Source organism: Xyrauchen texanus, chromosome 5 (assembly GCF_025860055.1).
Source record: "Xyrauchen texanus isolate HMW12.3.18 chromosome 5, RBS_HiC_50CHRs, whole genome shotgun sequence".
NCBI lineage: Eukaryota > Metazoa > Chordata > Actinopteri > Cypriniformes > Catostomidae > Xyrauchen > Xyrauchen texanus.
The window spans coordinates 20493122-20565210 of NC_068280.1; the positions used below are offsets into that span (position 1 = coordinate 20493122).

At 41.2% G+C, this 72089-nt stretch overlaps 1 protein-coding gene across 1 annotated transcript; it reads right to left on the reverse strand.

The window, feature by feature from the left end:
- Positions 1 to 4196: 4196 nt before the first annotated feature.
- dhrsx (dehydrogenase/reductase (SDR family) X-linked) lies at positions 4197 to 50417 on the reverse strand. The gene is given in 8 exon segments (XM_052126306.1): positions 4197 to 5560; positions 5563 to 5574; positions 5577 to 5634; positions 22451 to 22658; positions 25675 to 25882; positions 48348 to 48371; positions 48374 to 48441; positions 50341 to 50417. Coding segments are annotated over 8 exon segments (741 nt in total). The 3' UTR covers positions 4197 to 5474.
- Positions 50418 to 72089: the final 21672 nt, after the last annotated feature.

Consider the following 72089-nt stretch of genomic DNA (forward strand, 5'->3'; position numbering starts at 1 on the left):
TGTTTGGTAACAATAGGCACTTTTCCAAATGGTTACTGTTGCTGAACAATGCTGTTCTGTATTGATCCGGGTTCACTGGCACAAACTGTGGTGCTGTTAAATCAGGATTAGAATGGACTGGCTAGGAAAGTGACCAACCATGAGTCACTAATTCACTACAGGCATTTCACATTTCTCTGACCTGAGTATGGTTAGCTAACTGTGCTGAGAAATTTGAGCTGGGAACAGTTTGTTATCATACTGTACCGAACAGTGCTCAAGTGGAAATGTAACTTGAACAGTTACTCACATGCTCAGAATTGTTTGGCCCTGCTGAAAAAGCACCTAATGTTGTTTAAGCCCCTAACCCTGGCCCGGAGCCCATGCTCAATTTTAAACTTAACCCCAACATATCCCTAAAATGAGAAAGAAATGGTTAACAAGAATGTCATTTAAATTGATATTTTATTCTAACTAGACACCTAGAAAGCAGATCTTACCCTGCTAAAAAGACCATCTTAACCAGCAGGTAATTCCACTGCTGGTCTAGGCTGGTTTATGGTTTATGTTGTTTTGGTAATGGTCTTACCTGTGGACCAGTCTAGCCATGCTTTTCACCAGCAAAACCTACCTGATGAAGCTGGTTAATCAGTACAGTCTTATGAAGCTGGTGAAGCGAGTTAAAAAAAAGCATTTTGGGTCACCAGCACACCAGCTGGGGGACCAGTGCACAAAACACAACATAAGTTGGTATTTTCAGCAGGGTAGTTAGGAGGAAAAGGCCATTTCTGGTAATACAGTTGGTCTGTGTGCCATTAGGCTGTATATGTTGTAGTTCTATGGCTGGTACAAGGAAAGCTTTCTGGGGGACTCAATCACAAAGACCTATTTAAGATCATTGGGGTCTCTCTTCCCTCCATCAAAGACATTTACAAAAAACACTGTATCCACAAAGCAACCAGCATTGTGGACGACCCCACACACCCCTCACACAAACTCTTTACCCTCCTCCCGTCTGGCAAGAGGTACCGAAGCATTCGGGCCCTCACGGCCAGACTGTGTAACAGCTTCTTCCCCCAAGCCATCAGACTTCTCAATACTCAGAGACTGGTTTGACACACACGTGTCCTGAGTTGCACTTTAATAACTGTCACTTTATAACTGTCTGCTACCTCAATAACTGCTATGTGCATAGAACATTATTTCATAGTATGTTATGTTTACATTTTTAGAAACTGTCATCTTTTTGCACTACTGAGTACTGGTCGGCGCTGCACTGTCTATTGTCCTGTTCATTGTCAGTAATTTGTTGTACTGTCCTGTACTTTTTGCACATGTTTGCACGTGCACTTTATATAGGTATATATAGGTAGTTTATATAGGTATTATTTCGTTGTGTAGTCTCATGTTGGTCTATGTTGGTCCCTTGTTTTTATGTAGCACCATGGTCCTGGAGGAACGTTGTCTCGTTTTGCTGTGTACTGTACTAACTGTATATGGTTGAAACGACAATAAAAACCACTTGACTTGACTTGACTAAAGATCCCATTATAGCCAAATCTGTCTTGACAGGTCAAATTCTAATTTTTACTTACATTTATTGTGCTCTGAATGGCAAGACTATTGTTTGAAAGGATTTTCACTCAATTCGTGGACAGAGGGCTATACACCAATCTTGTTGGTTACATGGTGACAAGGTGACTGTAGACCAATTGATTACATTCAGCTATGGCTACTTACCTGTGTACGTCTTTTATCGAACATACAATAATTACAAAGCAAGGTCAGATAATGATAAAAAAATGTGAAACTAAGAGCTGGATTCCTGATGCATTGGAGCACCACAGAAGCCAAGGATTGACTGGAAAAGTGTAACAAGCCTTGGCAGTGATAAATTAAGAGATAACCATCCTTTTGTGGAACACAAACTACAATGGAACATGGATCAAGTCAAGTGCACACACGGAGACACTCCCTCAAACACTTATGTGGCCCTTGGACACTAATCAGAGATTTATGGATAAGAAACTACTCTTACTCACACAGAGCACATAATTGAGTAGAAGGTTTAATCCAGAGCAATGCCTGAAAGTTTAAGGCATACTGATGAGCCTGCTGGTCACCTCTAAGGTGAGTCTGTGAAATTATTCTACTTACATGAATGTCATTATACTGATGATTCCATCAGAGATAACATTTATAGCTTAGCAGTGACCGTGACTTTGCCCAGTACCAGGGCCCTAGAACAACATCCCTATAAACCAATCAGATTTTAGGGTTAGGTGTAGGGTTAATGTTAGGGGTTAGTCATAGAATAGGACTAGGTTTGTTAATTAATAGAGGAATTTTGTTTCATGGACAACAAAATATCTTACTTGGCAATATCAAGGTGACCTCAGCTTGACAGCATGATTTACCCAAGTATGACATGTTCTTGAATCAACACCATTTGTTATTTCAGGAACCATGTTCCTGTCAAATAATCATCACCCTAACCCTACACTAAAATTATTGTTTATTGTGTTCCTAACCCCAACCTCAAGGCTGACCCTAACCCTAAATTCTTCACAAATCAAATGTGAATATTAGCTTAAAACTCCACAAATAAGGTATATGTGAAAACTCTTAAATATCGCAAAAATCCATGATTACTTTTATAAACCCTTTCCTTATTAGAGGGACTAGAATATTTTTTCCATTCTTTATTTTCAGGTTTACAAGCTCCTTTCATGCCTACATCTGGCCTGCCATCAAACCCACACCTGTGCCCCATATGTGAGAGCTGAATCTTGGTTCCTCCCAAGGTTTCTTGGGAAGGCCGCTATACAAATATATTTAACTGAAATGAACATTGTGTAACGTTCCTGTGTTGTCTGCCCTATGTTCTCTGTTTCACCCATCACGTTTATGTCATGTTTCCGTGTTTTCCGTTTCACCCGTCACCGATCCCGTTCCATGTCACGTTTTCCCTGTTGTCCACCCTGAGTCTCACTGTCCTTGTGTATTTAAACCCTGTTTGTTCCTCCATTCCCTTGTCGGTCGTTGTATTTGATGTTCCATGTTTCCAATGTTTTATGCCTGCTTTTGTTCCCTTGTTTGATCGTTCGTGGATGTTTCGTGTGTTTATTTCATTTTCCCATCGTGGACCTTTAATTTGTTCCAGTGTTTTGTGTTCCTCTATTATTTAATAAAACTGCTTTTGGATCCGCACCTCTCATCTGTCTTGTCCAGCTTCCACACCATTCGTGACACATTGGTAGACATACATTTGAGCTTAAAGTCCTTTTTTGTTGGAAAAACCAGCACTGTGTTTGGTGAAAACAGCTTTAAAAGGCCATATCTTAATGCATCTGATCAGCGAGGGATTGTGTTCAGGAGAGTATGACTTAAAAAGCAATCAAAAGTGTCAGTATTTAAATATGTGAGGGAGGTAAGTCTTGCATATCCTTGTGATGGTTTGAGTGTGTGTGCCAGGATGTACTGCCTACGGCATTAATGACATAAAAATCTCACATGAATCATCCACTCTAGTAGTGGATTTTAGGTCACAACACACACATAGCCATCAACGGCCATCTTTTTACCATCTGCTAAAAGAAAAACTTACATCTATAACTTTAAAACATAAACATCATCAGATTGTATGACTGCTCCTCTGTATCCTTGAAAAGCCAACTGACCAGCCTTGCACAATTTTTAAAACTCTTACAATATAAATTGGATTTTACATCCCATGTTTTCATTTTTGCTTCACCATTTGTAGAATATATATATATATATATATATATATATATATATATATATATATATATATATATATATATATACACAGTAATCACAGTGTGTGTGTGTGTGTTTAAAAAATATTATTATTTAGACAAGTGCCTTAAAAAGAAACTCATTCACTTTCTTTTCTTGCACTTGGACTGATTAATGCATATTTACAGTACATGATCAAAACTAGACAGAGATAAAAGCACATTTTTAAAAGCAATAAAAATGGGTGACTATTTTGTCTCTTTCCCCCAAAAGCTTCATATACTGTTCATTTTACAACAAAGAAAAAGAACAGAACTAGCTGGACGATATATACATGTATAGCTTTCTGGGAATGCATTTGGTCAAAAATAATTGATGTCACATAAAACACATAAACAGGCACATTTTGACACAAGTACATTTATCCAGCAATTTATCCAAAGCAGCCAAACTTGTGACAACACCTGTTAAGTTGTTACAGACACCAGACACCATTGGGTAAAAAGTCATTCAAGAAATTATTGTACAGTACTTTTAAACATTTATATTGAGGAAGCAACATCTCTTGTAAGAAAATCTTAAAATTTCCCATTGATTTCATTAGAATCAATCAGCAGTTGGCTATTGCACGCAGTCTTTGAATAAATACATTTGTAAAATTCTTAAACATTAACGATCAGCAACTAAAAAGAAAAGTCTTCTTTTAGAGTTATAAAATATGTGCACATATTTTTTATGTTTTATTTAACCAAGGTCTGCTCAGAAGCAAGATTAAAATGAAAAACACCAAAACTACATTATTACACACTGGTAAGACATTGGGATTACAAATTCTGAACACATTACAGTCACAAACAGAACAGTAGGATGAAATATCCCCAGGGAAGAAACAAGGTGGACAATGGTGAGGCACCTGGCAACAAGGAAGCAATCTCTTTTCTGGAAGATTCTAAACACAGCATTTCAAATTGCAGTGGAGGAATGAAAAATGAAGGGCTTAGATAGACAAACACTTTTCCCCCTTAGCCCTTCTTCAGTTTGTGTTTAGACCATTAGATGTGGTAGGCATAGCAAGGATTGACACTGACGGATGGAATACCCCCAACGGAGGAGCCATTGAAGATATACAACTATACTAACAAAGAGAGACGCAAAATCCCAGAGCGAAAAAGAGAATCAACAGAGACAGGCTGATATTTGCCCAGTTTAGACATCTTAAGATTTCACATATAATCTTTTATCCTTTGATTTTCTTAGTCTTTATTGAAGAAACCTAAATGGAAATCAGAGGAACTGCCAAAAATCACGTTTTATTTACTTATTTCAGGAAGGGTTTGTTGAGAAAATTTCCAAGTGTGGAGGAGTTCAAGAACAGGGATTAGCATTATTAGGACAGAAATGGTGCACGTGTTTATATGCGTGATGGATAAATTGAAGTTATTTTCTTGATTTTGCAGTGCCTCTGAGAACTTGAGGAATCACCAAAGTTTTCTCTTCACACAAATGAACACTGTAACTGTAACGAGATGACTTAAAGAAAAACTAATGGCTTTTGAAAGTGACAATTTGGCAAATAGGTGTACTTTCTTGATAACTTGATATAATTGTTCTTCAGATGGATGCTAAATGAACTAGAAGATTAGGTAAAGTACCAAGGTCTTACTGAGCGATCAGCATGGCCAGAATCATTGGTATGCCATTGCCAACCAAGAGCTCAATGCTGGCGCAATGTTTTCTCAGGCCTGTTGGAGGCCCACTAGAGCAGAGCTCTCATTCCATAGCCTGGTTTGCAGTTGCTCATTATAAGAAATCGCTGAAGACTATTGTAAAGATAGTGTCCTCCAGCTCTGAGGCAGCTGCAGCATAGATGGCCATAGATGCTCCTTTTGCAGGCATCTGTGAATAGAAAGCAATCATATATCAAGTCAGCACAGCTGTAAGGAAGGTTGGGAGTTTTCATCAGAAATGACACATTAGATGGTCTGATATTAAAAAACGAGGGGAAAAATCTTCTAAAATCCTAGAATCAAATCACTTTTTGGTGATTTTTTTTTTTACTTTGTAAAAATGCATAGCGGTGGGTGATATACAGTATGGAAAACATTTCATAGATGATAGGTCTAGTTGCACAGCAGCAGCATGACTTACACGCTCAACAACATGTCTGTGTATGTTCTAGCAGTACACTGAAATCTTGTCAAATGTATTTGCTAATTTGAGTAAATATGAATGAAATAAGAAAATATGAACTCAACTTTTCGAAGCTGGTGTGCCTTGAATAATAAATAAGCTTGCACGGTTTCACTCTTTGCAAGTTGATTTACACCTTTTTATTGTTGAGTTCATTGGAGAGGAATTATCTGTTGATTGTTACCATCATCATGTTTTTTGTGTGAGCAGCCCTGTTGGTGCAATGGTTTGTTACATTTCCTAGCAATTTTGTTTGTGTGTGTGGAGATTGTTTCCAAGAGTTTTAAGTAAACACCACTCCAATTTGTTTTTCAGTATAGCAAGTCTTTGTACTTGCTCAGCAGTAGCGGCAACGTAAGCAGATCTATTCCGCCAAGACCAAACCTAATATCTTTGTATCTTCAATACACATTTATTCTGAGAGTTGTTATGACTGATAATTCACAACATTCAAATTTTTTTGGAAAAGTGATTTGAAATTTGATTCAAAATAAAGCCCAAAGTAATGCACTTGTACATTTCCAAGAAACAACTTCATCAATAAATACTTTACTTATTGCTTTTCAATCCACTGGATACTGGAAATCCTTTTGGCTACTATTTACGAAATATACATGCATGGTTGATAAACGTGCAATTTAATAATTTAAGTAATTTTCTCAGTGCCAATGCTTCTCTCTCTATAGGTAGGAAACAGGGTTTAGCGGAGGATCAGTTCCACACCATGGAGGATGCAGCTTTTTATAAACAAGCTCTTTCTTAATTGTTTTCTAAATGTTAAATTAATGTGGAACATGCATTCCCTACCACTTCTTTCCACTGATGTGATAGAGGTACTTTCCACTTTGCAACTGTACTCATATCCTGTCACTGGACAGCAATTCTGTGTAAACTTTGTGACGCATTTGAAGGAATGCAAAGTGAAGGTTTTAAAACATAAGATTTACCTTTAAAAACAATATCAAAGTGGATTGCAGGCACAACAACGCTACTACAACATGGGCCGTCATCTTGATTGTTTTAGGTTGAATGGACCACATGACTGCGTCATATGACAAAAAAATACCTCATCGCTTTCAGATATCTCTGTTTTTACATGTCCGCACTAGAATGTGAAGATAGCATTTGAAGAGTCTCTACCTAGGAGGGCATTATCAAAAAGCTCGATTTTCGCTGGACAAAAACACTGTCTCATTGTGGACGGAAGGCCAAAAACCAGAGAAAAAGATGAAGTTTTCAAACTAAAACATATTAGTGTGGATATGGTCTGACACATCCAATTTAGGTCTTGAGTACTACACTATGGGTTATTTTTGTTTCATATTAACATACAAATGGAAAGATATTTACAAATAAAAAGTTGGTTCACAAATAAATCGAGTGAGATCCACAAATAGATGTTTCACAAAAATAAAGTGAATTCATAAATAAATCAAATATTTTTTTATCTCACGAACACAACACTGCCTAGCATTCATTTGTGAATCGAGTGCATTTATTTGTGGATCATTTCCTGTGCATTTGTGGATTGCAGGGAAAGATATGTGAAACGTCTCGGGTTACATGTGTAACCCTTGTTCCCTGAAAAAGGCGGAACGAGATGTTGCGCTGCTAAGCGCTACGGGGGGAACAGCTTTCGCTGTGAGCCGAGCTGAAATAATGTGTGGAACACGTCAATGAACATTGACCGGAATTTATAGCCTCGGTTGATGTAATCATTAGATGCACCTGAGGCCAGGCTATAAATGTATACGTCACCAGGTGTCGTCAGATACTTCTTTTTGAAGAGCAGTCCTGGGGCGTCCCAGTGCGGCAAAGCAGCGCAACATCTCGTTCCGCCTTTTCAGGGAACAAGGGTTACACATGTAACCAGAGGCGTTCCCTTTACAAAAGGCTTCACTTTGATGTTGCACTGCTAAGCGCTACTGAGGAACGCAATACCCGCCGCCGCGCTTGGGGCTGTCCGGACCCCTACGGTTGTGCAGTGTACTCACAAAAACACGAGAGGTCTCAGACATGAGCTTGAGATGTCGACTCAAGGGCATGAGAGCCGGAGTAGCATAAACATCTAAACCATTCAATTTTGATGAATGTGTGTGGAGAGGACCAGCCTGCCGCATCACAAACTTGTTCAGGCATGAGCTGAGATGTCGACTCAAGGGCATGAGAGCCGGAGTGCAGAACATCCAAACTAAAAAGTCCAATGAATGTGTGCGGCGAGGACAACCTGCCGCATCACAAACTTGTTTAGGCATGGGCTGAGATGTCGACTCAAGGACATAAGAGTCGGAGTAGCAAAGCATCTAGCCCATAAAGTTCGATGAATGTGTGCGAAGAGAACCCTATCGCAACACAAACTTGCCATAAAACTGATGAATGTGAGCGGAGAGGACCAGCCTGCCGCATCACAAACTTGCTCAGGCATGAGCTGAGATGTCGACTCAAGGGCATAAGAGCCGGAGTAGCAAAGCATCTAACCCATAAAGTTCGATGAATGTGTGCGAAGAGAACCCTATCATAACACAAACTTGTCATGAAAACTGATGAATGTGGCGGAGAGGATCAGCCTGCCGCATCACAATCTTGTTCAGGTATGAGCTGAGATGTCAACTCAAGGGCATAAGAGCCGGAGTGGCAAAACATCCAAACTAAAAAGTCCAGCGAATGTGTGCGGAGGGGACAACCTGCCGCATCACAAACTTGTTTAGGCATGGGCTGAGATGTCGACTCAAGGGCATAAGAGCCCAGAGTAGCAAAGCATCTAGCCCACAAAGTTCGATGAATGTGTGTGAAGAGAACCCTATCATAACACAAACTTGTCATAAAGACTGATGAATGTGAGCGGAGAGGACCAGCCTGCCGCATCACAAACTTGTCCAGACATGAGCTTGAGATGTCGACTCAAGGGCATAAGAGCCCGGAGTGGCAAAACATCCAAACTATAAAAATCTAATGAATGTGTGCGGAGAGGACAACCTGCGCATCACAAACTTGCTGCAGAGGGAGACCTCTAGCCAAGGTTTTAGAGGAGGAGTGCCCTCTGGTAGAGTGCGCCCTGAAACCTACTGGCGAAGCTTGACCGCGCGCCTCGTAGGCCCGGGCAATAATGAGGATGCCTCTTTGAGGGCACCCCGCCCACCAAGCCGTGGCAGACTGCAGTGGCCAAATACAGCCTGGCAGTGGCGAGGCAAGTGCCCGCTGACAGTTCTTTCTACAGAAAATCCAGAACTGAAGCAAACTGGCAGTTAGCTGGTTCTGTAATAAGAACTTTAGCAGAAGGAAACGCATGCAGGCACATTTGCGTTTCTACGTTCAGCCCCTCCCGAGGGGGAGGGGGGGGGGACTGGGCGACTCGGGGAGAAGTAGAGGAGACATTGCGCTATCAACAGAGGCGAAGAGGTCCTCTTCTGCCCTGTAAAATCTACCCAGATCAGTTCCAAGTGGAGGGAGCCCTAGCACTTGAAATGCTCTCGATGACCTCAAGGATGAGAAGGTCCTCCCTGTTCGAGATACGCCCAAGGCGAGCCGTCGAGGAGAGGAATTAACTCCGAGAAACATATCCTGTTCGGCCAGCGCAGTGCCATTATTAGGAGGCAAGACCCTTGCTGGTGAACATTGCCAAGACTCCGGGAGCAGAGAAACCGGGAGAGAAACACATACAGGCGCATTCTGGGTCATGTTTGTGTCTTAACGTCCAGACCCAAGGGGGCTGGGTGATTTCAGGGAGAAGTAGAGGAGACATTGAGCTATTCATAGAAGCGAAGAGGTCCTCTTCTGCCCTAAGATCTCACCCAAACTTGTTCCAAGTGGAAAAAGCCCGGCATTTAAAAAGGTCTCGATAACCTCAGGAGAGAGCCCTGTGTCCCTCAGTTGGTACCCTTAGGGGCCAAACATGAAAGATTCCACAATTTGGGGCAGGGATGAAATATTGCCCTGTGCCTGAGATAGAAGATCCTTCCTGTTCGAATTGCCCAAGGCTGAGCCGTCGAGGGAAGAGATTAGCTCCGAGAACCAAGCCCTGTTAGGCCAGCCGGTGCTATCAGTAAGAGGCAAAAACCCTTGCTGGCGAACTCTGGGCAACTACTACCTTAGGGTGGAGTTCTTAACTCCCCGTTGGTATTTCCTGTATGGACCGTAAATCTGCTCCCGTATCACGGGCATCCAGGGATATAACTGACCTGAGTGACAGGAGCTTACCCTGGGCCCTAAGGAGAATCCGGCGTGTCAGAAATACAGCTGACAAGAGCGTGGGTCTCCTTGAAGATTTATGTAAGAGGCTACCGCTGTATTGTCCACCCGCACCAAGACATGGCAGCCTCAGGAGGAGGTATTTCAGGGCCAGAAATACAGCCATCAACCCGAGACAGAGACTGTGACAACCGAGCTGATGACCCTCCTATCCCCTTAAGCTGGGCGACCACTTAAGGCCGCTACCCGCCCATCAGGGAGGCGTCTGTCGATTAGCAGTCTGCGACAACAAGGCGCACCTAGAGTGGGACCCAAGGCAGAAAACCGGGGTCTGAACCACATAGGAAGGGAGCGAAGCCTGAGTAGCGTAACCCTATTTAGCCCAGGGGTTTTGGCCCTTAGAAGAAATCCCTGGCTTTTGGCCACAACAAAAGCGGTCTCATGAGCAGAAGGTCCAGAGGGATCACCGTGGGCGCGTTAAGCCCTGAGACCTGGAAATTGTTGGTACTGATAACAGTGCAACCTTGACCTAGCCTGACTTTGCTCAGGGTGATCTGAATGGACTCAATCCTAGCGGGAGACAGTTGTGCCCGCATTGAGATTGAACTCCATCACGATGCCCCAATAGACAGTGTTCTGAGTGGGAGAGAGGGCGGCTTTTCTTGGCGTTGAGCCTCAACCCCAGAGAAACAGATGAGCTAAGGCGATGTCCCTGTGCTGAACTGCCAGTTCCTGGAACTGCGCTAGGATCAGCCAGTCGATCTCACGTAATTCAGAATGCAGATGCCTCGAGTCGCAAGGAGCCAGCTACATCATGCATTGTGAATGTCGCGGGTAAAAGGGCTAGGCTGAGTGAAAGAACCTGACCCTGGAAGACTTAGCCCCGGAAGTGAACCTCAGGAACTTTCCATGTTGTGGCAGAACTTCTAAATGAAGTATAGAAGTGCGTCATAAGATCGATGGTGACCAGCCAAGCGAGTTGTAGGGCTTGAGACACGACCGTCTTGACAGGCATCATCTTGGACTTGAACACCCACGGGTAGTTCAAGCTTTAAGATCTAAGCCAGGCGCCACCCCTCACCCTCCATGGGAAGCGGGAAGTATTTAGTGTAATAACCTAACTCTCTCTCTGGAAGGGAACACATACCATTGGCCCTTTAACCAGGAGATTGAGTTTTTTTTTTTACAAAAAGAAATCCGGTTCTGGTAGTGAGAACACGCCGTTGAAACACGGAAGCGGCGAGAGAATTAAATCCTGGCGCCCTTATAAGACCCACAGAAAAGAATATATCCGGCAGAAGTTTCCACGCTGCCAGGATCTCTGAGATGGGTATTATATTTTAACACTTCCTGTTGAGGGGTTGTCGGGTGTTTCGTCCTAAATAAAATGCAGGAACAGCGAAAACACCCGATTTTGACGAAGCCTCTGCAACCTGAAACACCAAGAGGTGGCGGGAATGGAGGGGCTTCGAGGGGGTACGGTAGGGGTGAAGTGAAGCAGCGCCCGTCCGAGGGAGCTACCCCTAATCTAGGCGCAAGACCGTCAGGGTTTTCTCTTACTAGAATTTATAGTCCTGAGGTCTTGCTCGAGGGCTGGCGAGGCGGCGAGACTGTCCCCAATCCCTGGGAGGAGGAGCACGACTCGCCACGCTTTGCTTTTGAGCCTCCCTTCAGTCAGGACCGAGGTGGGTCTGAGGCTTGCTTGTCAAGCGCCAGAACCCACACTCAGGTCGTCCAGGAGGTCAGCCTGGTGCGCCTGAAAAACAGCATAGTGTGCAGAGCAGCACCAGCCTGACCTGCTGCTTGATAAGCCCTTCCCACTAAAGTGGAGGTTGTCCTACAAGGCTTTGAGGGAGAGAGGGCTTCTTAAGTGGCGATGCCGAGCCCGAGAGATAGCCCTCAAGCGTCTCTTCGACCGGCGGCATCACTGAATACCCCCGTGCCTCAGCACCCACGATAGTCGAATATAATGACGTCGAGGGTATGTGAACACGGGAAGAAAATATATATATATTTTATTTATTTATTTATTTATTTTTTTTTTTTAGGGGTTCTCCATGAGAGAAAAAGCTCTTCATGGAGGTTATCAAAGAAAGGGAAGGGACCCATGAGGCGTTCCCTTTCTTAGACTGGAAGATAAAATCTATCCCCTAATTTGGAGCGTTTGGGGTCTCTTTTTGCGTGGCCAGTCCAATCTGGCAACCGCACGAGTAACAACATTGAGCAATTCCTCCGTATATTTTTTTATCGCGGACGGAAAGCTCGAGGCGGGAAGAGAATTGCGATCCACCTCATGATCCGAAGAAGCGTCAGAACGCGCCGAGATCATGTGAAGGACCAGCTGGGTTTGGGGAGAGAGTGAGAGAAAGGGATCAACCCGTCTCTTGCTCCTCAGCCAAATCCATGCACGAGCCCCACGAACGATCTTTTACGTGAGTGCTGACTCCGGAAGCAAGCGAGGCGAGCACGACGCACTCTGCCTGTTAAAGCAAATCGCAGTGCTCGCACCCGCCCTGCTGCAACGCGAGAGCAGCGTGCTCTTACCCCCAAACAAACAGCAAAAACTGATGTGTGCCATCTTCAGCTATAGAGCGAGAAGAGAGGAACACGCACCGTTTGCTTTCAGTCATTCTCTCTTTTTTTTAAATATATATATAATATTTTCTAAACAGAAGAGAAAAATAGAACAACATTCACTGCACACTGCCTAACTGATTCTATCTCCTAACAGAGGAAATAAAGTTTTGACAGGGTGTGTGAAACACACAGAAACAGAATCGCTCTGAAAAAAGAGTTTCTGACGACACCTGGTGACGTGTACATTTATAGCCTGGCCTCAGGTGCATCTAATGATTACATCAACCGAGGCTATAAATTCCGGTCAATGTTCATTGACGTGTTCCACACATTATTTCAGCTCGGCTCACAGCGAAAGCTGTTCCCCCGTAGCGCTTAGCAGCGCAACATCAAAGTGAAGCCTTTTGTAAAGGGAACTGTCATGCACCTATCCTCCATGAGTGGGGGCGTGAGCGAGGCATGAGCAGTGCGTTTTCGTTTTGACGCCCATGTTAACAGATTAGACCCTTCACATTATTATGTGATTATTAAATTATAATAAGAGATTATAGAAAAGACACAAAAGCTAATAAACAATATTTAAACCGAAAGTTAAAACCGACACAAAGCATGTTCGTATGGTTGTCAAATACAACAGTAGCGGCGCCCTCAACTGACAAATTGTAAATCAGAATATGGTATAAAGCCTCAATAATTTGCTGTTTGAGAACACGTATACTTTTCAGAGTCTAGAGCTGTCACAGTGACTGGTGAGATATCTCATGACACTTATTTCAGTGATATCTATCAGGGAGTAGGACATTTTTTTTTTGCATACATTTTCATGAAAATATCACTTACAGCACCTTTACTATTTTGAAGGACCAAAGAGGACCATTGTAATTGTGACCTTAACACCCGTGATCCCCCAACTCCAAAATGGTTTTGGTATGTGTTAGCACACTGAAACAGCAATGTGATAGATTGTGAGCAGACTTTTAAAGCAATGGCATACACGTGATTTGCCAGGAATAACCCAGCTAATGGTGTGATGATGTACAGCTGCTAGTCTTCCCTCTAGAACTATGCTGCGCTTACATTACATGTTCAGACAATGACATTTGACTCATTGATACAATCTTTTTCAGAAGTTTCTTCTGTGTAATTCCCATCAAATTTGAGAACTTCACTCACCTGCTCACAAGCTCAGGGGTTCCAGATCCAATACAAAATGTGTAATTAAATGTCCAGTTATGTCAGACATCTTCTTTTTAGTAATGTTGTATTGTCTTCAAATGAAAGTCCAATAAAAATGACTAAATAATCTTTAGTAAATAATCTAAATAAAAGTCTTCTTTTGGCTACTTAGCTCACTCCTCAGTAAAAATTATGTAATTGAATCACCCTTATGTTGTTCAAAACCCACATGATTTAGTAATTTAATGGAGCACGACGATACATTGAAATGTTGAAGCTGATTTTTCCCATCCAATGAAAGTGAGGTCAGACCCTAACGTTACTCCTGACATCACATTTTCTGTTCCATGGAAGAAAGTCATGCAGGTTTGGAACAACATGAAGAAGAGTAAATTACAGTTTGAAATTTAGATGACATTTTAAGTATATAGTTTGATTCACTTTTACCAAGGCAATTTAGGTAAATAATTTTTAAAGAGCAAAATTATTTTGAAAATATACTCAAAAGCAAGTCTGTTGGCCTAAGAGATTTATTTATTTTGGTTACAGAGATTATAAACTGCCATGCATTTTACTACATAAAAGACAATACATTTGGGTATATTTTATTTGCACACACAAACACTGGACATTACATATCAGAGAAATTACTTTGGCTTCTGAGCAAGTTTTGCACTACAAAATAGAAATATCTAGATGATGAAATATTTTAGAAAAAGCATAACTGGAGAAATTAACAATTACCTCTTTAATAGGAATTTATATAACTCTTCAAGGCCTAGTAAACACAATTTAAAAATTCCCTGATATTTCTATGTTTTTTATGACTGTGGGAACTCCTTTTTTATTCCTTGGTTTGGCTCAGGACTGGACTGGTAATCTGGCATACCGGGTATTTTGCCAGTGGGCCAGCACACTTTGGGGCCGATAATGGGCAGATTGGCCATCGGGAGAATCAAGTGGGCCGGTGGGTCAGCCACGAAATGGGCCGAATGGGCCACGATATGCTAACATGAGCCATCGTGTTATGCAGAACGGACCACAAAACGGCACCATTATATGCAGAAAAGGACAGCGAACATCCTCCGCTCAACTTTTGGGCCAGTTGCTATGTAAAATCCTGGGCCGATATCTCTTCCCAGTCCAGCCCTGGTTTGGCTCCTGATAACTCAACCACAACTTTACAACTTTTTAGAAAAGATATTTGTGAAAACTGTTGGTAGAAAACAATCAATCTGGATGTAGAGCGTAGTATACATTTATTGAAAGTCAGTGTACTTAGTAGTGTACACTTAATTTTTGTATTTTCAGATGTTGGAAAAAGTACCCTTATTGTGTTTTTTCCCCCAGCGTTGAAACATTTCATTCTCTACAATTAGTGCACTTTTCTATTTTTAAATTCTTTGCTGGTCTAGTCAAAATAATATTGCCCTCAAGGCTCATTATTTGTTTTTTAACACATTTAGCACACTGTCCATACTGAGCTGGATCATTTCTGTGTTTACTGCAGGAATTTCTGTACAGCATTCATAATGGCACACTGTGAAACATGACTCAACCGAACTTCTTAACCAGCGGCAAAAGGATATTGCCATGCTGATAACTATTACAAAAGATCAACACACACTACCTAAACAGGGCTACAAGTTTTACTGAAATTACATTTGTACTCAATGAACAAACTGAATTATATTTTGTGTTCTTCCTCTTGATAATAGGCGAATGTCACAGCCCATTGTTGGGTTTTTCATATGCTGCCCAGTTTTGCATAAATAAAAAGCACACATGAAAATGAATAATATATTACTGTGGCAAAACCTGCAACACAATCAAACACTGCTGTCTGCTATTTTGATCACCTTATAATGTATTTCAGCACATGCTCATATGAGATGGAGAGTCAAAGAGAAAGCCTATGACTGGCTTGTGGTATCAATTACTGATCATGCCATGGGGTCAGGGACAAGGCAGAAACTAAATACACCACTTTGTCACTTGGTGTCTGTGGAGCGGAGGGGGGCAGGGCCGGGTCGGAATATCACGCGCCCGGTCCCCAATCGGCCTGATGAGGCGCGCGAGGGATAAAGGTGGCCGGTGACGATGGTTCGAGAGAGAGACAATTACGGGCATGTCCGTCATGTTGAGTTTAATTAAATATGTTTTATATTGACAAGCCGGTTCTCGCCTCCTCCTTGCCCATCCTTAACCCCTTACAGTGTCCCTAGATTCTGCGATCTGTCACTAGTGGGCGTTCCTACTGTTTGTCGTTGTAACGTTATTTGAGGGCTGCACGTCTGGCCATAGCTTTTGAACATTTTATCAATAATGAGACTTAATACCGGTAAAATTAATATATCATTACAATTTGACAAGGAATCAGTTCTCATCTCTGAAAATTTACATTCTGCAGTGCAGTAAATTATTAACAAGGCATTCAATCTATCAATATATATCATTTACAAGATGATCAATCTATTATGAATGAATGAATCAAAGAATGCAGACCGTTTCTGACACACTTTTCCACAACTTTGTTGTGTCGAAGGAAGTCGCTACGCTCTCATTGACAATGAATGGGATCGTGTCGCTTTCTCGTGCGATGTCGCTGGCAGTGTGAATGGGGCTTTATACACCAAAAACTATATATTAATAAAAAACTTTTTGTTGGGTCTCTCATTTCTATAAGCTAAATAAAGGAAAAACATAAGCAATGTTATCAAATGTTGGGTCAACATCGGTTAATAACAAATATTAACTAATACTAAAACACTAGACAGATAACGAATAACAAACCGCGCATAGCATTTCTCCAGTTTGACCAGCTCCAGCCCTGCAATTATATACATATAAATTAATTAATTCACATTTGTTTTATTTTTTCTTTTGCAATCTTGTTACTGATCTGAAATTTAAGAGGTGTAACAAATATTCTTCAAGTGAAACCCCACTAGGTCAGTACTACTCATTCACACCACAGACTTAAAAAAATGTGAAAGACATGTGAAAATTATATCAGTTTTCATCATTGTCTTCTGTTTTTGAACAAGCCATCCTTAATCCTTCTCATTATCAGACGAACGCAAGAATTAGAGAAGACGTGATGGAATACATGTGTTTTTATGCTGCTTCATGTTTCGAGCACAAGTAGCAAAACTTCGGCCAACAAATGTGCTCATTCTGGTTATCGACTGCAGTCCATTCTGACGAGTGATTCTGATCTCACCATGGTGTTTTTTGTAAAGGTTCGCTCTCCTATCTGGGCCAGGAACCGCTGAAACATCAGCATGTGATTTGAATTCTCCCCATTGTTATGCAATCTCTCCATGGAGTCCCTCTCAGATCTGTTTCCCCAAATGCTGTTGAGCTTGCAGCAGCCAGGAAACACTATCACGTCCGTGTGTAATTTTGAATTATCTGTTGTAATGCAAGCTCAGGTAGTGCAGTGATTGGATGGAATTGTTCCTTCTCATGCATGTGGAGAAGCACTCAGAATCAAATGATGTATAAGTGTACTCTACTACAAACCACAACTTAGAGTTTACACATATATATCATACGTTATGATGTTGCTTCAAGTTTAGTTTTTAAACCGGTAGAATGAAATGGCTCATAAAAATAACTACTTTACCCTTAACAATAAACATAATGAGTGCTATAATTGTTTTCAAATATGTGAAACCTGTACATATATGTTAAAATAATTCATTACCCTTTAAAAATGATGAGAGAACACACACACACACACACACACACACACACCCACACCTTTGAAACAAAGAGACAAGATAAATCCAATTATTGTTCACCCTGACACAGCGGCTCCAAATCTTTAGATTTCAAGATGAATTCCAAGATTCACTGCAGCTAATGTCAGTCACTCTAAAGCATGTTTCACCAAAATCTTGTCAGCTGCTTATGGAAGCAGCATTTTAAAAGCATTAAATATGCACTTCTGACAAAAGCAAATACTGTTCCAAAATGTAGGAATGTATCCTTCACGAAGATGGCAATTCCATAATACATTGTGACAAGCTCAGCGAACATTCAAAATGGAGAATGAGGCAATAGAAAAGTAAATATATTTCAGTCATGACAACCCTCTGAATTATTTAGTATGTTAATGTGGGTATGCCATGTTGATAGGATTTGGTCTTGGCAGTCTGCTATGCTGCAGCTGATGCAGAGCAAGTACAACGACTTGCTACTGTTAGTACATACACAGACATACTGTATTAGCATGTGGAGCTGCTGCTGCAAGAATAGACATACATACTATCCCACAACAAAGCAGGAAAGCTGCACAAACACATAACAAAAACACAAATCCCCCAACAATGCAGATCTACTGCCGTGACTTGTGTACTGCTGCTCCTCAGAAGAGTGTAAACTATCTAAGGATGTCTGGGCTAGCTTGACCAAATGGCTTAATACTAATGATCTGACTCATAATGTGTATCTGGACCAGGAAAGCCCAGAGTTTATTTAACTAGGGACTTAGCCTAGCTTTGTGTGAATATTATTAAATTAATGTTCTAAGATAGCTATGTGTGCCACTGCAAGATTTGGCTAAGTCTTAACTTGTTAAAAACAATATTCTATGCATAATGGCCGAAAGCGGATCTTTCCAAGCAACCTGATAGGAGAAAACCCCAGCAATCACTTGAGCAAATAGCATTTTCAGAGAAAACCTTTGCAGTGCACTGCAGTGAAACTCACTTATCTGCAAAGCTGAGCAAATAAATGTTAGACAAAGGACATGCCAAAAAATTTTGTATATGCTAAAGGACCTATTAGCTTACACCATGCGAGCTGATTGGCTAAAGTCGATTGGCAAACAGATAAGTTCAAAGAATAGCATGAGTTTCATGACTGAACTTCAAGTCATATAAACCTACCATATTATATAAATATGCTAATCTTTCTTTCAATACTAAAATTAATATAGATAATATTATGATGTGTGCTATGTATTTTTATGCTTATTAGCAGAAACAGACAGAATCTGCAGACTTTTATTTGCCTTTTCTGAGCTGATTTTACTGCTGATAATACATTGGAACTGAGAGTACTTCTGGGAGTTTTCTGCTCATGCAGATTCTGTCTGGAGTACTGTGTAGGTTATTTATTTCTTTGTTTGGCATCTTAGCAAAAAAACAAAAGAAACAAAGCAAGAATGCAAAAATAGAAAAGAGATATGCAGGAGAGGTTAGAAACCCTTATGGGCTTTCTTTTCCCCCTCGTACTGCCAAAAGAGGGCCAACTCAGAATAGAATTCTGAGATGATAATCTTCTCATCACAATTGTACAGAGCTGTTATCCGAGTTACCACACGAGTTACCGAGATACATCAACCATCAGAATGGGGGGGAAAAATCAGTGATTTGGAGCGTGGCATGATTGTTGGTGCCAGACAGGCTGGTTTGAGTATCTCTGTAACCGCTGATCTCCTGGGATTTTCACACACATCAGTGTCTAGAATTTACTCAGAATGGTGCCAAAACAAAAATACATCCAGTGAGCAGCAGTTCTGTGGACGGAAATGCCTTATTGGTTAGGGTGATCAACAGAGAATCGCCAAACTGGTTCGAACTGACAAAGTCTACAGTAACTCATATAACCGCTCTGCACAACTGTGGTGAGAAGAATATCATCTCAAAAGAATGCTAATATGAGATGCAGGTTGGTGCTGTTTTGGCAGCACTATTATTGACCTTAAGACATGCCAGTCTATTGTATACTGTGGCTACTCAAAAACAAACACAAAGACAATGTTATGCTTCAATTAACAAACCAAATAGCTTTCAACTGTGTTTGATAAAATGGCAAGTTAATTTTTTGTACAAATTTAGCAATTTACATTTATGCATTTAGCAGACGCTTTTATCCAAAGCAACTTACAGTGCACTTATTACAGGGACAATCCCCCCAGAGCAACCTGGAGTTAAGTGCCTTGCTCAAGGACACAATGGTGGTGGCTGTGGGGCTCGAACCAGCGACCTTATGATTAACAGTTATGTGCTTTAGCCCACTACGCCACCGGCACTCCAATTTAGCATGAGTGATGGCTGCTGGAAATGGGGCCTGTCTATATTTGATCAAAAATGACTTTTTTCAGATAGTGATGGTGCTGTTTTTTACATTAGTAATGTTCTGACTATACTTTGTGATCAGTTGAATGCCACTTTGTTGAATTTAAGTACCAATTTCCTTCCGAAACTCTGTACATTATTCCAAACTTTTGGCTGCCAGTGTGCCATATATATATATATAAATCCACAAAAAGATGGCTTAGTAACATGCTAACATTACAATCTATTTACTATAAATCAACAGTAAGTCAGGTCTCCCACATGGAACGCTGCGAGTAGGTGTACCGATCCTTCCTTTTCTGTTCTCACTGACACAGATACCTGTTTTTTAGTGTTTAATTTTTGTAATGTTGCAACTTTCAAATACAATACTGTGAGAATGATGATTTGAGGACAGCCTGTTTATAACTGTTCAGTTACAGAAAAGAAATAAAAAAAGTCAAAAATCAAAATATTTCAGAAAAAACATCATAAGAACCAATATGTAAAGTCTATCAATAAGGATTATTTTACAAATGTAAGTGGCAGGATCTTTTCATGAACAGAAATTTTGGGCCCTTTTTTTTCTTCTTCTAAATTCTATTAAATTTTTTCCCAAATTCCATGTTTTCGTTTTTATTTTTCTGAATTCATATTGAACAGTTTATTTTAATTTTATATTTAAAATGGTGTCTAAATGAAATGCTTTTATAAAGAACCTCAGAGCACAATCCACATTTTTTTCCAAATAAAGTGCTTCACAACATAGCATCACAGGAAGATTACTTAAATATATTACAATTACTATTATATACTATAATATTATTATTGCTATTATTATAGTGAATATTACATAAAACTACAGCAATGATATACTTTTGTCTATTTAAATTAAGCTTTTATTTTGGTGAAAGCTTTTATTTTGGTGAGCCCTTTCCGTTTCTGTGTCTTTTTAACAGTAGTTTCTCACCTCCGGAAAAACAGGTTGCTAAGTGAGCCAGTGAGATTATTAAAATGTGAAAGGCTATGATTTACAGACAAATTGAATAAAAATGTATTCTGTTTATGCTGTGTTCTACAAATTTTCATTTGCTATAAACAGAGTGTGTGTAATGTTTATGATAAGGTGTGTTCAGTGTTCCAGCAGCCCTCTTCACATGTTCACTTTGAAGCGTATAACACATAGAAACTATATATTCATCTCAATAAATCGCAGCATTTGCTGTTTAATAATCACACTAAGACATATTGTGATTTTAATTTGTGCGCTGATTGTTTATGCAATGAAATTCAAATGTAAGATGGTAGTTAGGAATAAATAGTTGCTCAGATAGATACCACACTTCCACAATACACACTCCATCCACCGGGGGGAGTACCTCTGTATAACTTGCGATTCCCTATACCAGAAGTGCCAATTTGAGACATCACTCTGGCCAGGTGAGAATCTGATTGGGTGGGAACGCCAATCCAGTGGTGATGCTGAAAGACACTCTGAACCAGGTGAAAAAGGCCATTCATTTTCCTCTCTTCCCCCTTTCTTCATTGTTGTTGATGGGTAGGAATATTAGATGTTTTGGAACTTTACATTTCCTTGCCTTTTGAACTGCACATGCTGCTGGGACTAGCCAACAAAAGTCAGCACTTGGGTTCGCCGGGTGAGATGAGATGAGCATACTCCCCAAATCGTTCTCAAACATACAAAACCACAATAGCTCCACACATTTCACTTCTACGTTGAGTTCTGGCAAAAAATAGTCTTCTATTTTGGGATTCCCAACTAGTCATCCTTCCTTTTTCTCCTAGACAATATAATATTTGTGTGGTGTTTTACAAGTACGATCACGAGCACAAGTACATGAGCACAGAATCGATATCGGGACATCCCTAATTTGTTTGGTAGCTTCCTATGTAGGTTGTAGGCAGTGAGGCAGCTCACTAGGTTTTGGAACAGAGCTTGTATCTGAAGTAAAATATTCAATGTATTAAAGTTTTGCACATTTGTTGCTAGAAGAGAAAATTAAAGACTGAACTGATATGCAACAACATGGATGAATAAGAGTTCAAAGTGAAACTGACACCTGATGCCTCCATTACTATGTTCAGTTTGAACATTCCTGAGTCTTCATTAATGACCCCAAACACATAATAGAAATGATGGCCTTGCACAATGCACACATGTTCAAATGATCACTTTGCAGTCTCATTCACCACCCTCCTCCCCATGATTTCCTGTGTTCTCCCTCTGTCCTATCAAAAATAGGAAACACGTTAAATAAATAAAATGACCCCTTACAGGTCTGAAACTGAAGCTCCAATCATACTACACCTCAAGAATTAGATGCCTGCATAAACCATAGCTCCCAGTGATTTAGACCTAGTTTGGCTGACTTTGCAAAGTTTGGAAATGTATTTAAATGAAATATAGTATTCCCAATATGTCCAGGCAATTATTATCCTCCAGTACACTTGACTAATGAGGACTTTACAGAGGACATCCTGATTTGCCTTACCCTGAAGAGCAGTTTAGAGAAAGGCTTCTTGGCCAGCTGGGCAGGGATACCCAGGTTGTCATACAGAGCTGTGTCCACCATGCCAGGGTCCACTGCATTAACCTGTACTGGGTCTCCTTTGGCCCAAAACTGGTCCTGAAGGCAATAGGAGAACAGCAGCAGGGCCAGTTTACTCTGGGCATATGCTCCATGGGCACTATAACACATTCTGAGAGAGAGAGAGAGAGAGAGAGAGAGAGAGAGAGAGAGAGAGAGAGAGAGAGAGAGGAGAGAGAGAGAGAGAGATTTAAAACACTAAATCAATACATGCTTTTAAAACAGCACCAATGCTCCTCTGGGTACAGTTGCACAAAGTTTTTCAAGGTTGTTGGCTGATAGGTTATTCCAAGCATATTGGAAAATTTGGCCACGGTTCTATGTATTTAGGCTGTCACAACTGTTTGTGTCTCTTCATGTAACACCAGACTGACTCAATAATATTGAGATCCAGGCTCTTTGGGGGCCATACCATCTGTTGAAGGACTTCTTGTTGTTCTTCTATTCTATTCTGTTTCCAAAAGCAATGTTTGGGAATCTAAAATTATATTTCATATTGAAAAAATAAAGCAGAAGATGTAAAATAACTAAGACAAATGTTTATGTGAAACATCTAATGTGACTAATATTTTTGCACAGCACTGTATATTGGTTTTAGGCTCGTTAAACTGGATCCAAAACAACCCTGGCCTGCAGCTAGAGGATTTGGAATAGAATAATAACCATTAATGTGCAGTTTAATGTAATTTATGTTTGAGGATCCATCCTTACAAAATTTGCCTGCTGATGTTTTGTCCAAACTGGACCATTAGTAATACAGCAGTAAAGCTCATTTGCTCATAATTTTACCATGCTCATACAAATTTATTCACCCTCATGTTATTCCAAACCTGCATGACTTTATGCTGCAGAACACAAAGATATTTTGAAAAATGTATGAGGTGTTTTTTCTATATAATGCAAGTCAATGGTGAGCAGAACTTTCAAGCTCCAAAAAGCACATAACGGTAGCATAAAGTAATCCATACATTTTGACTGGTTTATTCCATGTCTTCTGAAGCATTCACTATGGGTGAAAAACAGACCAAAATGTAAATCATTCACAGTCTCCTTGTTATTCACAATTCCTTATTCACATTTCCTTGTGTTTGACAACAAAACAATTGACACATGGGCAAATACCTGTGCATTATTCACAAACCAACCACAATCACGTTTAGCAGGCGCAATCAGTGCTGAAATTGCCCTGCGTCTTCAATATTTAAATTAATGAATTGTCATTCCTTTCCATGCAAACACGCCTCATTTTTTTGTTACCCCATGTGACTCTACCCTCCCTAGAAACTGGGCCAATTTGGTTGCTTAGGAGACCTGGCTGGAGACACTCATCATGCCCTGGATTCGAACTTGTGAACTCCAGGGGTGGAAGTCAATATCTTTACTCATTAAGTTACCCAGGCCCCTCTAACAAGCCTCCTTTCAATGTAAATTAGGCTCATTAAAAATTGCGCTTCATTCAGAATACTTACATAGCAATTTACATTGCGCAATTACCGGCAAATGAAAGTATTTAAAAGTTTATTTAAAAGAGATGTTTGTAACATTTTCAAATGATAATTTCAGGAGTAATTAATCAAATAGTCATAAAATTATGTTGAAGAGCGTTATAAAGTGGCATATATCCAGATGCGCTGTGTCGTCAAGCACACAATCAACATGTTTAAAAGATAAGCCAGGTGTCTGGATCAAAGTGATGCTTCAAAAAGTGAGTTACATTTGACTCTTATTTTTAAGCCCACAACTTTCAGCCCACTTAAGCTCACATCGTGGAAGGTCAAGTCATAGAAGGGCTTACAGATAACTTCTGAATAGAACAATGTCAAAATTTATAGTGAATAAGGATGTAAAATGTGGACTGTTTCTCACCCAAAGCTATTGTATTTCTTCAGAAGACATGGAATATACCACTAGAATCAGATGGGTTACTTTTATGCTGCCTTAATGTGCTTTTTGGAGCTTAAAAGTTTAGTTCTCCATTGACCTACTTTGTTTAAAAAGAAAAGAAAACTGCAGAAGGAAGAACATCAATTGACTGGATCATTAAAAGTGGGCATTCCATAATCCCGAATGGACTGATGCAGCTAGCTGGGTGTGGTCTCTATATGAAAGGTGCTTGAAGGAATATCTATGCCAAAAAAAGTTCAGTTTATAGAAGTCCTAGAATGTCCTAGAATTAAGAATCCAAGTCTAATCTTTCAGCTGACTCATTTATCCCTTATTTATACCAGCAGATGTCTTTGCGCCCACCCTGTCCTCTCTGCCTCTGTCACCTTGAAAGACACATTTATTAGGCATCTTCTGTGCCAGCTCACAGCATGAGCCCCCCCCCACACACACACTAAATATACAGCGTGACAAGAAGTCATCACCAGTTGCAGGCAGGAACCTTGTTTACTGTATTGGATTTGTTGTTTGTGAGTATTTATTGTAAAGCTCATAACTGCACCTTTCTACCTCCCAGGAGGCTTTGCAGCATTCAATCAATAGATGCATTGTGCTCTGATTCATGCTGCAAGTTACAGCCAACGTGTCCTTGAGCGCTAGCGAGACTGCAGTACACAACTGCAGAAATGGATAAGGACTCTCAAGACTGAAAAGCAAAAAAAGCAGACCTGAGAAAAATAGGTTATAGGAGTGGCAGTATTTTGAAGAGTAAAGCGGGCATCAATACAGGTCTGCATTACAGGGAGATATGAGTTTAATATGAGACAAGGTTGAACAAAATGGTTTTTGCCCTGGGACTAAAGAATCATATCATTCTTAAAGTCTTTAATGGGACAATTTAACCCCAAAATGAATATTCTGTTGTTGCTCACCTTTCTTGTTGACTCTCTTTGTACTGTGGCAGAAAGTTAGGGACCGACAGCCTCGATCACCATCGACTTACATTATATGGTAAAAGGTGCAATTAAAGTGAATGGGGACTGAGGCTAACATTCTGCCTCCTTTTGTGTTCCACAGATGAAAAAATGTCATACAGGTTTGGAGTTTGTGAATACTTGATGGCATAATTAAAATTTTGTGGTGAACTTTCCCTATATGATTCAGCTTGCATTGTCCATTGAAAGACAAAGGCTTGGTGCAAAATGAGAATCTCAAATGTAATGCAATATATATTCTAATCATACCTTCCCTGCAAGTTGTCCAGAGTTAATCTTCCTCCATAGTGGTTAGCTGAAGACATAATCACTATTCGTGAACATTTCCCAGATTTGCCTGATGTCCTAGGCACATCTAGCAAAAGGTTGGTCAACAGGAAATGGCCCAGATAGTTAAGCCCAAAGTGCAGTTCAAACCCACCTTCTGTCCTCCTCTCAGGAACAAGCATAATGCCAGCTGCAGACAAAAAGGAACATTATAACTGAGATATTGTGAACAGAACAGATATGTAGGACACAGGGTACAATACTTCTAGACTTGATAAAAATACTATTCAAACATTAAAGTCTACATTGGCACACATGTGCGGACACCGGTGATTTTGGAGTCACTATTGCCTCTGGTTTGAAAAGCTATGAACTTCATATGCCCTATCGCATGCAGCTCTCTGAATAACATGGATTAAGTATTGCTGGTTGTCTTTTTGACATCATTTATCTATTTAACCCACACGAAGGTATATTATAGATATTTTATTCCTTCTTATGAATCGGAACCAGTGAGAAACCATTTCCTCTGCTAATCTTCTTAATGTGCCTCTTTCTGTTTAATTCATGTTTTTGCTAAGAAGAAATGACTCGTAAGAAAAGATGTGAAGATCGTTATGTGTCAAGATCACAAATAATCTAATATACCCAGTATGTATATCTTGTGTTCATTAATATATCATTAACAAACAGTATATAATGCTTAACAGATCATTAGTTAATGTAAATCAAACAGTTAGAAATATCAGAAAAATGTGCTAGTTAATGTTTAATAATAAATTTAACTCACATTAACTCATGGTCTGTGAAGCATTATGTAAATTCAAATACTTACAAATATTATTAAACTTTGTTCCTATCTGGCCTCACACTTTTTAATATCTACAAATGATTTAAAAAAAAATTGTATACAACGATTAACAGATAATTTGTAAATGTGCATTTGAATTTGAACACTAATGTTATCTGATGTGAGTGAATCGACATCAAATTTATGCTTTTCTCTTTCAAGTGACCTCGATAGTTTGCCTCAATGCTGATTCAATTTAACTATTTATTTTACAAAAAACTTCAAATAAATATACTTTAAAATGTCACTCTTTATTTCAACTTACATACGAATATTGTAAATTCCATTTATAGGTTTATAGTTTGCAGTTCACCACAATCTCCAACTAGTTCGAATGGGATGTTCTGCAAAGCTTGTCAGAGCGTGTGGCGGAGCTTAGCGAAGGGTCAATTATTAACCAAAGTCTGTAAAGGAAACACATCTTTAACAATCTTTACAAATCATTAATTCTATTATTTGCTAATATTTTTGCAGTACTAATCTAAAATTTATACTATTCATACATTGTAAATGTTTATAAAGTAAAAATATTTTACAAATGAATTGCGCAACTGGGAGTGGGCGGTAACTTTTTCAAATGCCTGTTATCTGATTAGTGAATCTATGAAGGTCCTCACGTCAGGATTGTGGGTAGTGTAGTACTTCACTGGAAATTCCTAACCCTGCTGTTGCATTTGTTTGTTTTTTGGAAATTTAGAAATTCTGAATCCGGAAATGTGTCCGGGAATTCTAAAGTTTGCTGGACAAATTGGAAAACATCTGGTTATCTCATGTTGGTGTTTATTTTGGACTATGCATAATATGCAATTTAATAATGACACAGTCAAGTCAAATGAATAATAAATAAAAATAATTTCATTCACTTCATGGCATTAGCATCCAGTTAAAATAAATCTAAAAATTCAAAACAAAAACAGAGGGCAAAGCAAAAAATAAACTGCAATTTGTCCTGCATAATTTTTTTATTTACAAAGAAATATTAGACTTTATAGCATTTTAACAGTCAATAGCCATTATTTACAGACTAATGGAAACCCTGAGATGAACAACAACTTTTTTCTCTCTCTTGAAAGTTTTCTTGACATATGATATAAGGAATATTCTATGTTTAAGGATATAGTATACTATAAATGTGTCATTGAGGCAATAAAAACAAACCTTTGCTCCCAAGCTAAGTCTTGTTTTTACTGTTGTTAAGTGTTATTAATGTCTGCATCAGTCAGGAATGCTTATCATGCCGTCCCCCGTGCTGCACTGGGAAACTCTGACCACGTCATGGTCCACCTGATTCCTGCGTACAGGCAGAAACTAAAGCTCTGCAAACCTGTAGTGAGGACATCAAGGAAGTGGACCAGTGAGGCTGTGGAGGATCTCCAGACATGTTTTGCCACTACTGACTGGGATGTGTTCAGGACTACTACAAACCGTCTGGATGAATACACAGAGGCTGTGACATCATATATCAGCTTCTGCGAGGACTGCTGTATTCCGTCACGCACCAGGGTAAGTTACAACAATGACAAACCCTGGTTTACAGCCAAACTCAGAAGGTTAAGGTTTGATAAGGAAGAGGCCTTCAGGAGTAGGGACAAAGACAGATTTAAAGAGGTGAAGTACAAGTTTAGCAAGGCGTTGAAAGAGGCTAAACGACGGTACTCTGAGAAGCTCCAACACCAGCTCTCAGGCAACGACTCTGCATCTGTCTGGAAAGGGCTTAGGCAGATCACCAACTACAAGCCTAAAGCCCCCCAGGCCATCAACGACCGATGCCTAGCCAACGACCTGAATGAGTTCTACTGCCGCTTTGAAAGACAAAGGGACAGTCCTGAAACCATCCTCCAAGACACCTCCCAACAGCTCCAGCCACAGTGCATCACCTCCACCTCCCCACCTCAGCAGGGGCCTGGGCACCCCCACCAATGCCCACCTTAAATGTACCCCCCTCCACCCACCTCAGTGACAACTCTTTCCATCCATGAGAGGGACGTCAACAAACTCTTCAGGAGTCAGAACCCCCGGAAAGCTGCTGGACCGGATGCTGTCTCCCCATCCAGCTTGAAGCACTGCGCTGATCAGCTGTCTCCAGTGTTCACAGACATTTTCAACACCTCACTGGAGACATGTCACGTGCCAGCCTGCTTCAAGTCTTCAACTATAATCCCTGTTCCCAAGAAGTCAAGGACCACAGGACTTAATGACTTCAGACCCATCGCCCTGACCTCTGTGGTGATGAAGTCCTTTGAGCGCCTTGTGCTTTCTCACCTCAAAGACATCACCGACCACCTCCTGGACCCCCTGCAGTTTGCATACAGAGCCAACAGGTCTGTAGACGATGCAGTAAACTTGGCCCTCCACTACATCCTCCAGCACCTGGACTCCACAGGAACCTATGCTAGGATCCTGTTTGTGGATTTCAGCTCTGCCTTTAACATCATCATCCCGGCTCTGCTCCAGGAGAAGCTCTCCTAGCTAAGTGTGCCTGACTCCACCTGCAGGTGGATCACTGACTTCCTGTCTGACAGGAAGCAGCATGTGAAGCTGGGGAAACACGTCTCCAACTCACAGACCATTAGCACTGGATCCCTCCAGGGCTGCGTTCTTTCTCCTCTGCTCTTCTCCCTGTACACTAACAGTTGCACCTCCAGTCACCATTCCATCAAGCTTCTGAAGTTTGCGGATGACACCTCCCTCATCGGACTCATCTCTGATGGTGACGAGTCCGCCTACAGGTGGGAGGTTGACCACCTGGTGACCTTTTGGTGCAACCAAAACAACCTTGAGCTCAATGCTCTAAAGACAGTGGAGATGGTTGTGGACTTCAGGAAGAACTCAGCCTCACCTGCACCTGTCCCCATCACCCTCTGCAACTCCACAATTGACACTGTGGAGTCTTTCCGCTTCCTGGGAACTATCATCTCCCAGGACCTCAAGTGGGAGCTGAACATCAGCGCCCTCATCAAGAAAGCACAACAGAGAATGTACTTCCTGCGGTAGCTGAAGAAATTCAACCTGCCAAAGTCAATGATGGTGCACTTCTACACAGCCATCATCAAGTCCATCCTCACTTCCTCCATCACTATCTGGTACGCTGCTACTACTGCCAAGGACAAGGGCAGACTGCAGCGTGTCATCCGGTCTGCAGAGAAGGTGATTGGCTGCAATCTGCCACCGCTCCAGGACCTGTACGCCTCCAGGACCCTGAAGCGTGCTGGAAAGATTGTGGCTGATCTCTCCCACCCTGGCCACAATTTGTTTGTCACTCCCCTCTGGCAGAAGGCTGAGGTCCATCAGGACAAAAACCTCATGCCACAAGAACAGTTTCTTCCCATCCACCACTTGCCTTATCAACAAGGCCCTGTACCCACCCTGACACTCTCCACACTCCACCTCTGGCTCTACATTCCAGTGTACTACTCTGCTATCTTTTATTTTATTCTTACTTTTAATTGATACTGTGTGGACATATTTATATTTATATTTATATTGCTTATATTTGAATTCTTGTTTCATATATTTAGAGATTGTGTGACGCGCCTACAACACCAAAACAAATTCCTTGTATGCATAAAAATCTTACTTGGCAATAAAGCCTTTTCTGATTCTGATTCTGATCAAGCATACAACTAAAGTTAACAAACCACTCCTTGCACAAACTTTGTTTCAGTAGATCAAAGTTAAATACCAATAAAAGTACTAAATCATTATTTGTAAACCTTTCTAAACATTTATAAGTTTTGAATAGCTTTACATTTAGAATAGGTACTACAAAATTATGATTCATGAATACATAGTTAATAAATGATTTTAATGATTTTGGTAAACATAAATAGTGTGTGAACTGGTGTAAAATAAGAGTTATTTCTGAAAACGTTTGTGAAATGTAAAAATGTATAAGCTAATTTTTGTAATTTGTAAATTTGACATTTGTAAGCATTTAAATGTACATTAACAAGTTATCTGTTAATCATTATATAACATTTGTTAAATCATTTGTAGATGATAAAAGGGCAAGGCCAGATAGGAATGAAAGTTTAATAACATTTTTAAGTATTTGAATTTACATTACAACAGATCAACAGATCATTAGTTAATGTTAGTTACATTTATTTCTAAACATTAACAAGCACGTTATCCCATATTTTTTACTTTTTAAATATACATTAACTAATGATCTTTTAAGTATTATATAATTTTTGTTTATGACTTTTTAATAATAGTTATTATAAAGTGTTAAGACACACCTTTGACAGAAATGCATTTTAGTGTCTTTAAAAGGAGCGTAGCAAGTTAGTGAATACCAATATTAAATGGATGTAATCTGGTTTAAAACCCTGTTTGAGAATGAGCACCAGCATTCATTCAGGAATAAGCTTCTTCCTTTGAAAACATGTTTCATCATTATTGTGCTCTTAACAGAATTACAGATCAGTTCAGTGGAGAAAACAGTAATCAGGATTATAAAAATAGCATATTGAGTGAAAATCAAAACATATGAGGGAAATTCCCTTGGAATGAATTTGCATGTGTATCTGTGTTGTTTTAGCGATCAATTCACTAAAAGAATTGTGCAAATCAGGTAAAAATGCAAACAATAGCTGAATGCAGTTCACATGGCGCAAATCCTGATCCTGTGGGTCAGTTCTGAGTAGGGCTGTCATCAGGGCTGAGAAACCAAATACATTTTTTTCACTCATTTTAGAGAGATTATTTCAGATAGAGGAAAAAATAAAGCTAAAATACATCAATTATCACCAGATTTTTTAATTCAGTTGTTTCCTAAATTCACAAGAGGGCACAATGAATAAATCTAAACCAAAAGCACTGTTATATTGTTTATTGCAGTTAACAACTGTCCATACCTTGCTGTTAACAAAAGTGCATTCCATTTTAAGAAATAAAGTACATAAAATTATAAAATCAAAAGATTTAGCCACCTCATATTCTCAAATCTCATGTAAGAAAAGTAAAGCTAGAAAATAAACCTTTCTTTCTTCTTTCTTTAAGATAGTTCTGTTACCTTATTGTTGCACGGTATACTCAAGATTCAAAATACCAGTAGTACCACAGTGTTGTTGATTAAATACAGTTGAATGTATGGCAGTAGTAGTATTGGTATTCAGATGGACTTGGTCGTGAAGCAGAATTTTGCAGCTTAGACTCAATGCCACATCATGGTATGGCATGCATCTGAGCCCAGTGCTTGCAACTGGCAGCTAGACAGAGCGAACAGAATGGAAACTAGGGCTGGGTATCGATACACATGTCAAGATTCAATATATCATGGTGCAATTTCGCTTTTCATTACAATTAATATTGGTAAGGTTCAGTTATAATGTCCATTTTGCTTGCATACAGTAAGAAAGAAATTCTCTTTCAGCTAATGTTGTTATTCATGATACAGGAGACCTTCTAAATAGTTAAATTACGGACATATCAATTTGACAATTTAATTTTATCATTAATTTTGGTGACATTTTAGCTTTTTGTAAAATGTGATCCATGTATTACATCAATAAATATGGTGTATTGAAATTGCATATAATATATTGCATATATACATTATATTGTTACAAGTGTTTACATGCCTAATTTGCATTATTTACAAGTATTTACTTGTTCCAAAAATCTTGTATAATTGTTACAAATTAAATGAGAGATTGCATAGAAAAGACTTGTAGAACAAGTGCTAAAATGGTCCTGTCTCTTAAAGACCTGTGGCAGGGTGTTTGCTTGGTCGAATGGCTTCTTTACAGCATCCATGCTATGTGTGACTAGAATTAAATGTTTCTTTTGTTTCGTATGGAATGATTTTCCGGACATTATTCAAAAGGAATTGCAAATTGTATTTGCAATTGCGTTTTCAATTTGTGGACGCATAAAATGTGACATAATCCAAACGCAATTGCAAATCACGCATTACCGTTTGCATTTTCGTTTAAGCGAACGCACAGTGACTGCCAGATTTCAAATGGAAAAGCAAAGTCCATTTGCAACTGTGTTTCCCATATCTTACGAGTTTTGGCCCTGTCATATTTAAATAGCAATTTCAATTACCACGTCTGCTTTTTCACTTTCTCAGCGTCGCGTATGTAGCCAGCCAAAACTCAGATGGAATACTAATTCCCTTAGTATTTCCATTGATGCCTTACACGGAAACCTGTCAATCAGGGTCAAGGGTGGGATTATGCTATGGGGCGTGTTTGTCTTGGGAAGAGACCACTCACAGTCCACGGTCAAGATCAAATAAACCAGCATCTGTTCAGGGCATCACCTCTTTATTTATTTTGTATTTATTTTAATGTTTATTTGACAGGGACAAATGCATAGAACATTGCATTATAAAGAATACAAAGTAGATGCCATGCATACATGTTTCTAGCCATGACTAATTTGCAACCCCTGTCCCTGGTTAGGCTTATAAATTTAAAACAAAAATTACAGAGTATTGAGTTTAAGATTTATAATTAATAAAATACATACAACAAATACATCCCATATATGAAATAAGATATGGGCTTAAGTAGATGTGGAAGTCACTATAAAACAAAGTCTAGACACATTTAACAATACAAGAACACAAAAGGGTGCATATGTCTGTGCGTGCTCACATATGCAACATTATGTTTGTATGCATTGTGTTATGTCCTGTACAGTCAGTGTTCACAAAGTTGTTTCAGTTTCAGCCATTGCTTTAAATGTGTATTAAAAACCTTGAAGTCTGTCAATGTTTTAATTTCAGATGCATTCCACAAATGTATGCCTCTTACTGAAAATGATGTCTGACCAAATGTTGTTCTACGTTTTGCAGCTATAGTTTTCACTTATTGTGCCTCTAGTTCTTATTCCGCTCTTTTGTTTATGTACTAGTTGACAGAATATTTCTGGTGCAACGTTGTTCACACACTTAAAAATTAGTTTTAAAAAAGAAAAATTTACAAAACTGTCAAATCTCAAGATATTATGCTTCCTTAGAATGATGCAGTGATGCCATCTTACAGATTTCTGGTCCGTTACTTTTAATGCTTGTTTATATAATGACTCTTGACCGTCGACTGTGAGTGACGTCACTTCCCAAGACAAACACGCCCCATAGCATAATCCCACCCTTGACCCTGATTGACAGGTTTCCGTGTAAGGCATCAATGGAAATACTAAGGGAATTAGTATTCCATTTGAGTTTTGGCTGGCTACATACGCGATGCTGAAAAAGTGAAAAAGCAGATGTGGTAATTGAAATTGCTATTTAAATATGACAGGGCCAAAACTCGTAAGATATGGGAAACACAGTTGCAAACGGACTTTGCATTTCCATTTGAAATCTGGCAGTCACTGTGCGTTCGCTTAAACGAAAATGCAAACGGTAATGCGCGATTTGCAATTGCGTTTGGATTATGTCACATTTTATGCGTCCACAAATTGAAAACGCAATTGCAAATACAATTTGCAATTCCTTTTGAATAATGTCCGGAAAATCATTCCATAGTTTCGACCCAATATTTCATAGTGCAAATAACAACTGCACAAACAATGCCTTGATGTAGACTACTTAAAATAACCTTGTTCTCTCTTCCCTATTTGGATGTGGTTATTTTATATGGGTCATAACTGCCTAATTACCAAAGCTTATTACCAAAACGAATCCTGTGCTAAACGTTCATGCCAGTAATTGTTCCAGACTGTTTGTGGGCTACACGTTCCCACGCCAGTAAAGAGAGCGTCTTTTACCTATCAAACGCTCTGTAAAAATAACCCCTAGCCCTGTTATACTTATCCCGTGTAAATTGACATGTACTGTATGTAAAAAGCCAGTGAATCTGCACTGTTCAGACCGTGAAACCTTTAACTTATTGTTTCTAAAGTTAGTCAAGTGTCTGAAGTGGATGTTGGTCATTGAGAAGACACCAGAAAATGTAACATGCTTTTCAAAACTTAATCTAACGCTGGCTGTTGCGTTTAGAATGATGTATGAGAAAAAAAACGAGCATGGGATTGAATGGGAAAAATATGTTGAGCCCAGCGTTTCGCAAAATGTTTTCGGAGGCAAAGCTTCAAAAAATTACATAATGTGAAAAGATTGTCAATATTTTTAATTCAAAAGTATACAGTAGGATTACTGGCTAACTAATGTAACCAGTTCTGTTGTATTTAGCCAGATTTTCAAGCCAATTTCTTCTAATAATCCCAGATATAGAATATGCACGTTTAGAACTTACTTAAAAACTAATCAACACAGATTCTGATGGTATAGTTACACATGACAGCAGTATGTAAATGCAGTCGACACTCTCATCTCTTGGATTTATATATTTAGAAACCTTAAAGACGTCCACGGTTGCCTAGTGAAATAATGTTACTTTACAGACATTTGTCCGGGAAATTAATCTGTCCTTTGAAGTGCCTCTGCGCTCTCACCTCACTGAAGCCTGTTGTTGAAATCTGCACCTGTCACCATCAGCTTGCGAATCACTGAGTCAAACGATGGAAAACACACATTTTACCCACGTCCTCATGCAACTGAAGTAATAGGTTTACGTCTGGGCAGAGATAGATTATTATACTGTGTTATTCTTATGCATCAAATTTATTGCTTGTTCAGTTTACGGACCGCCGAGTCCACTCATTGCTGGTAATAATACTCAAGGTATTACTGTAACTTACTGTTACCACAAATGAGATTTACTGTTTTGTCGTTCAACCACGTTGGGCTGTTTGTGCATTTCCACCATCGCGGGTGAGAACGGCACACTGAATTTATCCATTAAAGAACCAATGACCGCAGCAGACGATTACGAGCCATTCACTGCATCTCTGAGCGATAAAACTAACGGTTTCTGTCTCTCCCACGATGGTTAAACCGGCTTCGGTGCCGTCACCCTGTTCTCTCTCTCTCTCTCTCTCTCTCTTGTACTAACCGCACACACACACACCACTCAGAAACATATCCACACACATATTTGATGAACAAATAACTTGGCAATAAAGCCCAGCTTTGTCCCGAAGTTATCGTACCAGCGGAGACATTTGTTAAGCGGGCAGACACCATTAACCAGTCTCTCCGCCCACATTCGTGGCCACACTGTCTGTTAACCTGGAAACCTCACGACACTCTCCACGAGAGCCACACCCAGGGGCGTCGGACTGGGGGGGTAAAGGGTACCGAGTACCCAGGGCCCGAGGCAGGGGGGGCCCCTTAGAAGTCAGTTTTCTATACATACATATTTGGTATGGGGGCCCAGCAAGATGGTTTGTACCTAGGGCCCAAAATTTGGTGCTACGCCCCTGGCCACACCTACCATTATGTGCACTTCTTCTCTCCTTACACACACACACACACACACAAATACATCCATTCACACACACACACCTCTACTCTCCTCTCATGTATTGTAGGCTTATCTCTTACCATATTTCATCATGTAACTGTTTAGTTTGTAGTTGGAAGTCTGAGGTTTATTGATTGCATTGTATTGATTATTAATAGATATTACTGCATCAATAATCTTTGTTATACTTTAAAGAGAAGTGTTTTGGTATTGTTCTGCATGCACCTGTGCCAAGGGCTGGCAGGGGATGTCAATGCTCGGATTGAAGCTTTCATTGTTCCCATTTTGAATGTCGATGTTCTCCGGACATTGACATTCCTAAGAGAACAATCCTATTTTGAGACTGCTATACTGTCTGGTCATAATCCCTGATTCCAGGGTGTTACCTCGGCAATATTAATTCTTATTAATATTCTATTGATTTTGATAATTTATAGTTATCTTTGATGATTGTTGATTTAAAGGATTAATCAGCTAATTTTGATTCTAATCAATGTTCTATTTAATTATCTTTGCTAATAATCAAACCCACTACTGAACGAAGCCCCAACAATATCATAATATATCATGATGCATGGATCTAAGTATTGATACAATATTGTTTGAAGTCTATTGTGAGATTGCAATATATCGATATTTGATTGTATCGACACAGCGCTAATGAAAACTGATTGCCTTTCCTGATAATGCATTTTAAAATGGAATGCTTATGCTGATAAGAGAGAAATTACATTTTTCAATGACCAAATAGCTCCAACTGAGTCATTGTCAGTGCATTTTTTTCTTGAATTTGTTGAATAATCAAATTTCGAGGATGAAGCAGACCTCCAACTAAGCCATCATCAATGCTTAGCACACATCTAACATTTTAAAACATAGTTTTTGCATTCAAATCTGCATTTTTCTCTTAAATTTGTTGAATATTCTAATTACGAGGATGCAGCAGACCTCCAACTGAAGATGCAGCAGATTGCTGTTTACAATCAAAGTGCAGATTACAATCTGGCATACTTTACTGGGACTGTACAGCATCACTCCACCACTGAAATCAGACACCCTTGTCAGCTTCTTTAAAACGCCTAAAGTGCGCTCTACTGCACTTCTTGTCTGGATATATGCCCAGATGTAAAACACTTCTCCACAATTATTTCATCATTTGATGAATTAATGCTTCTATGATCAGAGCACAGTTCTCTTTTTGTAACCTTTTCATGAGTAAGATTTAAATTCCCCTGAGTGAAAAGAGGGTTTGAGTAGCTGTTGAATAACAACCTCATAACCACCTAATAAGCAGACATAGCTGCATAGATGATGGCATTTGATGTGTTGACTGTGTGTATATGAGGTGTAAACTCTTTATTTTGGTATATCCGTGACCATTTCGAAGTTTGTGTATAAAATTAACTTATCATGTGCTTGAAAAGACAAGTAACTGCGAAAATTAATGAGCTCGGACAGTACGCCTCTGTGTGTCGGTGCCAAAGCCAATTTGAAGCTGGCAGCTTGTGACATCACTGGCTATTGCAGAAACACAAATGTGTGACACTCCTCTGCGGGGGCCAGTTATTAACAAATATGTGATGGACATATGAAAGGGTTAATAAAAATTCAGTTTACTGCCTGCTTACCACAAACAATAATAGCAAGCTTTGTGAACAAACTATAATAAGCCTAATTTACACATAAAGAAGATGTGTTTGAGCTGCAAAGACTGACAATGACTTAATATAAATACTTATTATTTATATTTATAGTGCGATTTCAGTGCATTGTTCTGCCAGATTAAACTGTAGTGATGTCCGATTCTTGAACAAATGTTGTTTTGAGCTAAATCTCAGCAAGTAATCCATCCTGCCAGTTCACAATTCAAACTGAATCAAACTTTAGGTCTGGGTTGGTGGTGCAAGATGCACAGCTGAAGTAAATGTACTGGAAATGAGCCTGTCCCAATGACTGTCGAATTTTGGCAAGGATTACCGAGGACTTGCTATGTGTTGAGATGTTAATGGCAGTAGCCAAATAAAACATTTATAAACCTACAGATGATTGTTTCTGTGTTATTTTTGAATGATTTGCAAATGATTGTCTTGAGACTTAAGTAGGCATTTTTCTCAATGATGTTACTAATAAAGGCAGGCGACTCTTTCAAGTTACAAGACCAGCCACTGAACCAAGGAAACCATTCAAAATGAAGGAATTAAACCTACATGCTAAATTGAAAGTCAACTTTTCAGTCTTGTCTGACTCAATAAGAACAGAATGAGCTTATAACTAGTTTATTAAATAACATTTCAATTGAAACATACAAAAACTTTTCAGTCGAGAGATGTAAATGAATTGTACCATTGTTTATTGTGCATGCAGATTATATTTTAAATTGTAATAAGCAGACTCATGGTTTATAGTCTTGATTAAGACTAGTTTATTCTCTTTATATACTTTAGACACGTAGAACATATCTGCGTTTGTGCACAGTGTCTGTATTAGGTGATTTAGGTGTAAAACTTTAATGTAGTAAACTTATCCAAGATCTAATCAATATCAGTCGTATTTGAAATGCAGTATCAATGAATGAAACACTGATGACAATAAACGGCATTATTATTATAACATAATTGAATAAAAAGGTCATAATCAGCAATATGCATTCACATATGGCTTTATTTAAATGTTTAAGTGAGAAAACAATGTGCTATGAAAACGAACTGTACGATAGAACCGGTTCATGGAAATAAATCAGTCTTCCCATCACTTTTAAACTGGATTGTTTTTGCTTAGTAAATAAGATGCATGTTTTTGTGCTGAAAAATTGCCTAAAACAGATTATTGAATTCGCCCCTATATATATATATGTATGTATTTTTTTTCCCATTTATTTATTTATTTGTAACTAAACAGACTCATGCTGTACAGCGCAGCCCTTAAACCTAATCATCTAAATGTAATCGATCCATAATCAAATGTCCTCTATCAAGAGAGAATCAATGGCCCCTGGCACTCCTTTGAACATACAGCGCTCTGTCCAGCCGGAGCACTAGAGGGGTCAAACGTTGAAATTTCCACATCATTAAACCCTCATTGATGTGGTACAAATGCATTTGTCCATCAGTTGGCTTTAAGGGGTAGTCTGTTTGTGTGTTGAAGAGAACAAACGAGAAAAGGGGACTGTCAATTATTAATTTATCCTGTTATGGAGAGGACAGTGTGTGACTGTTCCTGTCATTTTGAGACACTCCCTGGGGCAGGCTTCTAAATAAAAGTCATTCAGTTAAAACAAACCCTAAGGCTCTCAGGAGGACATAGACAAGGCATGTCCCACAGAGTGAGATAAGGAGGGCGCAGGAGATTTTAGGTTTACAAACAAAATGTACAGCTCTTTAAAAGCCCAAATACATTGCATAAAACTGCATAGGTTTATTTATGAATAAACCATGAAAAAGTACAAATGACAAAAAAGATGCTTTGGTTAAAGAGGGAGGAATAAAATCACCTATTATAAAGCCATATTTGGAAAAAGCTCCTGAGGAGGTAAAAAAATAAATAAAATAAATAACAAATTACATGTACACAAGTATTCACAGCCTTTGCCATGACACTCAAAATTGAGCTCAGGTGCATCTTGTTTCCATTGATCATCCTTGAGATGTTTCTAGAACTTGATTGGAGTCCACCTGTGGTAAATTCAGTTGATTGGACATGATTTGGAAAGGCACACACCTGTCTATTTAAGGTCCCACAGTTAACAGTGCATGTCAGAGCACAAACCAAGCCATGAAGTCCAAGGAATTGTCTGTAGACCTCTGAGACAGGATTGTATCGATGCACAGATCTGAGGAAGGGTACAAAAACATTTCTGCAGCATTGAAGGTCCCAATGAGCACAGTGACCTCCATCATCCATAAATGGAAGAAGTTTGGGACCACCAGGACTCTTCCCAGAGTTGGCCGCCCGGCCAAACTGAGCGATCCATCATTTCTCTGTGGAGAGAGGAGAAACTTCCAGAAGAACAACCATCTCTGCAGCACTCCACCAATCAGGCCTGTATGGTAGAGTGGCTAGACGGAAGACACTCCTCAGTAAAAGGCACATGACAGCCCACCTGGAGTTTGCCAAAAGGTACCTGAAGGCCTCTCAGACCATGAGAAACAATTCTCTGGTCTGATGAAACAAAGATTGAACTCTTTGGCCTAAATGTGCTTAAGATGGCGCCGAGTATGGCTGCTGCGTCGTGGGCTCCGTCAAAACACTGCAGTTTATTGTTTGTTTTGTTTACAGTTTTGTGTTTTTTTGTCTTGGATGTTGTCTGCCTTATTGTGTACGACAGACAAACGCTTTTGGACATTGGTTCGGCAATTACACACCGAAAACCGGACTTCAAATTCCTCAACGCCGACCCGCTGTTTACAAACACGCCAGCGGAGCCCTTTGTTTGCGCTGCCCGGCTGCGGAAACGCAGAAGGAAAAGGGGAAAAAGAGCCGGCGTTCTAATCAGAGTAAGACGTTGTGCAAATTGACCCCCTCTACCCAGTATTCTACTTGCAAATGTTCAGTCTCTGGACAACAAACTCTGCGAGCTGAGAGCGCAGATCTCTTTCCAACGAGAGATGAGGGACTGCTGCGTTATATACAGAAACCTGGCTGGCTGCGGAGATTCCAAACTCGGCCATTGAACCCGCGGGGTTCTCCATGCACCGAGCAGACAGAGCGAAAGACCTCTCAGGTAAAAGCAGAGGTGGTGGTGTATGTTTTATGATCAACAAATAATGGTGTGATCAGAGGAACGTACATTTTATCAAGTCTTTCTGCTCTCCTGAACTGGAATATCTCAAGCTTCTGTGTCGACCATTCTGGCTACCGAGGGAATTCACAGCGGTCATCATCACAGCTGTGTACATCCCCCCACAAGCCGACACAGACCGGGCACTCAGGGAACTGTATGGGTGTATCAGTGAGCAGGAAACCGCGCACCCTGAGGCTGCGTTCATTGTTGCCGGGGACTTCAACAAAGCAAATTTTAAAACAATAGCACCAAAATACCACCAACACATCAGCTTCAACACACGAGGAGGCCGGGTCTTGGACCACTGCTATTCTCCTTTCCGGGATGGCTACAAATCCCTCCCCCGCCAACCATTTGGCAAATCGGACCACTCTTCCGTTCTGCTTCTGCCCGCTTACAGGCAGAAACTGAAATGGGAAGCACCCACCCTCAGAACGATCCAGTGCTGGTCAGACCAATCAGACTCTGCGCTACAAGACTGTTTTGATCACTGTTTTGATCACGGAGATGTTCCGGTCCGCCTCTGATGACGACATCGAGGTTTACGCTGATATCGTAACGTGTTTCATCAGTAAGTGCGTAGAGGACGTTGTGCCAACCAAAACAATACGGATCTACCCCAACCAGAAACCATGGGTTAACGGCGAGGTTCGTGCGGCACTCAGTGCACGGACCTCCGCTTTTAATTCCGGGAACGCGGAGGAGTGTAAACAAGCCAGTTATGCCCTCCGTAACACTATCAGTGCAGCCAAACGCCAGTACAGGCACAAACTTGAATGTCAGTTCAACACCACTGACTCTAGAAGCATGTAGCAGGGAATTAACATCATCACGGACTATAAACGGAATAAAAACTCCGCCATGAACACCGCTGCCTCTCTCCCGGATGAGCTTAATTCATTTTATGCTCGTTTTGAGGACAACAACACCGCCCTCGCGGAGAGAGCACTCACGGCTGACGCTACAAAGGTTGGTTCACTCTCCGTCTCTGTTGCGGATGTAACATCCGTTAAATCCGTCTCAGCATTCAACACCATAGTGCCCTCCAAGCTTGATGAGAAACTCCGGAATCTGGGCTTAAACAGCTCGCTGTGCAGCTGGATCCTGGACTTCCTGTCAGGCAGACGTCAGGTGGTTAGAATGGGCAGCAACATCTCCTCATCACTGACCCTTAACACTGGAGTCCAGTGTTCTCAGCCCACTCCTGTATTCACTGTACACACATGACTGTGTGGCAACACATGGCTCCAATGCCATCATTAAGTTTGCTGACGATACTATGCTGGTAGTTCTGATCACTGACAATGATGAAACAGCCTACAGAGAGGAGGTGTCAGGAGCACAACCTCTCCCTCAACGTCAGTAAAACCAAGGAGCTTGTAGTAGACTTCAGGAAGAAAGACAGAGAACACAGCCCCATCACCATGTCCGACACAATGTCTCATTCCCTCCATCGGGGAACGGAGGTTACATACGTAACCTAGAGGTTCCATACGTAACCTAGACGTTCCCCTTCTGTCACACTCTCAACGTTTTGTCGGAGAAGCGACACTAGGGGTTGCACTTAAATCATCCCATGCGCTTAGCTGAGTACGTGAACTGCTGATACAGAAGCGTGCAGGAACTCTTACGTGTAAACGCGACCAGCTGTATCAGACTGCACGTACCCTTCTCCATTGCCCCATAAAGTCATCATAATCCTTCTGGTTACCCTGATGAGGGGAACAAGGTGATGCTTGCCAACGGGCCAAGCCTGGCAACGGGCCAAGCCTGGCTGGGCCTCATTTCTCTCTATGTTTCTCGCATAGAGTAATCACGGCCGGGGCCCTTACATGCATCAAGGGAAGGGGGTCTTACCCAGTTTCCTATTCTTTCAGGGGGAAAAGACCCTGCGGAGACCACATCTACCCTGCAGGGGAGGTAAAGGTGGCGAATACATCACATGGCCACTTAGGTCCTATGTGGGAAAAAATGACGCGGTGGTAGATCCAGCCTCAGAGAGGGGGGAGTTGCTATAGCACAGTGACCGAGGCAGCTGGAACTGCCTAAGGGAGACACGGGAGTCCACTCGTAAGGGGAAAGTACCATGGAAATTACACACAGGGGGAGTCCACGTAGGAGGCCTTGACCTGTGGAGCACCTATTCCAGTACAGGGTAGATTAAGTACCCGTAGTGGATTGGGTCGGCGAGTTCCTCCGCTGAACTGCGGACCCATGAGGGCTAGGGAGAAATAGGCGCAGGTTTTACCTCGGCTGGGGGAAAGGGCGCCAAGCGCAATCGATTCACCTGGCCAGTTTGTCAGCGCGTTACCGAGTTCTATGGGCTCGGACCTGAGAGAACACGAGACGATACCGACTCAACCCGGAGATTGTAAAATCTCGCGAAGGTATTAGGTGTTGCCCACCATGCTGCTCTACAAATGTCTGCCAGGGAGGTGCCCCTGGCCAGTGCCCATGAGGACGCAACACTTCTTGTTGAGTGCGCTTGAACCCGCAAGGGGGGGGAAGGAAATGGGTGGGATAAGCCAATGAAATGGCATCGACAACTCAGTGGGTGAGCCTCTGTTTGGAGACAGCGTTCCCTTTCTGCTGTCCCCCGAAGCAGACAAAGAGCTGCTCAGAACATCTAGAGCTCTGCGTGCGGTCCAAATAGGTACGCAAAACACGTACCAGACACAGCAACGAAAGGGCTGGGTCTGCCTCCTCCCGGGCAGCGCTTGCAGTCTCACAACCTGATCTCTGAAGGGTGTGGTAGGAACCTTGGGCACGTAGCCCGGTCGCAGTCTTAGGATCACATATGTGTCTGCCGGATCGAACTCCAGACAAGTGTCTGGCATACCAGAGCAGGCAGTGGGAGGTTTCTCGGGAGGCACCGAACCCTTCCCAAATCAGCTGAACCGACTGGGGGTCACTCTCCACTGGGCAAGCGTTGTCATGACAGCGCATCCACTATCACATTGAGGTTGCCGGGGATGTGAGTGGCACGCACCTGAGTCACTGCTGGCTCCAATGGAGGAGACAACGGGCGAGTCGTGACATGTGGTGGGAGCGCACTCCGCCTTGGCGATTTATGTACGCTACCACTGCGTTGCTGTCTGACCTGACTAGGACATGTTTGTCCCGAACTAAGGGGAGAAACTTCCTCAGGGCAAAGAAAACAGTCAGCAACTCTAGGCAGTTGATGTGCCAGTGCAGTGGGGCCCCTTTCCAATGGGCCGCAGCTGCGTGCCCGTTGCACACGGCGCCCCAATCCGATCTAGAGGTGTCAGTCGTGAGCAGGACGTGTCAGGACACCTGCTGCAAGGGTACTCCTGCCCGTAAAAAGCAGAGGTCTGTCCAGGGTTTGAATGTCTGGCGGCAGGCGGTGGTGATCATAACACGGTGCGTGCCACATAGTTGAGTATGCGAATGCCGGCTTCTCGGAGCGGGGCAAGGGCTTCCTCTGCAACTTTCGTGAAGACCCGAGGGGACAGAGACAGGCCGAAGGGGAGGACTTTGTACTGATATGCCTGGCCGTCGAACGCGAACCATAGGAAGGGTCGATGTCGCAGCAGAATCGAGACGTGAAAGTACGCGTCCTTCAGGTCTACCTCTGCGAACCAATCTAGATGCCGGACGCAAGTCAGAATATGTTTTTGAGTGAGCATTTTGAACGGGAGTTTGAGCAGAGCCCGGTTGAAAATGAACAAGTCTAAGATCGGTCGTAAGCCGCCACCTTCAGACGTTCATTTCACAAAAGAGTCATGCTGCAGTTCAAATTAGACTTGCTTGAGCATTAGGTGTCCTATCAAGTTCTGGCTTTCATGTGCGGAATGTGTTTTTAAAATGACAATTGGTATTACTAGTTAGCTGCGACACTGTGTTTTCTTAATGGCATGAATCACACTGAAGGCCAAGACTTTTAATGCACGGCCTGCCACTGAACAACACAAAATGTTGTATAATACAATGTTTTTAGTGTGTGAGCACGTAACAGAATGCGTACATCAATTTCAACCCACAATCAGAAATTACTAGCAACTGTATGGCCCGCAAACAATTTAGTAAATGCTCAAATGGCCCTTAATGTAAATAAGGTTCCCCACCCCTGGATTAGATGATTTTTCAAAATAGCCTACTGAATATCAGGAATGTATCATATGTAAACCCTGATATTGCACTGCATCAATTTTGCTTTAATAGCTGTGCAAACAGCATATAGGCCTACACATCGATGGATGGTCCTTACACTAAGACTGAAATTTTCCCCCACTACTTGGTGCAGGTTGCCAGCTTGAAGTGGGCCATGACAATTCGCTTTCGGGTCGGAACTGGTGGCCACCTCAGATAGGCGCAACATCAGGACCAATATCAGATATGCAAAAGCTCACTTTTGACTGCAATGCAGTCTTCTGATTGCATTTATTTGTGAAACTAAAATGGCAGAAAGATGTCTAATTCAATGAATTGTCAAAATACTCACCCCATTTTACCAAAACTTCGGAGGAAAATAAATTAGGGACATCTGGGAGGTGAAAGGTTTTTGGTATGGCATAATCACTCACACCATTTTATCGATAAAAGGCCATTTGAATGGAAACTTGGCAAATTTTCCAAACTATTTTTTACACATTTTCACTTTGTTGATAACAAAATGTGAAAATTAAAAGTGGTTGGAAACTAGGCTACTAACAACATTTGTTTTCAGAAGATGAAAGAAGATATAAAATCTGCAGTCTTTCTCTTCCAGCTAAAACAACCCTGGAACACCAATTACACAGAGGTTAAGAAACCTTGTCTAATCAAATGCTTTCTAGAATTAAAATGCACCATCCCCCATAATTGGTTCAGTGCATCTGGCTGTGTTATAACTGGCGCTGATAATCCCTTCGCAGGGCACTTCAAAGGGAGCACAATCAATGCTGTAGGGTCGTTCCAAACAGATTTTCCAATAAGAATCGCTTAAAAAGTAATTTCTGACTGACCGTTAACACCTTTCAACTATCTGAAGCTCTCACAGTTGAGGATAATTGTCTTTGAATGGAATAGAGCATAGGGAAGATCACTACTGAATGGGATGGGCCAATGTGGGAGCTGGATGTGAGAAAGGTGCTGGAGGTAATTTGTATTTTTTGTGCTGCCAGAGGAATGTACTGCACCAAGTGAAAGCTTGGCAAGAGGGCAGGGGTCCATGCTAGGCTTAAAACAAACCCTAGCTGGCCGGCTCTCCCATCTTTCCTGCTCTCAAATGTTTGCTCCCTGGACAATAAACTGGACTACATTCGACTCCAACAGACTATGCAGCGTGAGCTTAGAGACTGCTGCATCTTTGTTTTCACGGAGACGTGGCTCAGCGACAGAGTTCCGGATGCGGACATTCAGCTAGACGGACATAAATGCAGCTCTGTGCGGTAAGACTCACGGTGGTGGCTTGTGTGTTTACATCAACACGGAATGGTGCAATAACTCTATGCTAGTCTTTAGTTACTGCTCATCGCTGGTGGAGCTTGTGACTGTTAGATGCAGACCTTTGTATTTACCATGGGAATTCACCACTGTTATTATAACTGGAGTTTACATTCCCCCCAGCGCTAATGCTAAGGAAGCGCTCTGTGAACTGTATGGGGCGATGAGCAAACTGCAGAACGCTCACCCTGAAAGACTGTTTATTGTCGCCGGACATTTCAACCATGCGAATCTCAAAACAGTGCTCCCTAAATTCCATCAGTATGTGGACTTTGCAACGAGAGGGGCGAACACGCTTGATCTTGTTTAAACAAACATCCCAGGCACGTACCGGGCGGAGCCCCGCCCCCACCTCGGCTACTCAGACCAAATCTCTGTTATGCTAATTCCAGCATACAGACCGCTTGTCAGATGCACAAAACCGCTCCATAAGTAGGTGAAAACCTGGCCAGCAGGAGCCATCTCTGCTCTTTAGGCTGTTTTGAGTGTACTGACTGGCACATGTTCAGGGATGCTGCAAAATATGGCGACTCTACCAACTTGGAGGATTACACAGCATCAGTGACCAGCTACATCAGCAAGTGCATTGATGATGTCACCTTCTCCAAGACCATCACCACACACACTCCATCCAGAAGTCGTGGATGACTGCGGAGGTACGTGCGCTGCTGAGGACCCGAGACTCCACCTTCAGAGCAGGCGACAAGGCTGCCCTAAGGCCATCAGAGAGGCAAAGTGCGCACACGCACAGAGAATCCATAGTCACTTCCAGGACAGCAGCGACATGCGGCGAATGTGGCAGGGCATCCAGGCCATCACCAAATACAGGACAACATCAGTTGCCTTTGACAAAGATGCCTCCCTTCCAGATGCGCTGAACGACTTCTATGCTAGGTTTGAAGCACAGAACGACGTGGTGGCGAGGAAGCCCACCCCTCCTCCCAGCGACCAGGTGCTCTGTCTTACCACGGCTGATGTGAGGAAACCCACGGAAGGCTGCTGGACCAGACAACATTCCTGGCAGAGTGCTCAGAGGAGCACAGACATCTTCAACATCTCCCTGAGCAGCGCCGTTGTTCCAACGTGCTTCAAGGCCACCACCATCGTCCCCATGCCAAATAAGTCTTCAGGGTCCTGCCTCAACGACAAGCATCCCATCGCACTCACACCCATCATCGTGGTTTCATCAGCAAGAACGATGAGTCAGCATACAGAGAGGAGGTGCAGCGGCTAACAGACTGGTGTACAGCCAACAATCTGAATGTGGAAAAAACAAAAGAGATGGTTGTTGACTTTAGGAGAGCACAAAGTGACCGCTCTCCACTGAACATCAATGGCTCCTCTGTGGAGATGATCAAGAGCACCAAAATCCTTGGTGTTCACCTGACGGAGAACCTCACCTGGTCCCTCAACAAAAGCTCTATTACCAAGAAAGCACAGCAGCGTCTCTACTTTTTCAAAGGCTGAGGAAAGCACATCTCCCAACCCCCCATCCTCACTACATTCTATAGAGGGACTATTGAGAGCATCCTGAGCAGCTGCATCACTGCCTGGTTTGGGTCTTGCAACGTTTCGGACCGCAAAGCCCTGCAGAGGATAGTGAGGACAGCTGAGAAGATCATCGGGGTCTCTCTTCCCTCCATCAAAGACATTTACAAAAAACATATCATCCGCAAAGCAACCAGCATTGTGGATGACCCCAGACACCCCTCACACAAACTCTTCACCCTCCTGCCGTCGGGCATTCGGGCCCTCACGGCCAGACTGTGTAACAGCTTCTTCCCACAAGCCATGAGACTCCTCAATACTCAGAGACTGGACCAACACACACACACGCACACACACACACACACGTGTCCTGAGTTGCACTTTAATTATTGTCACTTTATACCTGGCTGCTACCTCAATAACTACTATGTGCATAGAACACTCATCTCATTGTTTGTTATGTTTACATTTGGCATTTTTAGAAACTTTCATATTTTTGCACTACTGTGTACTGGTTGGAGTTGCACTGTCTCTCACTGTGCCTATTGTCCTGTTAATTTTTAGTAATTTATTGTACTGTCCCATACTTTTTGCCTTTTTTGCTTGACTTGAAATCCAGATAATAGACATCTTAGTAAAATGTTTTCCGTTTCCGTTTGAATCAGTACATGAAATCACAGACAATGTATGTTAATAATTTGAACAGAACTGCTGTTTAGAAAACAAATCGCATCCTAATAGTGCTTTAGAGGAATTCAAGAATACGTACCATTATTGACAACATGTAGTGGCCTCTGGCTTTAAATCTCTGGACAATCTGCCGCACAGATGTCATAGAGGCCAAATCCAGGTACATGAACTCACTGAAAAAACAAACATTTGACAAAATCAGTACTAATGGAACTACACCTATGAGACAAAAAGCTGAAAATGAATGCAAGCACGTTGAATTGCTTAAGGTTGGTGCAAGTATGTGAATGGCAATAAAACTTAATCATCAAATAAAACAGGAAGTGAACACTACATCTGATCAGTTGAAGTCAATGGCTTTTACAGAACACAAATAGATATGTGCATACTGTATAAATCAGTTCAAGCACTCCCATGATCACTCCTTACTCTTTAATTTGACTAACTAAATACACATTATGTGTATGTAAGATGACAGAAAAGAAGCTCATTATAATCAAAGCATTTAATCAAAGCTCCTCAAATAAAACAAGTTAAATCAGTTAGTCAGGTTTTACAAGGTTTGATATTGACAATTAGCTGTAGGTTGAATTCTTATTCGATTCATCCGGCTTTCTCATGCTGTAGTTTATTTAATAAACTTATACTGTGGGTCTGTACGTCAAAGCACACGTCCAATTAGTCTAATTTCAAAGCAGGCAGATTTTTCCAGTAACTAACGCTCATGTATGGTCAAAAGGACATAATTCCTATCATCCCACATGACTGGGTAATATTTCAATGATCACTCTTTTAAGATACAAATCTGGAGCCATAGAAACACCACGCCTGGCATAAAAATGAGTTTACTAACAAAATTTCCAACAAAAAGATATCATCCAGATAACATTCAGTTAATGTCACCAACTGCAGTGACAAAGCTATAATAATTTGAAGGTTATTGTATTGTGAGCTATTTCAACTCAAACAAAGTAATGACGGTACAACTCACTCATATCTTTAAAAACTTAATTTTAAGTTTGTCCCATTTTAAATGGATATCAAATATAAGTTACTAACCTTGAAAAGTGGCCACTAACTATCAGCCTGTCAGACTTCTTTGAGATGACACTAATGAATCTCTCTTAAAAGTTGACGTTTGCTTCATTGTGATGGAACAGGTTCATATGGCGCTTGGTTCCTAATGACTAGGACTGAATGATAAATCGAAATAAAAAAAATTGTGCTTTCCTAAATATGTGAAAACAGGGTCAGTGTATTACACATGTGTTTTCAGTGGTTTCTGAGCTCTCTCTCTCTCTTACATGCAGAGGTGGGTAAGTATCGTGCTTTATTTACTCTGTTACATTTACTTGAGTAACGTTTTGGAGACAATTTACCTTTAAGAGAAGTTTTATTGTTGTGTACTTTTTACTCTTACTCAAGTTTACATTGTTACAATGGGCAACGTTCCTGTCGCCACAATTCTGTTTTTTAGGGATGCACCGATATATACAAAAAACTATACAAAAAAAAATATATTTTGCCACTTACCTTATTTTGTCATCAGATCACTGTTTTACATAGGAATGCATAAAAGTATACAAAGAAGTATGAAAACATATTTACTGTCCTAACAATAAATAATTTCCAATATATCTATTTCCAATATACAGTATATCATTTTCAATATCCCAGAAATCAAAGTGTGCTGGTTTTAAAGCTTTCACAGCTGTCACATCCATTTATGGCAGTTTTTCCCACATTAAAGTGAGAAAGAGAAAATTAAATATAACTTATTCTTAGGAGTGCCAACCCTTCTACATATTGTGGCTATTAATATTTATGGATTGTGCATTTGAATGTTCAGAGTTTTACCAAGTGTATTACTAATTCATTTTAAATAAATGATCAATCAGCATTTTCATGCTTATTACCGATATGCCAATGGTTTTAATTTGGTGAACAATTGGCCAATAAATATTGACAGCCAATACATCGGTGCATTCCTACTGGTTTTAATTCAGTAAATGTTAATAAATGTGTAATTTATTGAGACATATGAATGGAACTTTACAGCTGCACTTTGTTACTCGTCCAGCAAGGCAGCAGCAGCAAGCGTTCCAAACAAACACTGTTCAATCCACACAGTGAAAAAGAATATACGCATTATGCGATGCCTTCATTGCACACCAAAACAAAAATATATTTCAGCATACAAAATTACAGATCAAACTTAGGAAACCACTTTGTGGAAAGTTGTGGCAATGATAATGTGGGCTTGTGATTGTGATGGTCAGTTTTATGGTGACTGAGGCTAACAGTCTGTCTAATGTCTCCTGAATTGTGTTTCTTGGAAAAAATTCATGTGGGTTTAGGACATAAGGTTGAATAAATTATACAGAATCTCATCTTTAATCTATCACTGTAACGGAGGGTATTAAAGCGTGACATGATCCATGCACGCAAGGTGTTAATAATACTAATCAGATCTAGTAACTCACTACTTGAGTATTCTTTAAATTGAAAACTTTCTTATTCTTACGTAATTATTAACATTCTTCTACTTCTACATGAGTAATATATATATATATATATATATATATATATATATATATATATATATATATATATATATATATATATTTTTTTTTTTTTTTAAGAATTAGACCTTTTACTTGAGTAAAGTTTTTGGCTACTCGACCCACCTCTGACTGCATGACACATGGGTTTTACTTTAAAATGCTGTTGTAAACTCTACAAACAACAGAAACTTCAGTTCCTTCAGTTTTCTGCCAATATAAAGGCTTGAGGGTTTAATAATGATTCATTATTATTATTATTATTATTATTATCATATTACAATAATATAATATTCAAGTTGACAGGGTTTAAAAAAATAATGATGAAAAGTGAGCTGACTCTTTTACATATTGGACAAAAAAATTATCCTGTGGATAGGTGTATGTGGCAGTGCGGAGGGCGGGGCCGGGTCATGATCATACACACCCTGTCCCTTATCAGGCTAATCAAGCCACCGAGAGGGATAAAGATCGACTGCGGAGGGTTGTGTGGGAGAGAGAGATTTACGGACATGTCCGTCATGTGTGTTTGTTTGTCTTCTGTTTCAGTTTATTATTAAAATATGATTTATATCACAAGCCGGTTCTTGCCTCCTACTTTCCATTGACTTCTTTACACTGGTGCCGAAATCCGGGAAGGAGGAGGGACATGCTGTAGTAGAGTTCTCGCCACTACCGTCCACCCAAGTGGAGCAGGGATAAAGGTCGACTGCGGAGGGTCTGCCGGGGGACGAGGAGCCCGGCAGCCTGGAAAAAATGGCTAAAAACACATCTTTTCCAAAAGCACTTAACCAGTCACAGAAAAATTTAATAAAAATACAAATATTTACATTTCTTGTTGCACTTAAATCTGTTTTGTATACTATTCTGATGATAGTGAAACTTTGTAATATGGCACTTTTCGTACCACTGTCTCCTTAAGATGATTCTCTTATGTTTTCCTCTTTTGTAAGTCGCTTTGGATAAAAGTGTCTACCAAATGAATAAATGTAAATGTAAATGTAAAGAGGACGACGGCCGCCGACCGCGAGGGGAGAAGGGGCTCCTAACCGACCGCCTGGAGCGGTCAGGGCCGCTGCCAGGGGTGGAGGAGTCGCCTACCAGCCGCTGAAACACGGCAGGGTCTGAGACCGCCGACTGCGAGTGGGGAGGGGCTCACTGCTGACCGACTGGAGTGGGAGAACTGCTGCCAGGGGCGGGGAAGACCGCTTCTGTTCCCCGAGAACGCGGCGGGGCGTTCCGTCCGCCAGGGGCTGGATGACTGCCTCCGATCCGCCCGGAGCGGCTGTCGTCCGAGGGTGGAGGAGTGGCCGAGGAACAAGCTACGGCGTATCGGAGAACTGGCGAGTAAGTGATTTTTTTTAATCTCTCTCTCTCTCTCTCTCTCTCTCAATGCAGCTCCGCGTTGGCCTTTTCCCTCTCGTTTAAATTTTACAGTGTTTTTTGGGGGGGTACTACACTGTTACAGGAAGTACCACCTGTTTTTAATTTATTTCTGTTTCCCTCCCCTTGTCCCCTCCCTCGTCCAGGTAGACTGGGATGACCTGCCGGCAGACGGGGCAAAAAGGCACGCCCCTCCCCAGGGAAAGGGGGGGTGTACGTCATGCCGGGGGCTCCCCTACCTGAGAGAACGAGGGAGGAATGTGGCAGGGCGGAGGGCGGGGCCGGGTCGTGATCATACACACCCGGTCCCTTATCAGGCTAATCAAGCCTCCGAGAGGGATAAAGGCTGACTGCGGAGGATTGTGCGGGAGAGAGAGATAGTTTATGGACATGTCCATCATGTGTGTTTGTGTCTTTTAAGTTATTCATTAAAATATTATTTATATTATCAAGGCAGTTCTCGCCTCCTCCCCATTGAACCCCTTTACAGTGTAATGTGGCATTTTTTCCTCTCTTTCACTTTTTCTGTATTTATTTAGGTTCTTTTTAAGAGGACTCTTAAATGGTTTAATTTTGGTTAAAATAAATCATCTATGCATTTTTTTAAACGTTTATCATATCACTTTGTTCAAATCGCAATCGCATAACTTTTCAAAATAATGGCAATTGCATATTTGTCCAAATCCTTCAGCCCTACTAATTACTAATCTAAATAATATGATCGGTCTTCCTATTTCTGTTTAGCTGGGTAACAATCCCAATCTTGGAAACAGAAGATGGAGTTTTGCCTACTCATCCTTGCTCTTCTTGTTCTCCATCAACTTTAATTAGGCTTATCATTCATTAAGTCTGACGGGACTAACCTTTACGCTAATAATGGCTCCCAAGTAAGAATTAGACCATTGCACAGCTGCTGAGGTGGACAGCGATAAAAGCACACAGGAGCCCTATAAAAGAGCAGTTATAAAGCTAACACTGTTGTAGTATGTCTTTTAGATAAGTTGTAAAGCATCAAAATTAATAATTAGGCCAAGCAGACATGATGTTGATTATTCTTTTTCTTAAAATCATAACATGTCCAAAGGTTTGGCAAATAAATCTGTAACACTTTATAACAACTACCCAGTATAAATAATTTGTAAGCATTAATTCATAGTTAATTGATAATTTACAAATAATTTTCCTATATTATTAATACATTAATAGGCTGCATACAAATATTGTAAAAATATACAAATGTGGTAGCAAACTATTTATTATTGTTTATTAAGTTAATAAACAATTTGATTATAGTTTTTATCCTTCGTAAACAACTTGCTGATCATTACCTAACTAATGTATTTTAGTAAGAAAGCATAAATTCATAGTTAATAAAGAAATAATATATGCATTTATATATGTAATGAACTGGATATTTGTATATGGTTTGAGTAATGGAAGTGAATGGGACCAAGTTTTGGAGAGAGTAAAAGCAGAAATGTAAAGCATCTAGTTATATATAAGCACTTAAATTCTTCTGTTAAAACTTGTGTATTATTTGAGCAGTAGGATTGTTTAAAATTTGTTATTTTAGGGTTTTTCGGTTTGCACTGTAACATTGTCATGGCAACAAAATTTGTAAAATTGGATATAACTTTAAACAGAAAAGATTAGTAAGCAATTATATTACACTTCCATCATGTTAACATGCTTATAGTCTGCATTTTGTGGCAATACTTTTGAAATAGTGTGTATTTTAATGTTTATGGTTGTAACCCGCACAAGAAGAGACAGTCACAATGTATGTCAAAACTGCGTTTATTTGCAGGCAAACAAAAGTACAGCACGGAAAATCCAGAGGGGGAATGGTCAGGGTAGCGTAGGGTCAAAAGCCGGGGAAACAAAGTCGAGTAAAGGGGCAAATCCGGGAGAGAGTGGTCAACGAGAGTGGGGAGGTCGAAGCCGGGAAACAGGATCAGAGTAGACGGGACTAGTGGGAGCAAAAGACAGGGGAACAAGGGGAGCTGGCAAGCTAAGAGGAGGACAAGAGGAGTTCAAAACTAGACGAGACTAGCGGGGGGGCAAAGACACGTGAAACTAAATACAATAACCAACAGGAGTGAGACGAGCGGGTTGTGAAATATATAGAGGCGAGTGCAGGTGTAAACAATGATAGGTGATGAGGCGAGTGCAGGTGAAACTAATGTGCAGGAGTGCAGATGCAGCGAGTGCAGGTGGTCATAATGTTCTGGGGGATTGGAAGCGCGTGAGAAACTTCGAGGAAGGGAGATAACCTACGAGCATGTGAGCGAGTAGGAGCAAAGTGGGCGTGAGGGCTCGAGCGAGCAAAAAGAGCGTGAAAAGCTCGAGGGGGCGGAGCGAGGGAGTGAGGTCGAGGGAGTGAGTGTGTGTGCGACGAAGCGGGGATGGGGCAGAGGAGCGGGGTTCGTGACAATGGTTTTTCTTTGTGAGTGTCTCACTGTAACCCAGATTATTTATTTATCTATTTATTTATTTGTAATATTTCCACAAATGCTGTCGATTGAGTTTAACTTGTATTAAACCCAGAATATTCCTTTAATTAAGCATTCATATACAGTATGTCAAATTAATTACATATAATGTATAAATTAATGTATAATTACTTTATTAATTATGGATTTATAACTTTTTAATGTACTCATATACACTTCTTTACAAATGGTTTGCAACAAATTAAATATAATAGTTAGGTACAGTTAAGAAGTTGTTGAAAATCCATTATTAAACTTCTGGTATATCATGTACGAAAAAATTATAAATAATTTGCAACAAAATATAAATTAATGAATAACATACACTCACCTAAAGGATTATTAGGAACACCTGTTCAATTTCTCATTAATGCAATTATGTAATCAACCAATCACATGGCAGTTGCTTCAATGCATTTAGGGGTGGGGTACTGGTCAAGACAATCTCCTGAACTCCAAACTGAATGTCAGAATGGGAAAGAAAGGTGATTTAATCAATTTTGAGCGTGGCATGGTTGTTGGTGCCAGACGGGCCGGTCTGAGTATTTCACAATCTGCTCAGTTACTGGGATTTTCACGCACAACCATTTCTAGGGTTTACAAAGAATGGTGTGAAAAGGGAAAAACATCCAGTATGTGGCAGTCCTGTGGGCGAAAATGCCTTGTTGATGCTAGAGGTCAGAGGAGAATGGGCCGACTGATTCAAGCTGATAGAAGAGCAACTTTGCCTGAAATAACCACTCGTTACAACCGAGGTATGCAGCAAAGCATTTGTGAAGCCACAACACGCACAACCTTGAGGCGGATGGGCTACAACAGCAGAAGACCCCACCGGGTACCACTTATCTCCACTACAAATACGAAAAAGAGGCTACAATTTGCAAGAGCTCACCAAAATTGGACAGTTGAAGACTGGAAAAATGTTGCCTGGTCTGATGAGTCTCGATTTCTGTTGAGACATTCAGATGGTAGAGTCAGAATTTGGCGTAAACAGAATGAGAACATGGATCCATCATGCCTTGTTACCACTGTGCAGGCTGGTGGTGGTGGTGTAATGGTGTGGGGGATGTTTTCTTTGCACACTTTAGGCCCCTTAGTGCCAATTGGGCATCGTTTAAATGCCACGGCGTACCTGAGCATTGTTTCTGACCATGTCCATCCCTTTATGGCCACCATGTACCCATCCTCTGATGGCTACTTCCAGCAGGATAATGCACCATGTCACAAAGCTCGAATCATTTCAAATTGGTTTCTTGAACATGACAATGAGTTCACTGTACTAAAATGGCCCCCACAGTCACCAGATCTCAACCCAATAGAGCATCTTTGGGATGTGGTGGAACGGGAGCTTCGTGCCCTGGATGTGCATCTCACAAATCTCCATCAACTGCAAGAAGCTATCCTATCAATATGGGCCAACATTTCTAAAGAATGCTTTCAGCACCTGGTTGAATCAATGCCACGTAGAATTAAGGCAGTTCTGAAGGCGAAAGGGGGTCAAACACAGTATTAGTATGGTGTTCCAAATAATCCTTTAGGTGAGTGTACATTATGTATAGTCACTTTGAATATATTAACAATGTAAGAACAACAATTTATAAATAATTAATTAACTATAAACTAATGCTTTACCAAAACTTTATACCGTGTAGCTATTATTAAGCGTTATCAAGAAATCTGACATTTGGGGGGAAATCTGTTAGAAATTATTTATTAATTTTGCACTTGCATTTGGTGGAGAAATAACACATTTCACTTTTAAATACAGTACATTAAAACACTTGACAGACTATCAAACCATATTTTTTTATTTCCATGATTTATTTTGATAGGGCCTCAGTCTGAGCATAACTCTGAACCCATAAGCCTTGAAACTAGAGGTTTTTTTTTTTAAGGTCACATAACTGAGAGTTGTGCACTAATGCAAATAAAATTCTAGTGTGTTTACCTCCATGAGCCCTTTGGGCTTTCAGCTTATCAAAATGCCACACCGCATTAAAATCTTCCAGTCATGTGCACATCATTGCTTCAATCAGCTTACATTTTCATGTTATGCAAATCCTTGTATTTTGTTCATCTTTCCCCTTCCGTTAGGTGAGGCAAGGTCAAATTTGATAAAGCATTTACCTTTACTGTCCTATCAATTCACCCATGGGAAGCGCTAGGGCTGGGCTACCTGAGCTCAAGCCACAAATGTGTTCTGGAAAGCTCTGAATGTTTTTTATCTTGTCTGATGTCAGTAGTACCAGTGCTTCAGTATCAAGCTAATTCTAAAACATATTATATTTTAATATGTTAACAATATATTTCAGTATTAAAGCTGCACTATGGAACTTTGGGCTCTATAGCAGCATCTGTGGTTGAAACCTAAAATTGCAAGAATTTGTGTTTTGCAAAGTTTGCTGCTTCAGTATTTGTAGATTATTTTTTCACGTTTCTATGGTCTACTGGAATACAATGATAAGCGTTTCATAAGTTTTAAAGGCTTTTATTGGCAAAAACACTCAATATATTCAAAGAGTCAATATTTACAGCGTTGACCCTTGTTCTTCATAACCTCTGCAATTCACTCTGGCATCCTAGATATTATTAGTCTCGGAGTTGATCACAATTTGTGGGCTTCTGCTGTCCACTCGCCTTTTGAGGATTGACCACAGGTTCTCTATGGGATTAAGATCCAGGGAGTTGCCTGGCCACGGATCTAAAATTGCAATGTAATGATCTCCGAGCCACTTCATTATTACTCTTGCCTTGTGATATGGTGCTCCATCATGCTGGAAAATGACGGATCACCACCAAATTGCCCCTAGGTCATTGGGAGAAGTTGCTCTTGCAGGACGTTTTGATACTATTCTTTATTCATGGCAGTGTTTTGGGGCAGAATTGTGAGAGAGCCCACTCCCTTGGATGAAAAGCAACCCCACGCATGGATGGTCTCAGGATGCTTCACTGTTGGCATGACACAGGACTCATGGTAGCGTTCACCTTTTCTTCTCCGGACTATTGATTTTCCAGATGTTCCAAACAGGTGGACGGGAGCTTCATCAGATAAAATAACTTTGCACCAGTCCTCTGCTGTCCAATCCTTGTACTTCCTGCCGAATTTCATTCTGTCCTTGAAAATTTTCTTGGAGAGAAGTGGTTTCTTTGCTGCCATTCCTGACACCAGGCCATTGTCCAAAAGTCTTGCAGATTCACTCACACCAACCTGTTGCCGATATTGAGCAAGCTCTGCACTGGTGGTGACATGATTCTGTAGCTGACCCCTCAGGAGGAGACAGTCCTGGCACCTGCTGGACACTCTGGGACGTCCTAAAGTCTTCTTCACTACAGTTGAACCTCTCTCCTTGAAGTTCTTGATTATCTGGTAAATGGTCCTTTCAGGTGCAATATTCTTTGCAGCAATTTCCTTGTGAGGCCATTTTGACGCAAAGAGATGATGGCTTCATGTCTTTCTTTAGAGGTAACCATTGCTAACAAGAACACAATGATTGGAAGCACTTCTTCCCTACTTTTATAGCAATCAGTCTGCTCCAATCAGAATGATAGAGGGATTTCACCTGACGAGTACTCGTTCACACTTTAGCAGGTGGTGCTGATATGATTAGTGAAATTATGTTAGCTTGTCATTTTGTGCCAGGGCCAAAAAACTGTGAAATTTGGGTTTTTATGATAAAGTTTTTTGCAATTATTTAAAATGCATCTGATCACTGTGCACAATAATCTAGAAACAAGGTGAATCGACACCACAACAACTGAAGCAGAAAACTTTGCAAAACACAAAATGTTTGTCACTGCCAATACATTTAGCCACGGCTGTAGGTGCTGTAAGAGATTTTTTCATAGAAAGGAAGGCCTATGCAAAATGTTCCCTGAAACATATCACTGAAATAGGTTTCCAGAGATATCTCATCAGTCTCTGTGACAGCACTAGACAAAGAAAAATGTGTCTGCGAACTCTTTCTGACTGTCAATAATTTTGCACGTTCTCATAGTGTTGTCATTGCAGTCAATTATTGAGGCTTAATGCCATATTCAGATTTATAATTTGTCAGTTGAGGGCCTTATTTTGCTACTGTTGTGTTTGACAACCAAGGGAACATGTATTGTGTCGGTTTCAATGGTATCGATGAATTGTTTTGGAAAGAGGGGGCTTGGCTAAATCAATGGCTCAGACTTGTGGAAATTAGAATGGCTAAAATTGCTTACAGCACCTTTAATTGGTCATAAAATGTGATCTCATTTTCATCAAAGTCACAAGTACAGACAAAACACAATGTGCTTAAGCTAACAACACACAAACAATTATAATATTTCATGTCTTTATTAAACACATCCCATTAAACATTAACAGTGTTTTGGAAAATGCAAGTGAACCCTTGGAATTTAAGGAATAGTTCATCCAAAAATGTAAATGCTCTCATAATTTACTCACCCTCATGCTATCCCAGATGTGTATAATTGTTTTTCTTCTGCAGGACACAGAATTTTAGAAGAATATTTAAGCTCTGTAGGTCCATACAATGCAAGTGAATGGGTGCCAAATTTTGATGCTCCATAAATCACATAGGTCAGCATTAAATAAATCTAAATGACTCCAGTTGTATCAATCCTCATTTGGCAGCAATAATCTCAACCAAGCATTTCTGGTAGCTATTGATTAGACCTGCACAACATTCAGAAGGAATTTTGGACCATTGTTTTTAACAGAACTGCTTCAGCTCAGCCATATAAAGATGTCAGGTGTGAACAGCGCTCTATGGGTCATTCCACAACATCTCTATTAGGTTAAAGTCTGGGCTCTCTCTGGGCCACTTGAAAAGGTGGATTTTATTTTTTTTAAGACATTCTGTAGTGGATTTACATCTATGTTTAAGGTCATTGTCCTGCTGCATCACACAACTTCTACTGAGCATTAGCTGGTGTACAACCACCCTGACATTATCCTGTTGGATATTTTGGAAAAACTTGGGAATTAATTTCTCCCTCGATTATGGGAAACGATCCAGGCTATGAAGCAGCAAAGCAGCCCCAAATCAGGATGTTCCCTCCACCGTTGGGCTGATATTTTTCATGTTGGTGTGCGGTGCCATTTTAATGCCATAAGTAATGCTGCATGTTCTTCCCAAACAATTCAACCTTAGTTTTATCAGTCCACAAAACATTCTCCCAGTAGCGTTGTTGAGTGTCAAGGAGGCCTTTGGCAAACATCAGTCTCAGCAATGTTTTTGTTGGAAAGCAGCGGATTCCTTCGTGGTGTCCTGCAATGGATGCCATGTCTTTTTAATGTTTAAAGTAGACTCATGAACAGAGATTTTAACCAGTTGATTCTTCAAGTCTTTAGCTGTCTAGGGTTCTTCTTTACCTCACTGAGCATTCTGCGATGAGTCCTTTGAGACATCTTGACTGGATGGCCACTTCTAGGGAGAGTGGCCACAGTACTAAATCATCTTCATTTATTGACAATTTGTCTAACTGTGGAAAAATAAATTTCTAAGCTCTTCGAGATAACATTGTAACCCTTTCCAGATTTATGCAAAGCAACAATTCTTGATCATAGGTCTTCTGAGGTCTCTTTTTTGCAAGGCAGATGCTTCTTGTGAATAGCAAACTCAAAATGGTTGAATGCTTTTTATAAGTCAGAGGAGCTCTGACTCCACAACACTGTAAATGTCTATTGGGATGTGTTCAATAAAGACATGAAGGTTATAATTGTATGTGTGTTGATAGCTTAAGCAAATTGTGTTTTGTCTATACTTATGACTTTGAAGATGAGATCGAATTTAATGACCAATTAATTCAGAACAACCATACCAACATACTTTTTCTTGCCACTGTACCTGCAGAAACGGAGACATAACATGCTTTTTTCATGTTGATAATATGTTATTTGTTTATACATTTATAACCAAGATATTACTTGATTTGAGGAAGATCAAAACACTCTTATTTACATATTTAAATACAATCAAGTGCTATATCCACTAGACATTAATTTTTGTATGGTAATACACATCAATTTAAGAAGTGAATCTCATGATATGGCTGATATGAGTTCAACTGAAGACAATTTATTTCTATATTACAATCTAAGGCCACAGTGGACAATGCAAATGATCTGTAAAATGACAATATTGTGGAACATGCACTGTCTTACATTACATTCTATTAATAAAGTACATTTCTATGCACTGCAAATAATAAAATCTGGATTAAATAATTATGGGGATAAATTATACTTTATTAAACATGAAAATAATGTGCAGATATATGCTATTTAACTATTTCCATAATAAACCATTTCCTTAACCATTTCTTTGGGAGTAAAATTATAATAGAGGGATGGTTGCATGCTGAATACTGAACCACCATAGCTTCCCCAGCCAACACTCAGACAGACCTTCTTTTCTGAGCTTACGGACATGTTGTATACACACAAGAAACACAGCGATTTCATGCAAAATCTGACCCAACGGCTCAAAATAAAAATCCTTACTGTAGGCTTAACATGGTGAATTTGTGTAAGACAACAACATGGTTTTGAACACAGATTTTTTTATGTACTCACTCAATAATGGATTTTTGTTTATTGTTACCAAGGAAATCTTATATAGTGCAGCTTTAAGTAATATATATATATATATATATATATATATATATATATATATATATATATATATATATATATATATATATATATATTAGTGTTTTAGCAGTAACAAGTCGATACTAAAATTAAAACAGATGTGATTATACAAATATTTCTGCAGTACCAGTAGCACAGAGCACCGACTATCCAGTACCAGCACACAGTATGACTGACACACGGCACTTTTAAAATGCACACAGGCTTTATTAGTTACTCCTTTTACAATGAAATGGACAATTAATCAAATTCAATGTCCTAATGTAATTTTTTTATCTGCTAAATGCTGCAATCTTAGTGTGGATGAGCTGTGTACTGTATAAATCCGACTGCTCTAACACTGGAAACTCCACAGACCTTGAGAATACTTTATGTTCTATCGGGAAGACACGCAGGCTTGAGTGAAGTTTGAGATGCCATTTATTTGATAGATGTAAAACGGGAGGTAATGTCTCTCTCTTTGGCGTAGGCCCCGTCCGACAGTCCGAGGGAGTTGTACCCGGAACGTCATGTCCTGCCGGAGATAGGAGGCAGGGGCGAGGAGCCTACCCCCCTGCGGGACAGGGCTCAACTGGTGGTGGTGGGGAGGTGGAGGTTGCAGTGTTAGCACACCGAAACAGCAATGTGATGATTGTGAGCGGACTTATAAAGCAATGGCTTACGTGCGATTGGCTAGGAGTTACCCAGCTAATGATGTGATGATGTACACCTGCTGGTCTTCCCACTAGAACTACGCTCCACTTCCATTTATATCAGATGACAAAGCAGAGCACTAAAACACGTTTAACATGTAGACTATTTATTTATATAATTAAATCACAGCATTTTTGCTTTAATCTCAACTCAACTTTATTTGTATAACATTTAAAACAACAAACCTGACCAGTGCTTCACAGTAATACAATTTGAAACATAACACATTTCAAAATTACCACATATACAAACACCAGTAATCTAAAATACAAACACTCAACAACTGTGTCCTACATTTAATTTGTCACACTCAAAAACAAGTGTAAAGAGATGAGGATTCAGAAATGACTTAAAATTCTTCAATGTTCACAAGGTGCGTTCCAATCGTATAGACTGGGCAGTGTTGTGAACAGTTTATCAGGCAAAGTGAAGCTTCCGGCAAAAAACACATGTCATAATAAAAGTACAATTCATAATAAAAGTTAGATGTCTGAAATGGAAGAAATTGTGACAGAAATATATTACAACTGTATAGTAAAATGTAATATTTGCTTTAATAATAATAATAATAATAATATTTAAGCAATATATTACAAGCAAGACTGCTGTTAAATAAAAGTTTGGCAAAAAAAATTGTGAAGCTTCCAGCAAAAATCAAACATCATAATAAAAGCATGATATATATATATATATATATATATATATATATATATATATATATATATATATATATATATAAAAATACATTTTTACTATGATATCTATAACACCATAAAAAGAGTCAAATAAATACCAAGGCACTGTTTTGTTAACTCCTTTCTAGCACCATGTATGTGCATGCATGCAAAACTGTCAATATTACACCATGCACTGAGGTGTTTTTTTTAAATCATGTTTTAAATTACATAGTGTTATCTTCGCAATCTTCAAGCATATCTGAAGCTGAGACAAAAGTTAGTGGGACCTTTCAGTATTAGTTTCAGTAACATTTAAAGAGTTACTATATAGATTACGTCTCACAGATATAACATTTAAACTTTTATTATAAAGTGTATATATTCTGATATTTCATGAAAGGATGGCCCCATGAGGTCTGGTCTTTGTAGAAATATATATATATATATATATATATATATATAGACAGCCAGCCATGATTATTTTAATCAATTATTGAAAGTGTCAAATAATAGGGCGGTTATGGAGATTAAGTGAGTAGTATTTGGCTGGTCATGTGATTCTAACATGGCAGGCCCCATGTGTGGAGCCTCTCCATGTAGAATAAAACAGCTATTTTAAGGTTACTGATATAACTGGATTCTTCATTTTAATGTGAGTGGTCATGATTTCCTACATATATTGCACAATTACAACTTTTGAACTTGAGGAAATATTTACTGAGTGCACCTTTAAAGAATGGCAGTAGTCACTATAACATATTATGCTGATTAAGTAATCAAATTACTTGCAATTAATCGTATGTATAAATTTTTGCCAGATTAGACTCCCAAATAAATGTAATGAATGATAATCAAGCATTTTGGGATTTTGGATTTGATACTTTAAATGCATCTTGAGACCTCTACACTTTGCTGTCAGCTGACTTTGAGCAGTTGTTGGTTTGTTGCCTGAACAGCTGCGTGTTCCCTGTTCAACTGGAGTTGTGTTAACTGCCCACTGTTAACTGCAACTTGCAAAAATATGAAGGTGGTACTTCAAGCTTGAATTTCTCCAAAAAAAAACAAAAAAAAAACAGAGCAATATTTTGATAGCGCCACAGTGCTTATACTTTTAGGGGAAATAGGCCTACCAATAGATTACTTGTCTCTATACATTAAGCTAGGAGATTAAAAATGTTATCTAGTTAATTTAATTCTGTTTCATGAAAGGCACTGATCCTCAAGGTGGCCTCATTTCTGAGATTTACTGAGATAAACAGCTCCTCTCCCTTAAGGTTTATAGCCCATCTCTTGCTGATTGAAATTGGTTGAATGACGGAATGGCCTTCAGTCCCATAGTAGTCCTCTTGACCCAAATGCTATCAATCCATGCAATCAGCAAAGAATAAAATAATGAAAGGAAGAGGGTGGGTGGCAAGGCGGGAGGGGGATAAGAGAAACAGGTGCAATGATTGTTAATTCTGATGATGGTACATATACAGCAGATAATAGGACTTTGTGGGAAGAGATTATCTATTTATCACACCAACATAGAAAAATAATGTCTGTTTGCTCCTCCCATTATACTTATAATTACAGACTATTTAATTGGTTACTTGGAAGCGAAAGTCTTACACGGATGATAACATTTTTAACTGAGTATTCCTTTCGGCTTTTTGGCATAGCATGCACCTTTCCAGTGCAGGGTACTCAACCACATAATTAAACTAATTATAGTTACACAATTGCAGCAATTACCCACTACATTACATTAATCATCTGATACTACTCCCGTTTGGAGTGTGAAATGCCATTCTGACCGGCAACCCTTTATTATGAAAACCACTCATTTATCCACAAATATCATCCTTGTACTTATCAAGAGCAAGGGTGACAATCATAGCTAGGTTAGATTCAATCATGACTTAAAGATGTTAAAGCTTTTATGTTTAAAATGTAGCTTTTTTGGGGTAAATCTAATAGAGGGCTGGTGCAGTTGGTCAAGCGATTTGGACTGAAAACACAGTTGAGAGGCGCTGTAGGAGATACAGTATAAGCTTCCTTAATGAGTGCATCTCTAGAGAGAGCACAACAGGTCTAATTGTAACTGTTAGTAAGAATAGATAACTGAATAGCACAATTAAACTCTCAAGAGGAAAATGTTGCTTTAAAATATCTGACTTAAATGATACAGTGTACCAATTATAGCCTTACAAAGGCATATAATGTCCATTTCAACCACATTACATAGTCTGGTTTCACAAGAATTCTGTAAAAATTATTGATTCTCCTAGTCGCCACTAGGAGATTTCACACACACAAACACACACTCACACACACACACACACACACACACACACACACACACACACACACACACACACACACACACACACACATTAAATTAGCTGAATTTATGATACTTGGCTCTTCCAGGTGTTAAAGGAGTATTAAAGAGAGGACAATAAACAGCAAGAGTGATGACTCTCTGTGGTGAGATTGCATATCATGACTCATCGAATGAAAGGGCAGTTGTGAGAGGTACCTCAACAGTGTGTATGCAACACTCTACTGATTAGTTGGGGAAAGAATTGCCACTGACTAGTACATTTTTGTTTTTATTCGCCAAACTTTTGACGACATGTAAGCGTAATGCAACTAACATACATCTTAAGCAAACTTTGAAGGGGGGATCTTCATATACAGTATATATACTATTCATATGCAATATATGACTTGATGTGCTATAGTATGTGAGTGCATAATTTTATTTCATATTTCGCTTTTCATCATTTTAATAATATTTAACTTTTTGAAAATGTATATGTGGCAGCGGGGGCGTGGTCAAGCGCCCGTCCGGGAGAGAAAAGCGGTAAGGGCGCTCACACCTGAGCTAAAATGATGACTAACACCTGTCTCTAATTTCAGTAACATGAGGAGAGCGGCATAAAAGGGCAGCAGTGACGGAGCGTGGGAGCGACAACCCGTCCAAGAAAAAAACCCAGAACCAGAGAGTGTAATAGAAAAATAAAAGCTTACCCCTTAAGCAGAGACTTGTTTCCGTCCCTTCCTTTGGGCGCGTGTCACATTGGTGCAGAAATCCGGGACATTTTTTTTTTTTTTTTGGTTATGGAACAAGGTCGCCCCGTAGAGTCCTCCCAGCTGGCGGAAATCCTCCAGTCCCTCGCCACTCTCCATCAAGCCAACCAACAATCCCTGCTTGAGCTCCGCCAGGATCAAGATCGGCGGTTCTTCGAGATCATGCGGGCTCAGGCAGAGGACCGACTTGCTATCCGGAGCCTCCTCAGCCAGGAGGCTGCGTCGGCCCCAGCCGCGACCCCGGACATTCGCGCTACGCTGCCCCCGCCCACGTTACAGAAGATGGGGGTAGCAGATGATCCTGAGGCCTTCCTCGACCTGTTTGAGAAGACGGCTGACATCTGGGGCTGGCCGCCCAAACAGTGGGCAGCCCGTCTAATTCCTCTCCTGTCCGGGGAAGCACAACTCGCGGCACAACAACTGCCGACGACTAACCTCCTGGCTTACTCTGACCTAAAGAGGGCCATTCTGCAACGGGTTGGTCGGAGCCCGGAGGAGAATCGCCAGCTCTTCCGGAGCATGAAGCTTGAGAAGTCCGACCGCCCGTTTGCGTTTGCTCAACGGCTCCGGGACGCCTGTCGGCGGTGGCTGCTCGCCGGGGGACCGCGACGTCGAGGGAGTCATCGATCAGGTGGTACTGGAGCAATTCGCGCAACGACTGCCCAGGAGAACGGCGGAATGGGTCCAGTGCCACCGCCCGGCGTCGCTGGAGGCAGCTGTCCAGCTCGCGGAGGACCACTTGGCGGCGATACCGAGGGCGGATGAGCCCTCCCCTCTCTCTCTCTCCCCTTCCCCTGTGTCTTCCCCTGCCTCTCCCCCCGCTCCCTCTCGCTCTGCTCTCTCCCCAGGGCCCGTTCCTGCCCCCCGCAGGCGTGGAGGATACACCAGGCCAGCTTCCCGGCCGTGGGAGAACCCACCTAACCCTTCTCCGTCCTTCAGCCGCTCTCCTCCTCAGGTGGTAGCGCCCGCCAGCACGGGTGCGGCCGTGGCGCCTGGGCCGGTCTGCTGGAAGTGCGGAGACCCGGACCACTTCCGGGATCAGTGTCCGCTGATGGAGGTGGGGATGGTGGTGCGGGTCTCCGATGTCCCGCAGGCTGCCCCCGGTCGGGCTGGAGAGTACCGGGTCCCGGTAAGGATCCAGGGGGGTACATACCAAGCATTGATGGATACCGGCTGTAATCAGACCACCATCCACCAACGCTTGGTTTGACCCGGGGCTTTGGGCACAGCTAAACGGGTGAGGGTGAGGTGTGTGCATGGGGATATTCACAAGTACCCCTTGGTGACTTTAGCGATCAAATTCCGGGGAGCACAACATAGTGTGGAGGCAGCGGTTAGTTCCCGCCTCACCCATCCGCTAATCTTGGGTACTGATTGGCCGAATTTTAGAAGTGTATTAGAGGGAGTTTGTGCGGATGGGTCCTGCATGAAAGTGAAGAGGTGTGTGATGTGCGATGCTTTGGCGGGGGAGGCGGAGCCGGGGCCGTCCTCGGCTGCTCCGAGTGACGAGGGAAGGGGCGAGGGGGTCATCCCTCCTCTCAGGGAGTTCCCTGAGGGGGACTTTCCCTTGGAGCAGTCGCGGGATGAAACCCTTAAGCACGCTTTTGACCAAGTGAGAGTAATCGATGGTCAACAACTCCGGCCGGGTATCGCCATCTCATATCCGTATTTTTCAGTGTGTGTGACGCAGGATGCTCAAACAAAGGAGGAGCTGACACAATTGTTGATTCCACGGAGCCGCCGGGAAATGGTTTTCCAGGCGGCTCACTATAATCCTATGGCCGGTCACCTAGGGGAACGGAAAACACTTTTTCGCCTAATAGCCCGCTTCTATTGGCCGGGCATTGGCGGCGACGTCCGCAGGTGGTGTGCGGCGTGCCGTGAATGTCAGCTGGTAAACCCACCGGCCACCCCAAAAGCGCCTTTGCGCCCCCTTCCATTGATCAAGGTTCCCTTCGAGAGAATTGGAATGGACCTCGTCGGGCCATTAGAACGTACGTCACGCGGACATTGCTTTGTGTTAGTCCTGGTGGATTACGCAACGCGGTATCCGGAAGCAGTGCCTCTGAGCAACATCTCAGCACGTAGTGTTGCCGGGCACTCTTCAAGATAATCTCCCGGTGGGGTTCCGAAAGAAATCCTCACCGACCAAGGCACTACTTTTATGTCACGTAACACTTCGCAAACTTTACGAACTATTGGGCATTAAGTCGATTCAAGCACTAGCGTGTACCATCCGCAGACGGATGGACTGGTGGAACGATTTAATAAAACACTCAAAAATATGATTCAGTAAATTCGTGCACGAAGACGCTAGGAATTGGGATAAGTGGCTGGACCCCTGTTATTCGCGAGTACGAGAGGTTCCGCAAGCCTCCACGGGATTTTCCCCGTCTGCTGTACGGGCGACGCCCACGCTGGGTCCTCGACGTCATCCGTGAAGCTTGGGAGGAGGGACCTTCTAATGCTAAAAATGAAATTCAATACGTTCTTGATCTTCGAGCAAAACTCCACACACTGGGGCAATTAACACAGGAGAATTTGCTCGGGCTCAAGAACGCCAGCCGGGCTGTATGACAGGGATGCTCAGCTACGAGAATTTGCACCGGAGATAAAGTACTTGTACTACTCCCAACATCGAAGCTCGAAATTACTCGCCAAGTGGCAAGGACCCTTTGTGGTCACACGACGAGTTGGGGATCTCGATTATGAGGTTAAACGTACCGATAGAGGGGCGCGTCAAATATATCACCTCAACCTCCTGAAATTGTGGAGGGAAGAGGCAGCCTCTGTGACGTTGGCAACGGTAGTTCCGGAGAGGGCGGAGCTCGGTCCGGAGGTAAACAAAGCCCGCAATCCTAACGCCCGGTTCCTTGTGGAGACCACCTCTCCCCACGCCAACTCACAGAGGTTTACTGAACTACAAAAGGAGTTTGCAGACGTGTTCTCTCCCTACCGGGCCGCACAGACATCATACAACACCACATCGAGACCGAGCCGGGCGTAGTGGTACGTTGCCGCCTCTATCGCTTGCCCGAACACAAAAAGAAAATAGTTCGGAAGAATTGGACGCGATGCTTGACATGGGAGTAATAGAAGAATCTCACAGCGATTGGTCCAGCCCGGTCGTCCTTGTTCCCAAGAGCGACGGGTCTGTACGTTTCTGTGTGGATTATAGAAAAGTCAACGCGGTGTCTAAATTTGACGCATACCCAATGCCCCGTGTTGATGAACTGCTCGATCGGTTAGGTACTGCTCGGTTTTATTCGACCTTGGATCTAACGAAGGGATATTGGCAGATCCCCTTGACACCAATATCCAGTGAAAAAACGGCCTTCACCACGGCGTTCGGATTACACCAATTCGTGACGCTTCCTTTCGGTTTGTTCGGGGCACCAGCCACGTTTCAGCGCCTCATGGATAGGATCCTCAGACCGCATACTGCTTACGCCGCTGCCTATCTAGATGATATCATCATTTATAGCAATGATTGGCAGCGGCACTTACAACATTTGAGGGCTGTCCTGAGATCGCTGCGGCGGGCGGGGCTCACGGCAAACCCGAAAAAGTGCGCGGTTGGGCGTGTGGAGGTACGGTATCTGGGGTTCCACTTGGGTCATGGCCAGGTGCGTCCCCAAATTGACAAGACCGCGGCGATTGCGACTTGCCCTAGACCCAAGACCAAAAAGGGGGTGAGGCAGTTCCTGGGGCTGGCTGGCTATTACAGACGGTTTGTACCTAATTATTCGGATGTCACCAGCCTGCTGACTGACCTTACTAAAAAGGGGGCTCCAGATCCGGTCCAATGGTCGGAGCAGTGCCAACCGGCGTTTACACAGATTAAAGCTGCACTTTGTGGGGGCCGCTTTTGCATGCACCTGACTTCTCTCTCCTTTTGTTTTGCAGACGGACGCTTCAGACAGAGGGTTGGGGGTCGTACTCTCGCAGGTGGTGGAGGGAGAGGCGCCGGTGCTGTACATTAGCCGGAAGCTCTCCTTGAGGGAGACTAAGTACAGCACCGTAGAGAAGGAATGTCTGGCCATCAAGTGGGCGGTCCTCACCCTCCAATACTACCTGCTGGGGCGGGCCTTCACCCTCTGCTCGGATCATGCCCCACTGCAGTGGCTCCACCGCATGAAAGATACTAACGCCCGGATCACCCATTGGTATCTGGCCCTCCAGCCTTTTAAGTTCAAGGTGGTCCACAGACCGGGGGGTGCAGATGGCTGCCGCTGACTTCCTCTCCAGAAATGGGGGGGAGTGGTAGGCAGGTCGGATGACGCCCGGCCTGAGTCGGGCGGTGGGGGTATGTGGCAGCGGGGCGTGGTCAAGCGCCCGTCCGGGAGAGAAAAGCGGTAAGGGCGCTCACACCTGAGCTAAAATGATGACTAACACCTGTCTCTAATTTCAGTAACATGAGGAGAGCGGCATAAAAGGGCAGCAGTGACGGAGCATGGGAGCGACAACCCGTCCAAGAAAAAAACCCAGAACCAGAGAGTGTAATAGAAAAATAAAAGCTTACCCCTTAAGCAGAGACTTGTTTCCGTCCCTTCCTTTGGGCGCGTGTCACAGTATACATTTCACATTCTATCAATATATATGATGTCATGAAATTGTGATTGACCCTTTAAATATTTATAAATGTACACATTTGTTACACTCACTACATTACTAGGTTTTGTCACATGTTTGTTTATATACATACACAAGTATATAATAGTATATACATTTGTAATATTTTCAAGTATTGACATTGGGTTTACATTGATATGTACAGTATAACAAGAGCTAAAAATTAAGAGTACCGGCAGTTTCGCGAGCAAGTGTTTACGGTTGGGTGCACATTAACGAGAGAGAAGTTGCATGGTTGTTTTTACTTGATCCGTGCAATGTGTGACTAGAAATAATGTTTTAAACAAATAACTGACTGTAAACAACAGAAAGGAAATTAAAAGAGACATTATTCCATGAATATGGGGTGCAAGGATCTCATCTTTGTACACACATTATACAAAACAAGTAAAAGCAAATTTTACTCTCATAATGTAAAAATATTTATTGTACAAGTTCTTAAATTAAAATCTACAAGGTCTCAAGATTGCAAAAAGTTTTACCTTCTAACAGACATCAAACAGGTACGTTACACTGAGTTGACATTGTTAAATACAATGTAAATGGAACTATGGCATATTTGGCACAGCTCAACAAAAGCGAAGGAGACACCGCAATCCACAACAACTCAGGACCCACTGCAGCCAAATAAGGTAAATTTCCTAATGGCAGTTTCACATCGCAAACATGAGCAAAGCATGTATTTTTTTGGCACCCATGTTAACAGGTTACAGCATTCACATCGGAAGCGTCAGCAGCGTGTCAGAGCGGCATGTGAGGTTGTGGGGTGCTCCCGGTCAGCAGTGGTAAGTAGGGCTGGGTATCGAGTTCGATACATTTTAGGCACCAACCGAATTGCCTCTACACAATCGAGTATCGAAAAATGTCTTATAGTTCAGTACCAAATTTCGATACCTAAGGGGTTAATCTCGTCAACGTCATTAATTAGCATGTAGCATGCTAGATGTGGTTAGGCATCAAGGAAAAACACTAGTATCAGAAAATGGTTTGAATTCCAGGGCTATAAGTAATATTGCTAACACTGTTTTTGTAACATTACAGAGAAATACTAAACCGTAATAATGAGCCTTTAAAATAATTTTTTACAAGCGCATGCACGAAGCGAGCCACAGCGACACCGGAAAAAGCGGTAATGATTCTGAATGTGTCAGGAAAAAAAAAGAGCAAGAGACTGTCTGAACATTGTGTTCATTTATAGAGAGATACGCATTGAGCGTTGAGCAAACAGACGATGATCTCGGGATCAATGATGGTCAGAGTGATCACCAACAGCTGATGCCTTTGACAATGTCATGACGATATTTGGCTCGATTTCCTATGTATTAAATAATTATTATTAGACTATTATTATTATCAAATTAGTATTACAAATAATTTGCCCATAGGCACAAAGACACACGTTTGAAGAAACACTCATTATTATATTAAGTACAGATGACAGAAAAGCTGTATATGCGCATATATGACGCGCTGACGTGCAATCTCGTGAAACAAGTGCATCTAAGGATCACATGCTTTGTTTCTGCCTTCCGATTTAAATTTTTTATGAGTGCTGTAAATGACCTCAGACATCTCATCTCAGGAGGTGCTTTGAGTTCAGTCCACTTTATTTCCACAGAGCAGTTTATTGTGAATGCAACTCTGCAGCCTGTAAAATAA